The 62,877-nt window shown below is 42.1% G+C and overlaps 4 protein-coding genes, 2 long non-coding RNA genes and 1 other non-coding gene across 17 annotated transcripts; 4 read left to right on the top strand and 3 right to left on the bottom strand.

The window, feature by feature from the left end:
* Positions 1-5,478: 5,478 nt before the first annotated feature.
* LOC129358710 (uncharacterized) lies at positions 5,479-11,953 on the top strand. 4 transcript variants are annotated; one of them, XR_008605829.1, is made up of 9 exons: positions 5,479-5,694; positions 7,388-7,451; positions 7,556-7,653; positions 8,012-8,131; positions 8,879-8,931; positions 9,284-9,387; positions 9,762-10,439; positions 10,663-10,839; positions 11,291-11,953. It is a non-coding gene; the product is annotated as an uncharacterized LOC129358710 (long non-coding RNA). The 4 variants fall into 4 exon arrangements; XR_008605827.1 differs by having other exon boundaries at positions 5,489-7,451; positions 11,291-11,464; positions 11,881-11,951; XR_008605828.1 differs by having other exon boundaries at positions 5,492-5,694; positions 6,140-7,451.
* Positions 11,954-12,982: 1,029 nt separating this feature from the next.
* On the top strand, positions 12,983-15,840 carry LOC129358680 (uncharacterized). The gene is made up of 2 exons (XR_008605821.1): positions 12,983-14,756; positions 15,045-15,840. It is a non-coding gene; the product is annotated as an uncharacterized LOC129358680 (long non-coding RNA).
* A 2,863-nt stretch (positions 15,841-18,703) lies between these two features.
* LOC129359364 (transient receptor potential cation channel subfamily V member 1-like) lies at positions 18,704-29,434 on the top strand. 5 transcript variants are annotated; one of them, XM_055028940.1, is made up of 15 exons: positions 18,704-18,918; positions 20,247-20,395; positions 21,282-21,434; positions 21,517-21,654; positions 22,295-22,593; positions 23,283-23,459; positions 24,334-24,489; positions 24,558-24,653; positions 24,746-24,816; positions 25,955-26,120; positions 26,968-27,034; positions 27,118-27,446; positions 27,995-28,119; positions 28,848-28,951; positions 29,024-29,434. In XM_055028940.1, the coding sequence occupies exons 1-15, from the start codon at positions 18,770-18,772 to the stop codon at positions 29,101-29,103; spliced, it is 2,259 nt and encodes a 752-aa protein (XP_054884915.1). In that variant the 5' UTR covers positions 18,704-18,769; the 3' UTR covers positions 29,104-29,434. The 5 variants fall into 5 exon arrangements, with proteins under 5 accessions (XP_054884915.1, XP_054884913.1, XP_054884914.1 ...); XM_055028938.1 differs by having other exon boundaries at positions 24,531-24,653; XM_055028939.1 differs by having other exon boundaries at positions 22,280-22,593.
* An 894-nt stretch (positions 29,435-30,328) lies between these two features.
* LOC129359305 (protein FAM222B-like) lies at positions 30,329-38,768 on the bottom strand. Of its 3 annotated transcripts, none has more exons than XM_055028847.1 (3): positions 38,642-38,768; positions 37,253-37,402; positions 30,329-36,935 (listed from the first exon to the last, which is right to left on the bottom strand). In XM_055028847.1, exons 2-3 carry the CDS (start codon positions 37,332-37,334, stop codon positions 35,272-35,274), a joined length of 1,746 nt encoding a protein of 581 aa, XP_054884822.1. In that variant the 5' UTR covers positions 37,335-37,402; positions 38,642-38,768; the 3' UTR covers positions 30,329-35,271. The 3 variants fall into 3 exon arrangements, with proteins under 3 accessions (XP_054884822.1, XP_054884821.1, XP_054884823.1); XM_055028846.1 differs by having other exon boundaries at positions 37,253-37,380; XM_055028848.1 differs by lacking the exon at positions 38,642-38,768 and having other exon boundaries at positions 30,329-36,953; positions 37,253-37,334.
* A 666-nt stretch (positions 38,769-39,434) lies between these two features.
* LOC129359315 (flotillin-2) lies at positions 39,435-48,732 on the bottom strand. Its single transcript, XM_055028857.1, has 11 exons — positions 48,514-48,732; positions 47,360-47,441; positions 46,114-46,204; positions 44,825-44,948; positions 44,007-44,125; positions 43,192-43,305; positions 42,989-43,108; positions 42,204-42,418; positions 41,918-42,101; positions 41,531-41,680; positions 39,435-40,685 (listed from the first exon to the last, which is right to left on the bottom strand). Exons 1-11 carry the CDS (start codon positions 48,560-48,562, stop codon positions 40,647-40,649), a joined length of 1,287 nt encoding a protein of 428 aa, XP_054884832.1. The 5' UTR covers positions 48,563-48,732; the 3' UTR covers positions 39,435-40,646.
* Positions 48,733-49,556: 824 nt separating this feature from the next.
* On the top strand, positions 49,557-61,665 carry LOC129359395 (uncharacterized). 2 transcript variants are annotated; one of them, XM_055028991.1, is made up of 11 exons: positions 49,557-49,745; positions 53,129-53,320; positions 55,873-55,997; positions 56,194-56,297; positions 56,370-56,464; positions 57,338-57,551; positions 58,262-58,377; positions 59,196-59,307; positions 59,908-60,109; positions 60,593-60,913; positions 61,374-61,665. In XM_055028991.1, the coding sequence occupies exons 2-11, from the start codon at positions 53,243-53,245 to the stop codon at positions 61,492-61,494; spliced, it is 1,488 nt and encodes a 495-aa protein (XP_054884966.1). In that variant the 5' UTR covers positions 49,557-49,745; positions 53,129-53,242; the 3' UTR covers positions 61,495-61,665. The 2 variants fall into 2 exon arrangements, with proteins under 2 accessions (XP_054884966.1, XP_054884967.1); XM_055028992.1 differs by lacking the exon at positions 57,338-57,551 and having other exon boundaries at positions 49,560-49,745; positions 58,267-58,377.
* Positions 61,666-62,188: 523 nt separating this feature from the next.
* Positions 62,189-62,350, bottom strand: LOC129359464 (U1 spliceosomal RNA). Its single transcript, XR_008605900.1, has one exon. It is a non-coding gene; the product is annotated as a U1 spliceosomal RNA (small nuclear RNA).
* Positions 62,351-62,877: the final 527 nt, after the last annotated feature.

Below are 62,877 nucleotides of genomic sequence, written 5' to 3'. Positions count from 1 at the left end.
CTGAAGACTTCCTCTGCAGAAAACTTAAGAGTGCCACTAGCAGCTCTCATCCACAGAAGATCTTCTCACATCCTGCACTGGGAAAGAAGAGTCCTAAGTCATGGTGCCACAAGGAACCTTCATCCCAAGAAGATCTTAGCAACGTCTATGCGGAGAAGAAGAGTCCCGAGTGATGGTGCCGCAAGCAGCTCTCATCCCCCGAAGCTCCTCTCACCTCCTGCGCAGGAGAAGAAGAGTCCCGAGTGATGGTGCCGCAAGCAGCTCTCATCCCCCGAAGCTCCTCTGACCTCCTGCGCTGGGAAAGAAGAGTCCCGAGTGATGGTGCCGCAAGCAGCTCTCATCCTCCGAAGCTCCTCTCACCTCCTGCGCAGGAGAAGAAGAGTCCCGAGTGATGGTGCCGCAAGCAGCTCTCATCCCCCGAAGCTCCTCTCACCTCCTGCGCAGGAGAAGAAGAGTCCCGAGTGATGGTGCCGCAAGCAGCTCTCATCCCAGGAAGCTCCTCTCACCTCCAGCGCAGGAGAACAAGAGTCCCGAGTGATGGTGCCGCAAGCAGCTCTCATCCCAGGAAGCTCCTCTCACCTCCAGCGCAGGAGAAGAAGAGTCCCGAGTGATGGTGCCGCAAGCAGCTCTCATCCTCCGAAGCTCCTCTGACCTCCTGCGCAGGAGAAGAAGAGTCCCGAGTGATGGTGCCGCAAGCAGCTCTCATCCCCCGAAGCTCCTCTCACTTCCTGCGCAGGAGAAGAAGAGTCCAGAGTGATGATGCCGCAAGCAGCTCTCATCCCCCGAAGCTCCTCTCACCTTCTGCGCAGGAGAAGAAGAGTCCCGAGTGATGGTGCCGCAAGCAGCTCTCATCCTCCGAAGCTCCTCTCACCTCCTGCGCAGGAGAAGAAGAGTCCCGAGTGATGGTGCCGCAAGCAGCTCTTATCCTCCGAAGCTCCTCTCACTTCCTGCGTAGGAGAAGAAGAGTTCCGAGTGATGGTGCCGCAAGCAGCTCTCATCCTTCGAAGCTCCTCTCACTTCCTGCGCAGGAGAAGAAGAGTCCAGAGTGATGGTGCCGCAAGCAGCTCTCATCCTTCGAAGCTCCTCTCACTTCCTGCGCAGGAGAAGAAGAGTCCCGAGTGATGGTGCCGCAAGCAGCTCTCATCCTCCGAAGCTCCTCTCACTTCCTGCGCAGGAGAAGAAGAGTCCCGAGTGATGGTGCCGCAAGCAGCTCTCATCCTCCGAAGCTCGTCTCACTTCCTGCGCAGGAGAAGAAGAGTCCCGAGTGATGGTGCCGCAAGCAGCTCTCATCCCCCGAAGCTCCTCTCACTTCCTGCGCAGGAGAAGAAGAGTCCAGAGTGAAGGTGCCGCAAGCAGCTCTCATCCCCCGAAGCTCCTCTCACTTCCTGCGCAGGAGAAGAAGAGTGCCGAGTGATGGTGCTGCAAGCAGCTCTCATCCCCCGAAGCTCCTCTCACTTCCTGCGCAGGAGAAGAAGAGTCCAGAGTGATGGTGCCGCAAGCAGCTCTCATCCCCCGAAGCTCCTCTGACCTCCTGCGCTGGGAAAGAAGAGTCCCGAGTTATGGTGCCGCAAGCAGCTCTCATCCCCCGAAGCTCCTCTCACTTCCTGCGCAGGAGAAGAAGAGTGCCGAGTGATGGTGCCGCAAGCAGCTCTCATCCTCCGAAGCTCCTCTCACTTCCTGCGCAGGGGAAGAAGTCCCGAGTTATGGTGCCGCAAGCAGCTCTCATCCCCCGAAGCTCCTCTGACCTCCTGCGCAGGAGAAGAAGAGTCCCGAGTTATGGTGCCGCAAGCAGCTCTCATCCTCCGAAGCTCGTCTCACTTCCTGCGTAGGAGAAGAAGAGTCCCGAGTGATGGTGCCGCAAGCAGCTCTCATCCTTCGAAGCTCCTCTCACTTCCTGCGCAGGAGAAGAAGAGTCCAGAGTGATGGTGCCGCAAGCAGCTCTCATCCTTCGAAGCTCCTCTCACTTCCTGCGCAGGAAAAGAACAGTCCCGAGTGATGGTGCCGCAAGCAGCTCTCATGCTCCGAAGCTCGTCTCACTTCCTGCGTAGGAGAAGAAGAGTTCCGAGTGATGGTGCCGCAAGCAGCTCTCATCCCCCGAATCTCCTCTCACTTCCTGCGCAGGAGAAGAAGAGTCCAGAGTGAAGGTGCCGCAAGCAGCTCTCATCCCCGAAGCTCCTCTCACTTCCTGCGCAGGAGAAGAAGAGTGCCGAGTGATGGTGCTGCAAGCAGCTCTCATCCCCCGAAGCTCCTCTCACTTCCTGCGCAGGAGAAGAAGAGTCCAGAGTGATGGTGCCGCAAGCAGCTCTCATCCCCCGAAGCTCCTCTGACCTCCTGCGCTGGGAAAGAAGAGTCCCGAGTTATGGTGCCGCAAGCAGCTCTCATCCCCCGAAGCTCCTCTCACTTCCTGCGCAGGAGAAGAAGAGTGCCGAGTGATGGTGCCGCAAGCAGCTCTCATCCTCCGAAGCTCCTCTCACTTCCTGCGCAGGGAAGAAGAGTCCCGAGTTATGGTGCCGCAAGCAGCTCTCATCCCCCGAAGCTCCTCTGACCTCCTGCGCAGGAGAAGAAGAGTCCCGAGTTATGGTGCCGCAAGCAGCTCTCATCCCCCGAAGCTCCTCTCACTTCCTGCGCAGGAGAAGAAGAGTCCGAGTGATGGTGCCGCAAGCAGCTCTCATCCTTCGAAGCTCCTCTCACTTCCTGCGCAGGAGAAGAAGAGTGCCGAGTGATGGTGCTGCAAGCAGCTCTCATCCCCCGAAGCTCCTCTCACTTCCTGCGCAGGAGAAGAAGAGTCCAGAGTGATGGTGCCGCAAGCAGCTCTCATCCCCCGAAGCTCCTCTGACCTCCTGCGCTGGGAAAGAAGAGTCCCGAGTGATGGTGCCGCAAGCAGCTCTCATCCCCCGAAGCTCCTCTCACTTCCTGCGCAGGAGAAGAAGAGTCCCGAGTGATGGTGCCGCAAGCAGCTCTCATCCTCCGAAGCTCCTCTCACTTCCTGCGCAGGGGAAGAAGAGTCCCGAGTTATGGTGCCGCAAGCAGCTCTCATCCCCCGAAGCTCCTCTGACCTCCTGCGCAGGAGAAGAAGAGTCCCGAGTTATGGTGCCGCAAGCAGCTCTCATCCCCCGAAGCTCCTCTCACTTCCTGCGCAGGAGAAGAAGAGTCCCGAGTGATGGTGCCGCAAGCAGCTCTCATCCTCCGAAGCTCCTCTCACTTCCTGCGCAGGAGAAGAAGAGTCCCGAGTGATGGTGCCGCAAGCAGCTCTCATCCCCCGGAGCTCCTCTGACCTCCTGCGCAGGAGAAGAAGAGTCCCGAGTGATGTGCCGCAAGCAGCTCTCATCCCCCGAAGCTCCTCTCACTTCCTGCGCAGGAGAAGAACAGTCCCGAGTGATGGTGCCGCAAGCAGCTCTCATCCCCCGAGCTCCTCTCACCTCCTGCGTGGAGAAGATGGTGCCGCAAGCAGCTCTCATCAAGCTCTCTCCCCGAACTTCCCGCGCAGGAGAAGAAGAGTCCGAGTGAGGTGCCGCAAGCATCTTCCCCGAAGCTCCTCTCTCCTGCGCTGGGAAAGAAGAGTTCCGAGTGATGGTGCCGCAAGCAGCTCTCATCCCCCGGAGCTCCTCTCACCTCCTGCGCAGGAGAAGAAGAGTCCCGAGTGATGGTGCCGCAAGCAGCTCTCATCCCCCGAAGCTCCTCTCACTTCCTGCGCAGGAGAAGAAGAGTCCCGAGTGATGGTGCCGCAAGCAGCTCTCATCCTCGGAAGCTCCTCTGACCTCCTGCGCAGGAGAAGAAGAGTCCCGAGTGATGGTGCCGCAAGCAGCTCTCATCCCCCGAAGCTCCTCTCACCTCCTGCGCAGGAGAAGAAGAGTCCCGAGTTTTGAGCTCACCTGTCATAGTTCACAAAGATACTGGTCATATTTTACCATTTTGAAAAAGAACGATGAGAAGCCACCACAATAGTTTTTTTTTTTGAAAACAAATCTCAAAAACACCACATTGCTTTTGCAACTAAAGGACAGAGATGCTGTTGCCGTAGAATGCTGCCAAGATTCATTTTAATGGTCTAATTTCAAGGTCCGACTCAGCTTTGTTCCATCCTGTTATGTCATTACCAATGTTTCGTTAAGGATCATTTTTTGTGCCATGGGTTCTATCAGTGCCTGAGGGCGGTCGCCTGTGGAGGAGGGGCCATAGGATAATTTTTTCCCTCTATATGAGAAAACACTTGATCAGGTCAACAGAGGGTTTTTCGATCCTATACTAATAGAACTCTTGATCATAGGAAAGCAATGACCTTTGGGTGATTCACTGTCATTTAATCTCAATCGTCATTTCAACTCAAACTTAGCATTTGTAGAAAATTTGAGTTGTCGTAAACAGTCATGTAAGATGCAAGAGTCCAGAGTACTATGTCATATCTGTGTGAACTCCAAACAGACTTCAAATGACGCACTTTTATATTAAAAAAAGCCCCGTTTTGCATAAAATGTTGGGGTTTCCTATGCATTATGTGAATGTGACTTGTGTAATGTGGATATATAAATAAACCTCCCACACTGACCTGATAATTTGGTGTGATAATTTGGCCTGAGCAGGAAAATCACCACAAAGACTTATTTTTAAATGTTTAATATTTTTCCTGACATAAAACAAGTGCCATTTTAGAGGGTGAAACATACACCAAACTTTACACTGACTGAGATGTAGGTATTTAAATGGAAATCATGGGTGGGTGTGAGCAAACAGCTCGACAGCTCCCCCTATTGGGAAATAGTCAAAATGGTGAATATGAGAGATGAATATTACTGTGTAGATTGAACTCCCTGAAGCACCAAAATTGGAGGTTTGCCCTAAATCCAACAGGAAGTCAGCTCTTTTGGGTCCATTGGTAATTTTTGGACATTTTTGACTTTTTAAACATGTCAAACTTGAACAAATTTCTCCCAGATATTTTGAACCATCATCTTCACACTCAATGGAGGATTAAAAGTTATCAAAAACATGAGTTTCTGTTTTTCTTTGAAGGGAGGCAGTCCTCATTGTTTGGCTTCTCTCCAAAACTTTCTGAACTTTTCACGTTCGTTTCCTTTTATTCTGATGCAGTTGGTGCCAATGAGAGTTTGAATGACAATTATCCCTTACAGTGACCAAAGTTATAAATGTTATATTAAATTGCTGAACATTTAAGATTTAATTTGTGAGTTTGATTGTTGCTACAACAGTTGCAATCTGATTCTTTGAGTTTAATCTTAGTTTTCAACTGTTTTTTCACAAATACATCTCAGCAAATAATTAACTTTTATCAATGGTTGCTTTTAAGCATGGCCAGTTAATCCTGGCTTCCCTCTCCCCGATTACATTCAATCTGTATTGAAACGCTGTTTCTGGTGGAGATGTTCTTCACAGGAAGAGGGGCCCCTAAATCAAATCCTCCTAAAGGCCCCGTTCAGCATTGGGCCGGCCCTGCATGCCGACGTCTCTGCTGGAAGCAAGAGTCAAACAGGAAGATTTGATTCAAGTGGCTCTACCAGAGACAAGACATTGTGTAATACTTTACTTGGCTCTCCATGGAACTTGCTCTACTGGATTCCTGGGAATGAAAGGGGCGGAGCCTCACCGAGAAGGTAAGTCAGATAGAAAAACAAACGCTTAAGTTTGTTTAGACTCCATTTTGTCGGGTTGGAGGAGAAAAAAGAAAACCTGATTCAGGTGAGAGTTACTTCTTGTTTTTCTGTCAGAGTCTGCAACACATTTACTTAATATTTTGTCTCCAGCAGTGCAACTTAAATTAAATCTTCCTGTTCATGTTTATCTCAAGCTGACCAGACTGCTCAGATACAACTGCTAAACCAATCAGAATCCAGATCAGATTCAAGTGTTTTGAATTGCAGTTTAGTTCAGATCTTTATCAGCTGGAGATAAGAAACTACACTCAGTAAAACAGACTGACCACATCTGCTATCACAAACTGAATCTGCTGTAAATCATTTTCACATCTTTTTTGAGGATCAACTCAAACCAGCAGATTGATAAAGAGAAAGTAAAAAAAAATCTACACCTGGATAGACCTGCTTGTCTTGATTATGTGGTTGTGATCTGGCTGTGGACAGGAGAGCTGTAAGGTTGAACCATCTGGTCTTTTACATTATAACAGCAGCTGGACTAAAGTTCAGTTCAGGACATGATTACAGACCTGGGATGCAGCAGAGACAAGGAGCAGAGACGAGGAGCAGGGACGAGGAGGGACGAGGAGCAGGGACAAGGAGCAGGGACGAGGAGCAGGGACAAGGAGCAGGGACGAGGAGCAGGGACAAGGAGCAGGGACGAGGAGGAGGGACGAGGAGGAGGGACGAGGAGCAGGGACAAGGAGCAGGGACGAGGAGCAGGGACAAGGAGCAGCGAGGAGGAGGGACAAGGAGCAGGGACGAGGAGCGGGGACGAGGAGCGGGGACGAGGAGGAGGGACGAGGAGCAGGGACGAGGAGCGGGGACGAGGAGGAGGGACGAGGAGGAGGGACGAGGAGCGGGGACGAGGAGCGGGGACGAGGAGCAGGGACGTTGCTAGCCATTCAGGTGCCCTGAGCATAAAAGCTTTGTGGCCTCATGTCTGACAGAATTACCAATAATTCAATATTTTTCTTTGCATTTCAAACTATTTAAAGGTGGAGAATTAAGGCTAAGTCAACAAATTACAAGAGGAATTAAGTAGGAAAACAAGTAAAGCATAATGAATAAAATGCAACAATAGAAATTGTAATACAGAATTCATCTTTAGAAACTGAGACTTCCTGTTTTATCTGACTTGTAATCATAACTTATATTGTTTTCCTTTGGAAGATTCAAGAGGAGTTTATTAAAATCTTCAAAGTTTGACAAACTTTTTCACATTAAGTTAAACAAGTGACCTCACTGTTTCTGAGGTCTGACAAGTTTGACCTAAACATCTTCCCTTAGCCAGGTTTGCATTGCATTGTGGGATGCAGGTGAACTGAAAGACAATGGTGGTTTCATAAAGCCCAACAACTTTCAGGACATCTTCTCAAAGTAACTGGGAACATCATCCGTCCATTTTCTAACAGCCTTGACCCAAACGGGGTCGGGAGGTGCTGGTGCCCATCTCCAGCCAACGTTCCGGGCGAGAGGCGGGGTCACAGGTCATCAGTTTAACCCTAACCCACTTTTCCAAAGATACCTGAAGTTAAACCCAAAATGATTTAATCCTTTGTTTTCAGCAGTTCAGAACATCTACTTCCTGTTTACATTTGGTTCTCATGTCCATGAATGTCTAACCAACAGACAGAAGGAATGTTCTCGCCTGGTTTGTACCAAGAGGTCCAGATTGTGTCCTCTGAGTGACATTAAGTCGAGTTATAAGTTAATAAATTAACTGATTCTGATCACAGGAAACAAACTAATGGTGTGGAAACTGCCTTAAATTCTGGTTCCACAACTAAACTTCCCTGCAAGGTGCGAACAAGTTCAGTACAAACAATGCAGACAAATCTGAACATACAAGCATAAAGATTTCACACTGAGGTTTCATCTCCACTCGGTGTTTGTTTTCCTCTCAGAGACTGAAAGCCCAGAAGATGGAGGTTCATGTGGAGGAACAAGGCGATAACTCCAGCAGTTCAGCCAACAGGAACAAACCTGAATCCTCAGACGTAAAGTAAGATGCTTCATACGCAAGTTGTATTTTATGAACACTTTTAATCCTAGAAACCTGCATATGACAGCAGGTACATGAACTCTGAGCAATCTGACCGGTGAAAAGATATAACTTGCATATGATTTTTGTTCCTGGATCATATCAGGAGCGAAGCTTTTACCATCAATCACAAACCCCCTGACTCTGGGTCTCGACCTGTAAGAGCTCCATAAAATCACTAGTGCATAACGGGACCACACTAAAACTGTTTGTCACATAAAGCTTAATCATTCTTTTGCTGTAAAACACTTGAAAAATATTAGCTGGGTATTTTATTTCTCAATTCAAATGTGATCTGAATGACATGACTGTGTTTCAGACGTCAGAGCATCAAAAGGAGAGCAGAGTTTCCTCAATCTGACTGTGTGTCTATGAAGAGTAAAAAGTCCATCAGTGAACCTCCGGATTTCAGTGATCATCCTCAACCCTTGGACACAATGTGAGAACTTGCCGCTTTATTTTTCAAATCTTAAATTGATGTTCACATATTTGATTCCAAAATAGAATAAGAAGTTTGTTTTAGGAACATTAGATTTTCACTGAGTGAACCTACCAGGTTTTACAGACCATTTTTACCCTCCTCTTTCTTCCACTTAACCAGAAAGTACCAAACCACATGCAGTGACCTGAAATCCTCTCTTGACAATAGTCAGTTTCAGCTGTGATAAGTTACAAACCTAAACTAGACTAATTTGGCAAGGAGCTTTAGATTCCTTAAAGAACCACTTATGAAACATCCTGAGGTCGGGTTTCACTCAATTTATTGGGATGAGTAAAGTTAACGAAAACAACTGAATTTCTCAAATGGCTCCACAAGTCTCTAGCTTTATTTTATTGTTTTGTTCTTCCAAAGCGGGACTGTTGTTACTGTCTGTGGATTTATTTCTTAAACAGCATGGTTTGTAACCCGCAGTCCAAATACAAGTGACAAAACAAGTTTCAGGCCTGCACAGCCAAACAAAAATTATTTATTGTTAATTAGAAATTCAAATGATTTTAACAGTTTATTTGAAATTGTACTTACCTCACATGTTTCCTTTTCTTTCCAGGGACTGAGTAGTAGCCATGTTTTTAAAAAGAGAAATGTTTCAAGTTCATTGTTAAGAAAATATTGTATACTATTCAGTCTGTGTCCTGGTGCATTTTGTACATAACTTTTACAAAGATCTCCCCCTGCTGGTCACAGATCCAGAAGAACTGACCAACTGCAGAGAGACAGTCCAGGCAGCTCTGTGCCAGGTGAGACCCGTTCAACTCCAGGTAGAGAAAATGTGTCATACAGCAGTAAGAGTTATAACCCTTGGAAAGATTGATCAGTTAACTCCTAACAACACTGAATAATACAAAAACAATACAATCTCATACTAGTAACAAGGGGATTGTGTTGACATTAAGAATTAGGTTTTCTATGGGTTGCTGGGATTTTTAAGTTCTTCTCCTTGGAGAATGATGTGTCTGCTTCTGCACATGGGTAGTGCATAGGGAGGGGACAGGGTTGTCCTTCGGTATAAGTAGTCAAACCTCAAGCAGAATCGTCCATCTGGACAATTCTGCTTGAGCATTCTGCTCTGCTCTGGCCTACATGCTGCAGATGTCAGATGAGGTTCTGGATGAGGTGGACTTGTGGAAGTACAGAACATCAGAGGAGGGCCGGAGGAGACTGATTCCAGCTGTGAGGAACTGCCGAAAGGCTCGGTGAGTCCAATGAGTTCGTTCCTAATATACCTGCTTCCTCATGGACTGCTTGTGAGCTCATTCTGATGCTCCACTACTTTGGTTGTTGAAGCCCCAAGAGGAAACGATGACCAATTTCACCACTGAAGCTCCACAATTTATTTCCTCTTAGACCTTGATCTTTCTCACATGTTTCAATTTTCTCACATTACTTCTGCATGTTCAGGAAAAATCTCTAAAGATGTAGTGGGAAGTAAAAAGTGACATCTGCTATGTCAAAGCGAGTGGTTATAAAAGTTAAACATATTGAGAAAGACCTATCAAAATGGATCTGAACATGTTATTTAAGCTATTTTATGTAACTTCTATTGTCTTATTTGTTCTGTTTCTTTCAGTATCTTCTGCTCTACATGATGCTTTAGAGGAACATAAGAGCAGTCTAAGGATGAGATGTGAATGTGTGACTGAAGGAATTGATGAAACAGGAATTAAAACCTCTTTCAAGAGGATCTACACTGATCTCTACATCACAGAGGGACAAAGTGAAGAGGTTAATACCCAGCATGAGGTGAAGCAGCTGGAGAGAGCTGCCAAGATCCAGAACCTCCATGACTCTCCAATCAGGTGCCATGACATCTTTAAAACCTTCCCTGACCAACATGGAGCCATCAGAGTGGTTCTGACCAACGGCGTCGCTGGTGTTGGAAAAACCTTCTCAGTGCAGAAGTTCACTCTGGACTTATTCATATGGTTAAAATGATCATGTTGTGCAACAAATATCATGTTGCAACAAAAAATGATCACTTCAGACTTGATAATGCTGATGTCTTGATGCCACTTATTTTCTCCAAACTTCCTCCTGTTGACTTCGACTTGCATGTTTTATTTTTCTTCAGGTTGTTTTACTGCAGGTTGTCAGAGGTCAGCTGTTCTCGTCTGATCTCAGCTCTAGAGTCCAATCCCTCCCATCTGACAGAACTGGACCTCAGCAGGAACAAAGACCTGGGAGACGCTGGAGTTAAGGAGATCTGTGGCTTTTTAAAGAATCCAGTGTGCAAACTACAAACTCTGAGGTCAGATGCTTCCTTTTTTGGTTTCGTGTTGAGATTAGGCTGCATTAGTGTGAAATGAACACACTGTCCACAGGGGTCAGAAAATCTGGAAATAAAACAAAAGTAATTTTTGTTGCACAACATGATATTTAACCGCTACTTTAAGAGTCGATGAAAGATTTTTTTATTTTACGGTTTTAGTCTCATTCTGCTGGTTTAATTGTCGGTTTTATTCTTTATTTAGACTGATGGACTGCAGCTTGTCGGAGAGCAGTTGTTCGTTTTTGGTCTCAGCTCTGAGGTCCAACCCTTCTCATATGACAAAGTTGGACCTGAGCTGGAACAAAAACCTGAAAGATGCTGGCGTGAAGGAGCTCTGTGACTTTGCACAGATTCCTCTCTGCAGAATTCAGACTCTAAGGTGAGGCACCGTCACTGGCTACCATCTGTGGCTCAGCAGGTTGGGGTTTATCCTGGGACAGGTGGGTTGCCAGTTTGAACCCCTGGTCAGGTCAGTCTGCCTAGGGCAGCTGTGGTTTACCGTCACTGTGTTGTCGCCTGTGATGCTAATTAGAGATCTTTAACATCCCAATGGTCAGATCACTTTCAATGATCTAAAGGTTCCATCACTTTTGATCATCTCTGTTTTATCAGTTTTTGTTACTTAAGCAGTTTTATTGATCTATTCAAAAAAGCGATATCTGGTTTTTGTTGGATGATTTGTAGTAAGTTCTTATTTCTTGTTATTTCAGTGTCCGTTGTGGGCTTTTTGGTAATTAACAGAAGGATCCCAACAATTTTGTCCATGTATATTTAATGCTAATGGCATCATTGTTGCTGGTGTCAGCTCACATGTTTTATCCTCTCTTTAGATTGATAGAGTGCAGTTTGTCTGAGATCAGCTGTGATTCTCTGGTCTCGGCTCTGAAGTCCAATCCATCCCTTCTGACAAAACTTGACCTGAGCTTCAACAACTTGGAAGATTCCAACGTCCAGCCGCTCTTAGAGCTCATGGAGAGTCCAGATTATGAACTTCAAACTGTGCAGTAAGTGCATGGCTTAAGTCATTCCAGGTTGATGTTGACAGTATGAAATGTGTATCAGAGGAAAGATCCGGTGTTTTTCTGTAAACCTGCAGCTTCCCAGCAGGATGTAATCCTCATAAGGATGAAAAGACAAAAACAAATTGCATCCTTGTTTTCATTTATCAAAGTGTTGCAACATCAAGACTGAAGTCAGACAATTGTTTTCTCACATTTGAACAATAAGGGATGAGTTCTAGCTGAGAGGTTAGTGTGACTGCAGCCTTTTGTTTCAGAAACAATTACATTAACTAAATGGCCAAATTAGTAAATACAGTCTGTTCTTCTGCTTCGTCTAAATGTTTTTTTAGCCACAGCCTCCATGTTTCTCAGCTGACAGTTTGTAACTTTAAGTAATCAGAGTTCTTTTTTCATTGCAGGTGGGATTGATGGTTCTGCCAAGGAAAGACCCACTGTGACCCGCTGTGACCCGCAGTGACCCGCTGTGACCCGCAGTGGGTCACTGTGGGTCACTGTGGACCACTGCGGTCACTGTGACCCACAGTGACCGCAGTGGTCCACAGTGACCCACTGTGGGTCACTGTGGGTCACTGTGGGTCACTGTGGACCACTGTGACCCACAGTGACCCACAGTGGTCCACAGTGGTCCACAGTGACCCACAGTGACCCACAGTGGTCTGCAGTGGTCCACAGTGACCCACAGTGACCTGCAGTGGTCCACATTGACCCACAGTGACCTGCAGTGGTCCACAGTGACCCACAGTGACCCACAGTGACCCACAGTGACCCACAGTGGTCCACAGTGACCCACAGTGACCCACAGTGGTCCACAGTGACCCACAGTGGTCCACAGTGACCCACAGTGACCCACAGTGGTCCACAGTGGTCCACAGTGACCCACAGTGACCCACAGTGACCCACAGTGGTCCACAGTGACCCACAGTGGTCCACAGTGACCCACAGTGACCCACAGTGACCCACAGTGACCCACAGTGGTCCACAGTGACCCACAGTGACCCACAGTGACCCACAGTGGTCCACAGTGACCCACAGTGACCCACAGTGACCCACAGTGGTCCACAGTGGTCCACAGTGACCCACAGTGACCCACAGTGACCCACAGTGACCCACAGTGGTCCACAGTGACCCACAGTGACCCGCAGTGGTCCACAGTGACCCACAGTGACCCACAGTGGTCCACAGTGACCCACAGTGACCCACAGTGGTCCACAGTGACCCACAGTGACCCACAGTGGTCTGCAGTGGTCCACAGTGACCCACAGTGACCCACAGTGGTTCACATGGTCCACAGTGACCCACAGTGACCCACAGTGACCCACAGTGGTCCACAGTGACCCACAGTGACCCACAGTGACCCACAGTGACCCACAGTGACCCACAGTGGTCCACAGTGGTCCACAGTGACCCACAGTGACCCACAGTGACCCACAGTGGTCCACAGTGACCCACAGTGACCCACAGTGTCCACAGTGACCCACAGTGACCCACAGTGACCCACAGTGGTCCACAGTGACCCACAGTGACCCACAGTGACCCACAGTGGTCCACAGTGACCCACAGTGACCCACAGTGACCCACAGTGGTCCACAGTGACCTCTCGTTTTTGCTCTCTGGTAGATCCTATTCTGTTCTGTCAGGTGGTTGTAACAACTTAAATTTAAGGATTTCTTTGCACAAACTGTTGTGCTGTTGGACAGGCACCTTAGGGAGCGCTCCAGAAAGGCCTGCATCCAAAATGACCCTCTTGTCTTCGGGTCATTTTGACCCGAAGACAACAGGAGGTTATTCTTATTTTTTTCGTCAAGTTCACATTTGAATTGCTGCAGCAGAAAATTCTATCTGAGTTGTGAACACTGTAGGTCTGATTCAGGACTGTTAGATTTCAAGTTTCTGTATGCAGTTGCAATTAAAAATGTTTTATAAGGGCTTGTCCTCGGGTCATGTCAACCCGAGGGCAACAGGAGGGGGGGGAAATTTGAAAAGATATCAGTTTTACGGAGATCAGTGATGCCATTCCATACTGTTTGCCTGTCCAGCTGTAATTTCCTTAGTCTTCCGGTCAGTCTGACCTGAGGCCTGGGTTTGGTTATCTTTATTTCTTTTGTAAAGTTCACATTTGGATTGCTTGAGCCTAAACTTCCCCCTGAGTTGTGCACACCATAGTTCTGATGCAGGACTGTTAGATTAAAGTTTCTGTATGCAGCTGCAATTGAAAAACATATTTTTTAAGGGCTTGTCCTCGGTCGACATGAGCCGAGGACAACAGGAGGGTTAATTAAAATGTTTAAGGAAAGATTGTTATTTTTACACCAACTGTTAACCTCTTTTTTTTTATGTTGTTATCCAGGTTTTAATTATTATTGAAACCTTTGTGGGCAGACGCGTTCTCTTGACGAAACACGATGGCGAGGACGAGAACCTGTCACCACAACAAGTTGGATGAAATCATCCAATACGGCTTCCGTGAAACTCAATTGCGATTCTGCAGCCAGAACCCAGAAAAATATTCACATGTGAATCTGCTAAATGTACCAGCCCGGTCTTAGAGGACGCTTCACCTTCTGTCACAAGTTTCTGGCTTTTCACTAAATGTTTTGTTTTCTATATCTGCAAAATTAATCTTGAAAATTCCAGGCTTGTTTTTTGTGCCCAGATTTTTCCAGTGCGAACACAAACCAGTTTCCCTCCATGCCTCTGCAAACTCAGATGTCTGCTGACAAATAATCAGCACATTCCAGTCAACAGCTTCACTCGCCTAATTGGCAGCAACTTCCCCAAATCGAAGGAAGTGAAACTTTAACAGAGCGTGCAAAGATCCTGGTTCTGGTTCCTGCCCAGAACGTTTCTTACCTTCTTGGGTTTGGTTCGATGCTCCAGAAAAGCAGACACCAGCAGCGCTCTGCAGCCGTGGACTCGTATCAGATGGGCCGCCTGTCCTTTGAGAACTGGAAGAGGAAAAACATTAAAATCAGGAAGATTAAAATGTAGATTAGCAGGTCAGTGGATAATAAAACAGAATCAGTGGGATCAGTCAAGTGCAAGGCGTTCTCCTGCGGAGCAGCGATTGGTGTTGGTTCATTCACACCAGTCCCATTTAAAACGCTTTAATCCAACTCCAGTCCGATTTCCAGAAGGTCCAGTTCGGTCTGTGAGGTGGGAATGCTAAGCTAACACTGGTTCGCCTGCAAACCTCAATCCGGTTTGAATGTGAACGCCAAGCGGACCAGAGAGCGCTCCAAAAGCAGGAAGTGGGCCACAGTGCAGGGCATTCTGGGTAAATACAACCAAAACAAACATGCTAGCCTAGCGCTAGCAGCAGAAATGGCTCCTGGTTTTTAGCCGGAGAACAAAGAGAAATTATAATTTCTCTTTGATAAATATTATTTCTTTATTTAAAAAGATTTGGTTTAGAAGAAAAATAAAAGGTTTGTTGTTGTAGTTCCCTACAAAAATATGATGTCACTAAATGCTAATCTATTTTTTGTACATATATTTTATTCCCCTAAAACATAAAAAAATCTGTTTTTGGTTTTCTCTGTTCTGTAATTGATTATCGCTGCAGATAAAAGCCGGGTGGGACCTGTGGTTCCTGTGGCTCGGTTCTGGACCACAGCCGGCCCGACTGATGGCTGCCAGGCGTCCGTCAGAACCTGCGGAGGCGACGTCCTGTTGGACCTGCAGAGCGACAAAACAAACAGGTTTTATATCCACCAGTCTGTGATCAGACTAAACAACTGCAGTGAAGATAAATAATTCATGCGTAACGATCATTCAGACACAAAGCAGCAAAAATAAGTTATTTTCTCATTGTTGCATCAAATTCATGACACTGAGTGGATTAAACCTTAGCAGTTCTGGTGAGCAAAGAGATTATTTCATATTTTCTTCACATTTCCTGCGTCGTGTCACTTTAAAGTTTTGTTTTCATTGTTTTCTCATCCTTCCCCAATCACATTCCTCACACTCTGCCTGAGCGACGGGTTTCTATCAGATGGTTTGTTTTATTTTCACTCTTTCAATATATGATGTAAAAAAAGAGAAAGAAAAGTCTCCAAATTTACTCCAAACACAGGATTTGTTTTCTCATGTCACCATGGAAGAGGATTAGAGACACAGAAAATAAAATCCATAATTCTTCTGGGATTAAATTCAGAATAATAAAAATAAACTTTGTTTTGTGGTCCAAATCACAAAACAACAAAATGCAACATCATCTGTTCCTAAACAGCCTCCAATTCATTTCATGATTTTGGTTTATATTTGAGTTTTTCTGCTGCAGCCGTGCCGTATTAACAGATATGCTAAACATCTCTTCTCAGTTCCACCAGACAGGTTTTTGATTAAAACTGTCAAAATGATTTGAATGTTTGCATTTTTTTCCTTCTTCTGCTTTTCCATGTTATATTTGTTTAATGTGGCGGCGATTGAAGGTCCAACCCGATGCTTCGTACGCGTGCTAAAGAAGTCCGAGGTTCTTACTGTTTCCGATTGGACAAGCAAGCAAAAAAGATCAAACTTTCCATTGTTTCCTTTTGCTTCAGATAGAAAACCCAGAGTGGACCCAGTGCATGCTGGTCCCATACCAGTGGCTGACTGGACTCACCGTTCCTCTCGTCTCGCTTACAAAGCAAATAACAAAAACACAAATAAACAAAACAATTATTAACCTACAAATAAACTCAGAATAAACCTCATTTTAATCAAATAAAAGAATAGCTCCAAATATAAACGGTTAAATATAAAGGGAACTCTGTTCTTATGGAAGACTAATCCTGCCAAAATCAGCCAGAAATAAACAAACAGCTTGTTAAGGTAATCAATGTTCCACCCACGTGAAGATGAGGAGCAGCAGCATGAGGCAGAGGACGATGAAGGTCACGCTGGGCGGCGGCGGCCTCCCCAGCAGCAGCGGGTCCAGAACTTGAGTCATGGCGGGTCCAGAACTGATCCCAGCTCACACCGACTCCTGCTGCCTTCTGGTTCTGGTGCCGGTGGTTTGGGCTGGAGGTTCCCAGTGGGCGTGGCTGGATCGTCAACACATTGGGATCAGCTGCTTCCAGAGTTCCCAGTATCAGAAACTGGCTGGGACTCTGGGTCGGACGTCCCACATTTTTCTGATATTATTAAAACTTTTCTCACATTTTGTTCAGAAATGTTGGGTTTCAGTGACGGCTGCCTCGGTCTGATGTCCAGTTAAAGTTTGTGATCAATCCGGCGAGTAATAAAAAAATCACATCAGATATTAGCACAAATATAGTAAAACTTTCCTCTAAATATTTGTGCAAAATCCTGGAAGGAAAGATGTTCAGTTGTATTAAATTTTAAGAAACATTTATAGAATATCAAAACAAACCTCCATTTATCAAACTACAACGTTTCATTGCAACAAAAATGGCAGAAGTTGAAGAACTTTGGAAAGTAAAGTAAGTTATTAGATGTTCCAAAGCTTTTCACAAGAAAAATACAACAGTTAGAAAAGAAAACATTCTGTGAACATCATGTGCTTCACGCTTTGCTTTGAGCGAACAAAAGCAAATTAAATGTGAACATGTTCTTTTTCAGAACTACTAATTTACATTGATCCAATTTTTTAACTGATTTGCATCTAATCAAATAAATACATTAGCAGTGTAAAGCCCAGTGGAAAATTGTCCAGATGTTCAGTGAAACCTTAACAGTGCAGAGATGGTGGGAGGGCAGCGGCGCTACATGGTGTCCTCAGGCAGCAGGCCGTTGTGCCGCAGCAGGCCGTTGTGCCGCAGCACCACGTTGACGTCAGAAACCAGGCGGCGGCTGAAGGTCAGCAGCCGGCCGTCGTAAATCAGCTGCTCCGGCTTCAGCTCCAAGACCTGCAGCACAAAATACAAACGGTCACCGCCTCGCTGCTGCGACTGCAGCACAAAATACAAACAGTTACCGCCTCACTGCTCATTTTAATTAGTTTTTGTGGAGGAAAAAAGTTAATAGAAAACAACAATGCTTGTGTGAACTGATATTTTGAGCCACGCTCCATGTCAGTAGGTGGCGGTAAAACAACCTTAAAGTTTCTTCATAACTGTCTATAAAAGAAAATCCAGAAGAAAATTTGTTCTAAAAAGGAGGGGGGTTCATACAAGCCTTTTATTTTCTATTTTTCCCCAATTTTCCCTTTACGACAATGTTGAATATTCAACATTGTCGTGGCCTGATTTTCGCAGCCTGACTGGGAGACAGGAAAATGAGTAAACTTCTGCCAAAAAACTCAGAAAATCTGACATTAATTTCCAGATTTTTTTCTAAAAGACTTTTTACAGTTTTTAAAAATACTGACTTTTGGAAAAGTTTTGAATTTTCCAAAGTCAAACATTTTTGACTTATGAAACTGGTAAATTTTCAGTTTATCAAACTCATACATTAAAAAAAAAACTAAAACAGCAGAAATTTACTCCTTTTTTAATTTGTCTTTTTCAGAACTTAAAGTTATATTTTGTTGAAATCCTGCTGAGTGTTTTTTTAAGTGTACTTATGAAAAATTATTTACAGTAAATTAAGATTAAAAATAAGAACATTTTTCAGTATCTGGGAAGTTTTTGGATTAAATGTTGACTTCAATGTACAACTAACTAATAACTGTGAAGGTCTCTACCTACTTCACCTTTAATTAGTTTTAACTATAATTAACTTCCTGTTTGAGCAGATGTGCTTTTGTTTTGAAAGGACTATTTGTTGTTTAACTGTTGGTGTGAATTCATCTCAACAACAATTAAAAGACAGAAGCTAAATTATAACAGAGCGTAAAAAAGCCTCTTTTTGCAGCTCCTGGACACTGACAGTAAGTTTATGATGTAAATAAGTTCTTGTTTTAAATATTGTGTGATTTAAATTGGTCAAAACTATGAAGTTGTGAAGGTGAGTAATTTTATTATGAACTATTTTTATTCTTATCTCAGTAAAATTTCTGAATTTCACTGAAAGAAAAACACAAATTTACCAAAAACACCTGCAAATTTTCATCCTTAACATAACCAAATTTCCACTTAACTTTATATTTTGGTCTGTGTGATGACGTCATTTTTAAATACTAAATGACGGATAATTTTACCTTTTATTCAGTACTTTTTTAATTGCGTGACTTCGTGCTACTTTTAACTTGAGAAACATGTTGAGGTGTCGCTGCTGGGCGGAGCGACAGCTGTAAAAATCCATGACCTCATGTTCGCCTCCCATTTGTTTCTGCGACGCTCCACCTGGGGAGCTGCGGCTCCTTCACCTGCTGCCTCATCTGGAGCTGCTGCAGGTTTTTCCACAATGGAAAAGGGAGGAAAGGGAAACGGGGAGGACCAGGATGAGTCTCACAAAGATCCAGGCGAGGAGAAAGGAGGACTTCTGTCTCTGCTTCAAAGTGAAAGCTCAGAGACGGTCCCTGTGCCCATGGACAGCAACGTCTCACTGCAAAGGTAGGTGCCGAACCGGCCAATAGCGGCTCACCTGCAGCAGGAAGACGCCAGGTAAGGCGCATGGTGTCGTGTTTCATGTAAACAGGTGTCGGCCCATTAAACGTTTCCTCTGACCTGCAGCCGCTTCTCTAACGACGACAAACAGCTTCAACCAGTTTTACTGGTGAATCACAATAATCATCAATGATCATCAATGATCATCAATAATCATCAATAATCATTAAATATGTTGGTCAAACTTTCATTTATTACTGTTCTAAAGTATCTCTGGGTTTTCGGACCAGACCTAAAGGAACTCGGTGTTTCGGCTGTTTTGCAGTTTTCTGTAAGTTTGTTCCAGATTTGTGGTGCATAGAAGCTGAAAGCTGCTTGGTTCTGGTTCTGTTGATGCAGAGGAGACCAGAACCTGAAGATCTTTTCTGTAGTTCAGTGATTTTAATGTTTATTCACTCAGCGGACTTCAGAACCGGCCGATGCAGCAGCAGCGTTCCGGATCAGATTCCTTTCTGATCCGGGCAACTGAAGATAAACGCATCGACAGGGTAGCACCACTTCAGCATGTTTTCACTCAAGTAAAAGGAAGAAATGACCCAACTAACAGGAAACAAGTAATTGGTAAAAAGTATCAAATAACCAATCATTTAATATTTAAAAATGACATCATCAGACGGGCCAAAATGTGAAGTTGAGTGGAATTTCTGGAGTTTTAAGAACCAAAATGGCAATAATTTTTATACGTGACAAAAAATATCAAATATCAAAAATATCAGGCAAAATAAAATGTTTCCAAATCAGTTTCTTTCATTGAAAAACTTCAGAAACTTTAACAAAAACTGTAGGTGAGAGTCTGAGTCTCATGAGTTTTTGATTAAAACATGTTTGATTTTCATTCTGTGGGAAGAAAATCCAGAAATTTACTCAAGTAAGAGTAAAAATACTTCATAATAAAGTTACTGAAGTAAAAGTAACTAGTTACTCACCAACTCTGCACATGGACGAGTTTCTGCAGATCTTTCTGAGACGTTATAAATGTGATGGAAGACCAGGTTTGTAACCGTCTCTATGTGGCTCTGGAGGTTCAGCTCAGAGGTCAGAGGTCAGCCTGATCTCCAGTTTCGAGCCGGAGTAACTGAAGCTGTGCGTTGACTCTAGATCTATAAGCATAGATCGTTCCTCTGTAGGTCCAAAGGTAAAAACGTTCGTTTTGTTTCTGTTCGGCTGGAGAAAGTTAAATTTCTCTGTCCCGTTCTGTGATCGGTTCAAAGGTCACCTGGTGACATCGCCAGATGGAGCTGTGATGAATTATTGTTTGATCGTCTTCCTGTCAGGCCGCCGCGTTCCCCCGCCGGCAGCAGCCCGCCGTTCACCAGGGAGAAGCTCTTTGCGGCGGCGTCTCAGGGCGACGCCGCCCAGCTTCACGGCCTGCTGGACTTCCTGCAGCTTCACCAGAAACGGCTGACGAGCCCAGAGTTCAAAGGTCAGGACATGATCACCACTTCATCTCTCCTACAAAACACACAACATTTTACCAAACAGCCTAACAATAACTTTATAGAAGCTGCTTTAAGCAAATAATTATTTAACTTTGATTTTTTTACATTTCTATATTTCACTTTTAAAACAGAAATTTTTTTTTTGATTCATAGCAACCAGTTTTATCTTAAATCAGGATAGTTGACTAGAAACTAAACTGGTATGATTTTGTGTTTCTTCAGTGTAAAAGCTGCAACATTTTTCTGTTCATCTGATTTATTCATTCATAAAAGTACTGCTAAACTAAAGCAGTTTAATAATTACAATGTCTGTTTACAAGCAGAAAGAACCTTTGAGAAACTTTGGACACATAAAATGTGTTTGTAGGTATTTTGTCACATTTTATGAAAAGTTTTTTATATGATTAGAAGGAAATTAAAGGAACAAACAGACCATAAGCATCACAGCTCAGAGCAAACGGTTTCAGCCTCGATCTAAAGATGCTCAGCGTTTCTGCAGGTTTCCACTTTTCTGGAGCAACTTCCATAAGCATGTTTGTGTTACAAATAATGTTATTAATAACACCAGAGTTGTTAGATGACATATCAGCAGCAGGTGCTGAATGAGTTGTTATAGTACTGCATGATCCGAGAACGCAGCCTTGAGGAACTCCACCTGTATTTCTTCTTTTGGCCTTAATTTTTAATCAATAAATGTGATAAAGTGGCTCCGATCTGTCATTTCAATCTGAATGAGTTTAGCAAACGGCCTATTCCATACCTGTAAAACCAGAAGGTTTCGTTTGTTCTGTTAAAAGTCCTTCACTGACTCAGACTCAATGCCGGATCATAGAGTTATGAATGAAGCCGTTTGTTTCGTTATTGTTGCAGATGAGTCCAATGGGAAAACGGCGCTCTTGAAAGCTTTTCTCAACCTGAAAGACGGCAGGAACGACGTGATCCAAGTCCTGATAGACGTAGCAGAGAAAACGTTGGACTCTGAACGTTTCATCAACGCGGCTTACACAGATCCGTCCTACAAAGGTTAGAAAACAAACCTGACTAAACAGTTTTCTGTGCTTCTGCCACGTATGACGGATTCGATTTCCTTTAAAAACGCGCTCAGGTCAGACGGCGTTGCATGTGGCCATCGAAAGACGAGCGCTGGTTTACGTCAAGCTGCTGGTCCAGAAAGGAGCCGACGTCCAAGCCAAAACCAACGGGACGTTTTTCCAGCGGGACGCAAAGCTGGGCTTTTATTTTGGTGGGTAATTTCCTCCAAGAGAGGTAAAGATGCTTTCGGGACAATCGAGAGTGAAAACAGGAGAAGATTTTCACCAAACAACTCAGATGAGTTCTGACATTTAGACTCAAAGAAAAAAATACTTTTTCAAATTTCTGAGTTTCAAAACTTGAGCATTTCTGAGTTTTGAAACTCATAAACGTTTTTTCTACAGAATTTCTGATATTAATTTGAGTTTTTTTAATAGAAAATGTTCAACTTTTCAAACTCTAAAATTTTCTTCTTCTTTGGCTAGAAAAATTCTGAGGTTAAATCAAAATTTCTGTTTTTTCTAGAATATATTCAAATTCAAAAATTTCTGTTTTTTTTATAAAAAATGTTAAGATTAATTCCATATTTCAGATTTATTTTCTAGAAAACTCTCAAATGCTAAAATTTCCAAGTATTTTTCTAGAAAATGTCTGATTAATCTAAAAGTTTCTGTGTTTTAATAGCCAATTTTTGACTTTTAAAACTCAGAAACGTCCAAGTTTTTCCATGAACTTTTTGTCATTAATTCCAAATTTCTGAGTTGTTTTTGTTGTGGGTGGAAATGTCCTCCTGTTGGGAGGCTGATCCTGATCCTGGGTTGTACTGGTGAGACCAGACGGTTGTTCTGCAGGCGAGCTGCCGCTGTCGCTGGCCGCCTGCACCAACCAGCCAGAAGTGGTTTCGTTCCTCCTGGAGAACCCGTACCGGACAGCCGACCCGACCGACCGCGACTCGCAGGGAAACACCGTGCTGCATATGCTGGTGGAGATCGCCGACGACTCGGCGGAAAACACAGAAACGGTTTCAGAAATGTATGACAAAATCCTGGTGCAGCAGCACAAGCTGAACAGCAAAGTCCAGCTGGAGTCGATGGAGAACAACGAAGGTCTGACTCCGCTGAAGTTAGCAGCCAAACTCGGCAAGATCGGGGTGGGTTTGTTTTCTGCTAGAGGTTTAATAAAGCAGCTTCCCAGAGAATAAGGTTTACAGCGATAGGGACTACATTGCTGCCAAAAACTCAGATATCTGGAGATTAATCTCACAAATGTTCAGAGAAAAACGAGAAAATTTCTCAGCTTGAAAAGTCAAACAATTCTTAGAAATAAATTAGTTTTTCTCAAAAAAACAAGAAAATTTCTGAATTGAAAACATTTGCTAGAAAAACATCTGAAATTTTAGTCTCAGATTAATCTCAGAAATTGTCTAGAAAAAAAAATTGTGTTTGAAAAGTTTAAAATTTACTGAATTGTTAATTTTGAGGTTAATCGATTTTTTAAGAAAACAAAAACCTGAATTTGGAAAGTTGAAAATTCGCTTTAAAAAGCAAAAATTTTAAACTAATCTTAAAAATTCCGTACAGTTTTGTATAAAAATAGAAATTTTATACAAAAAACATGAACAATTTCTGAGTTTCAAAAGTGTAAATTTTTGACAATTGAAACTCAAATATCCAAGATTTTCTCAAAAATTTCTGAGACTCTCTAAATATAAATGTATTTATTTTTCTTAAATGTTCAACTTCTGGAACTCAGAACTGTCCAGATTTTCTCTGGAACATTTCTGATCTTCATCCCTGAGGTTTTTGCCAGATGTTTACTCGGTTCTGTTTCTCCGTCCAGCTTTTCCGCCACATGTTGAGTCGAGAGTTCGTGTCGGCGGAGACGCGGCGGCTGTCCAGGCGGCTGACGGAGTGGGTCTACGGACCCGTCCACTCCTCGCTCTACGACATGAGCTCCATGGACACAACTGAAAACAACTCGGTGCTGGAGATCATCGTCTTCGGGAGCGACAGCCCGGTCACTACTTTTACTTTAAAATCATTTTTTGAGTAAAGTTTTTGTGAATGAAAGCAGCCACTAAATAAATAATTATGTACAAAGAAACCAAAATACTAAATATTTATTTGCATGTATAGCAGCCGATGCTTTGAGTCGAAACAACCTTTAAAATAAAACAGGTTATTAGATCAATGAAAGGCATTAAAAAATGCATAATTACAAATTATAAATCTATATAGTGTGTAACATAAAAACAGTTCCTCCCATTGAAATTATTTCTAGTAAAATGAGCCTAAAAAATATTAATTTCAAACCTGCAGTGGTTGTTAGACATTTACATACATCATCATAGACATATTTATTTATTAATATTTATTTTTTTATTTTTAATAATTTTTTTTATGTATTTACTATTGTTTATTTAGTTATTTATTTGTTTCTTCATATCTTTCCTGCACTTAAATATTTATACATTTATAGTTTTTCAATACTTTTTTGTAGAAGTCGTTAATTTTTTAATTTGAATGATTTACAGTAAACACTGGTATTTGTGTGAATTACAGATTTTCTCTAAAAATACTTAAATTACATATTTTAGCTTTTCTACATTCTTACGCAGAGTGGAAACTGTTAGCGCAGAAGCTAGTTTTTGCTCTTTTGGGTTCAGCCAATCAGCAATAAGGAGAATAAACGCTCCTCCTTAATTGGCTGATTTGCATATTTTCATTTTCTGAAACTATATCTTAGGTATCCATCAAGGGATTTTTCTGAATTTCACAGAAAACCTGTGAAAGTTTTAATTTGCTGACTTTAGTTGATTATATTAATAGCAGAAAACAAACCAGATTTTTCCCGTTGCAGGTAAAAATCAACCTTTTCCTGTTTGTTTCAGAATCGCCCAGAGATGCTGCAGATCGAACCTCTTCGCAGTCTTCTCCAGGACAAATGGCAGAGATTCGCCTCCAAGCTGTTCCTCCTCAACTTCTTGTCTTATTTGACGTACCTGGCCGTCTTCACCTCGGTGGCGTACTACAGGAAAGACGGACAGGTGAGGCAGGAGCAGGACTCCAGCTGAGCGACCCGTAACAGACAAACTGTTTGTGTTTTCCATCTCAGCCACCGTTCCCAGTGGAAAACGTCCCAGCTGATCACCTCCGCTGCCTCGGTGAGATCATCAGTGTCCTGGGAGCCGCCAGGTTTCTCTACAAAACTGTACGGAAACAGAAAGAAGCCGAAAGTGTCTCAGAACTCTGCAGTGTGTATCTCAGTCGCTGCAGTAACGCGTCTTATTTTGAAATCTGCAGATAACCATTTTCAGGAGGAACCCCCCAAACATCAGGTCTCTGTTTACTGATGGATTCACTGAAATTCTGTTGTGAGTATCATCACTTTCTGTCTTCTACTCAAAGATACCAGACTGTGGCTCTTCCCCAGGGCGTCAGCCATCAGGGGGCAGACGCATCACTGGAAAACCCCGCCTCCCTGTTAAAAATACATGGCTGTCTCCATTGTACAATGCTAACAGTTAGCTGCTAACTCTGAGCTAATTACAAACAAGTTGGCGTTTGATTCAAAGTCCCTCATCAGCATGAAGTTAACAATTTTTCTTCTTTTATTTCATATTTATTAAACCAAATATCAGATTTCAGGGACATTTGTTCGTGATTGAAGGTTTGAAGAAACATGAAGAAGCACAAAAAGTGAAAAATGATATGTGGCTTTTTAAATATTCATTCATGGCTGTAAAAAACATCAAGCGTTTCCAACTCACATATTCAGCTAGGCATGTAACTAAATTATGTCAGTAATCAATTATTTTATGAATTTTTCTCACAATTAATCAATTATTAGGATAAAAAATTGACACCATCTTCAGATTTTTTTATTTATCCAATGCTAATTAACATAAACTCTAATTGCCTTTTCTAAGAAAAAAGGCAATTTATTACCTGAAATAGGACAACAAAGCATTTATTTAGTAAACACTTGATGATTATTAGCAACGGATGAATAAACAAGAGAAACACAGAACATGTATAAAGTTTAGGGCTGATCTGTTGATTATTTTGGGATCAACTGATTAGTAGCAAAAGGTGCTTAATAGGACATTTTTATTGATTTATTTTTTACAGAATTTGAATCAGATGAAGCTAAAACTGCAGAAAAGTTTATGTTAAATGCAAAATATTTATTTTTTGTTCAGTTTTTTAATGCAAGTCGTTTTTTTCAGCAAAAGGCTTTTTTGAGTCTGTATACGACATTTAATGATTAACTGATTACTAAATTGATTGGTTAGTTTAATAATTGATTAAAGGCAATCGATATGATTGTTTCAGTTATGCTTTCCAGAAATCAGAACAACAAACTGAACATCCTCCTAATAACTCAGTAATCCGATAAGTGACTCACAGAGCTGCTGATGATTCATGTTTTTCTTCCTGCCTGGTCATGTCCTCCATGTTTGTAGTTTTCTGCAGGCTCTTCCTGCCTGGTCATGTCCTCCATGTTTGTAGTTTTCTGCAGGCGGCCCTGCTGCTGCTGTGTGCGGTCTTGTACTGCTGCGGGCGGACAGAATACGTCGGGCCGCTCGTCTTGTCTCTGGCTCTCGCCTGGATGAATGTTTTATATTTCACACGAGGCTCCAGGCAGCTGGGGATCTACAACGTCATGATGCAGAGAGTAAGAGCTGAGCATCTACGGCAGGCCGTTTTGACATTAAATCAGTTTGTTCGATCGTCTGTAATTATTGTAGAAATATAAAACTACAGTATCAAGTGATAATTTAACAAGTCAAAGTTCCAGATATCTCCAGGTTATTTTTTTCTTTCAAGATATCTGCACTCGTCAAATCTTATACATCTCCTGACTAAAATGCCTGTCATATAACTTTAATAATGAGGTCATGTTGGAAATCGTTAATTAGAATTATGATAACTCAGAACAAAAGGTGAGATATCTTAAATTTACTTTACAACCAGTGATAATTTAACTGTAATCTGAAATATACGTATCAGACAGTTTCAGTCAGTAATTCAGGAAGCGTCTGCAGTCAAAGTCAATTAGTGATACCTTAATTTAATATTGGGTCCAGTTATGAACCAGTTTCAGGTATCTGGAATGTAACTGATTTCATGCTAAAGCAGTCTGCCATACAGTAGCTACGTTTCTATTCCAAATGTGAGCAAAACTTTGATGATATTCCATTGATGTCGAAAAAACACTAATTTTTAATTCCATTAAAGAGGAAACAGAATTAAAATCACATGAGAATAAATTTGTTCACTATGAGTCAATAAAAACACTTCCTGTTGTCTCCTTTGTCATTTCCACCAGTAGTAACATCCGGTTGTTGATCATCTGACTTGTATGATGCAAAAAAAAAAAAAATAAATCACCTAATCATAGAGCAAAAACTATTTTAAAATCAAGAACCAGTTTTTGTTTAAAGTAGCGTTTCGAGTTTGGAAATGTGAATGTATATGGTGAATGGAGACGAAGGCAGTGCCAGCAGTCTGCTCCTCTGCAGATGATCCTCGGCGACCTCCTGCACTTCTTATGCGTCTACATCGTCCTGCTGTTTGGGTTTTCTGCCGGTGATATTTCGCAACACAACAAATTCAAGACGACGACTCGTTCGGTCTGAACGCCTAACCTGCAGTCGACTTTTCCTCTGCAGCCGTCTGCACCCTCATCGACGACTCGCCCGTTGGACGTCCGGCCGACGGCTCGGTCCCACCGGGTCGCAGCTTCAACGCGGAAACGTTCAGATGCGAGAAGCCGAGCTACAACGACATCGGCTTCACCACGCTGGAGCTGTTCAAGTTCACCATCGGGATGGGAGACCTGGAGTTCACCCACCACGTCCAGAACAAGACGGTCTTCTACGTCCTGCTCATCTGCTACATCGTCCTCACCTACATCCTGATGCTCAACATGCTCATCGCCCTGATGGGGAACACGGTGGAGAGAATCACGGAGCAAAGCCAAACCATCTGGAACCTGCAGGTTTCAACGGATTCTCTTTGTGATGTTCGCAGCGACGGCTCTTCAGGGCCGTGGAGATAAAACAGAAGCAAATGTACAACAAAAAAAAACTTGGAAACTTTGAGATTGATCTCAGAAATGTTCTGAGAGAAATATGAAAACTTCTGAGTTTCAAAAGATAGAATAATTAAAAAAAAAAAACTTGAACTTTGCCATTTGAAAGGTGAAATTTTTAAGATGCTCAGAAATGTTCTAGAAAAAAACTAGACAATCTGAGAAATGTCCAGAAAAATATGGAAACTCACATAAAAAGTTTAATTTTGAGATTAATTTAATAAATTTTGTATGAATCTGAGTTTCAAAAGTCACAAATTTTAAGCTTTTGGAAAATTTAGTTTTTCTGGCAAATGTTCAACTTTTCAAACTCTGAAAATTTCATATTTTTCCAATACAAATCTGAACATTTCTGTGGATTTTTGGTAGAAATTTGGCGTTAGCAACATGCAACCTTTTAAAAGAGAACAGATGGGCAGAGAAAGCTGTGTGGCTGAAACGCTTGTGGTCTCCAGAGAGCGTTCACCATCCTGGACATGGAGAGGACTCTGCCGCCGTGGCTGAGGACGAGGCTGCAGGCCGGAGCGTCTGAGACCATCTGCGTCGGGAACGACCAGGACGACGCGCGGAGATTCATCAGGTGAATGCTGCTGGATTTGTCTGGACCAGTCGGTAAAATGAAAACAACAACACACCATGCCCACTCACAGCAGGACTCGCCGTTTTCATGTCTGAATGTTGCAGGCATGAAAATTAAGAGTTCTGTATTGACAGCCATGATGAAACTTTAAAGGTGAGCTTTTATGTTTCGTTGAACAGGTTAGGATCAGCCTGCTGGGTTCAGAAACATATTCATTACATTTTTTACACAACATCATTCTTAAATCACCAGGTTTTAGCTGGAGCTCCTCTTAGACTGAGCCGCTTTAGGGCCTCTGTGGCTTTAAAGCCACGCCCCCAACGTTTACATGCGCACATAAAGATGGCTGACAACAGATTTGGAATTATACAATCCTACATTTTGAAAAGCAGAAGTGGAGCCTCCTGCACAACCAACAGAAATGTAGCAAGTTTTGGTAAATAAAGCAACTTTTTCAAAGCCAACAAAATAGAAAACTTTCGATAAATATTCGAGAAACGTCAGCCACATCTAGGATTTAAAGTCATTTGTTCTTTGTTTTATTGAAATGTTTAATGCTTTAATTTATCACTAAGCACTTAAAAAACGATTCACAGTAAGATTATTTTGCATTTTAGGTTATTTGACCATCATTTCATCTGATCCAGTGTTGGAATCTTCCATGAAGTTCACAGCATCTCAGAGGGAACATGAGGTTTTCTCTGCCGTTGACGTTTCGTCTCTTTCAGAGTGACAGAAATAAACTGGAATAAATGGCGATCGGATCTCGGCGTTAAGCTGAAGGAAGAACCTGCAGATCCGCTGACGGCGCAAACTGAGGAGGAAACTTCCGGTAAAACGTCTGCTGTCCCTTCACTGCTGTTTCCTGTTGCTTGAAACTAAAATGAACAAACTGACTGTTCAGGGAATCCGTGGGACATAAATGTGCTTCTCCAGAGGATTCGCTCCAGACGCCGCCGACGGGAAAACAACCACGTCCTCTAACGCAAACTCTCATTTTAAACACAATTCTCTAACTTTATTACAGCCGCATTTCATCACATCTTTAAAAACATGAATGCATTTCCAGAAATGATCAGGCTAATATCTTATAAAATGTATGTTTCTTCTGTTACCTGTTTAATTTAACATTAACCGTGAAAAGTTAAAACACTTAAACTTTTCTACTGATGACTAAAATATGATTTGATTTTATTCAATCATGTTTAGATTTAACAGTAGAAGTCAGAATATTTACATCTAGTGAAAAACGCATTAAGTTGTTTTGAAGAATATAAAGCTTTTCACAATAAAAGTCATTAATTTGTGAATTTAATTTCTGGGCAAATTATTTCACTTTATTTTCTTAATGAAAGGCAAAGCTGGAAAATCAGATTTGCTTTGGTAAAAAGTGAGAGAGGTCATTTAGAGCCATGATGGATAGAAGAATTTGCAATTTTTCAGATTAATACAAAAAATTTGAGAAAAAAACAGAATTTCTGAGTTTGAAGTTGAAATTATGATAGAAAAGACTAAGAGATTTTCTAGAAAAAAAATAGTATCAAAAGTAAAAGGGGTTTTTGTAGAAAATGTTAAATTTTTGACAGAAATTAACTCTTTCTGGCACATTTTTGACTTTCCACTTTTTTATGTCAGAAATTAATCTCAGATTTTCCTATTGAGCTCAAACTTACATCTTAAAGTTCAAAAGAGTTAATTTCAGAATAAATCAGCAAATTAAAATGTGAAAAATGTAATTCTGCCTGTAAATCTCAGTGTCCAAAACATTTTGGTCAATAAGCTCAAGGGAACTTACTTCAGCACTGCTAATCCAGGTCATTTGCTTTTGCCGCTCCTGTTTAAATCTGTTGGAGGATGTTGGAGTAGGGGATAAGATGCTTGCCTGAAGATGGTTTGATCTGCTTTCTCTCTCTGCTCGGCGTCCATGATGCCTCATTTTCAGCTCCTCTGGGATTTGGGGTCAAAGTTCAGGTTTCACTGAGTTCTGAGATGCTAATCCGCTGCAAAAACAAGGCCTTGTTTCCATGGTTACACATCTTAAATGTCTGAAGGTAAAAAGAAAAAAAAGGAAGAATCTTCCAGCTGAACAACATCCAGAACCAGAACCTGCAACCAAACCCGGACCGAAAACATGACAAATCAAACGTGGCGCCACCTGCTGTTTGAAACGCACAGAAATCTGAAAGCGTTCATAATAAAGACGTTAAGCTTTGTGTTTGCAAACTTTATTTTGGTTAAGGGGGGAATGTTTGTGCAAGACATTTGAGTTCCTGAAGATTAGGCAAAACGGGAAATATCACATTTTCACACAGTAGAGACAGAACGGCCCGTCCACCAGCGGTCAGAACATTTTGGTTCTCACAACCCACCACAGCTGGATCAGAGCAATAAGAAACCTAGAGTGACTGCTGGGTTCCTCTTCACCAGAATGTGCTTCAGTAGACGAGTCTTAGAGTGCAAACAGACGTGTACCGACCTCCCTCTGGACCTCAAGTGGAACCAGGAAACACAAAGCTCTGGTTCAGTGGCGGTTCTGGCAAACCCAACCAATTAAAACCCAGGAAATGATTCCTGATTTGCACAAACCAGGTGACGTAACATCCGCAATATCCACAATCCAAAAGCAACAGAATACCTGCTTAGACAACAAATTACATCCATTAGTTCCAATAAATCTGACGCCCCCTTTCTCCTGCAGCCCTGGGTATCCGCCACAACGACCCGATCACTCTAGATTTTCTTATGCTCAGTTCACATCTTTGATTTTTACTTCACAAGATTCGCTGAAAGCAACAGAACAAAGGCAGCAGCAGCTCTTCTTTACGTCACTAGATTGTTACTGTTAGAAGAACAAGCTAGCTGCTAGAATGATGGCTAGGGTGGACTAGTAGCACCTAGCTGCTAGCTGCTGCTCTTGTCCGGCCAGTAGCTTGTCCATAACCACTAACTAGTGGTTAGCAGCTCACTGCTAACCACTAGTGACTAGCTGTTTCTCTTGTCCTTACTAGTAGCTACAAGTCACTAGCCACTTTGCTTGTCCATACTAGTAGCAGCTAATCTCTTACCACTAGTGGCTAGCTGCTTCTCTTGTGCCTACTAGCAGCTACTAGCCACTAGCTGCTGTTTCTCTTGTCCACAGTAGTGCTAGTAGTTTGTTCATTCTGGTAGCAGCTAATTGCTAGTAGCTATTAGCTGCTTCTTGTCCATTTCAGTACTAATAGCCGATCCATACTAGCAGCAGTTAGCTGCTAAGAGGTAGCCGCTAGCTGCTAGCCGCTCAGAGAGAGAAGGACACCTGGTCACTTTGGTCGGTGGGTCAGCAGCAATCGGTTGACGCCCCACAGCGTCGACAAGTCGTGGCACGCTTCAGGACTTCGGTCCGTCACACAGTATCAGTAGTTACAACAAGTAGCTTGGTCCCCCCACAAACACACCCATTAGATTCACTTTGTGCACACCTGTGCAGGTACCACACACACACACACACACACACACACACACACACACACACACACACACACACACACACACACACACACACATTAGTCCATACTAAGCCCAGTGGAGGCACTTCATATGAAACTGTAGAACCTGACTTCAACGGGCTGCACTGAGGCGGTTCGGAACCAGAGGCGGTTCGGAACCAGAGGCGGTTCGGAACCAGAGGCGGTTCGGAACCAGAGGCGGTTCGGAACCAGAGGCGGTTCGGAACCAGAGGCGGTTCGGAACCAGAGGCGGTTCGGAACCAGAGGCGGTTCGGAACCAGAGGCGGCTCGGTCCGACAGTTTAGTGTTTGAGCTCGTCTGATTGGCTGTTGGGGAAAAACCCAAACGTGAAACTTAATCCTGGTTCGTGCGGCGGGTTTAACGCCTCCTAGTGTCCGCTCACCAGACCGGAGCGGTTTTCTCCCCCGCACTGGTGCAGCCCATATCGTGTTACTATTTATAGACACACCGGATCAGTGTGCTGATTAAATTCAATAGCAGCTTAAAGGGACAGGCACATCAAAAACGAAAGCCAGGGAAGCAGAAAGTAACTCCCGTCAAGTATAAAGACCCTAAACCTGGTCGCTTCGCTCCTGCACCGCATCAAACACCAGGAATTAACTCAGTATGAAATCATACAGGACATTATCTGATTAAATCTCCACAAAGTTTTAAACAACCAGCAGAAATATCTTAACAACTGGAATCAACTGCACTGAAAAAAACCCATTTTGGTCTAATTTGTAGAGCAAATATCTCCGTATAACAAAAACTTTACAGGGAAACAGGAATATAAAGGAGCTTGCTTTACTTAAATGACTCAATTATTGACAAAAACAAAGTATTAGGATCAGACTATGAGAATGAAGTTAGGAGAAAAATAATGAGGAAAAAAGTTGTGTTCTGAGAATCACATTAATATTAAGAGATTCAAATTTTACAACAGCAAGTAGAAACAGTACAAGAATGAGAATTTGAGAAGTTATGAGAAAAATAAGTGGTAATATTAAGAAAATAAAGTCTTAAGACAAAAAGCTACAATTTGAAGACAAATATAAGTCATACAGTCATATTACTATAATAAAATCCTAATTATATGATAATAAAAGCTGAGGAAAAAGTAATATGAGATTAATGACATATTACCAGAATAAAATCATAAAACTCAACAATAGTTTAAATAATATGAAGTTAAACTCAGAATATTAACATATGAAGGTTTTAATATTAGTAGAATCAAATAATTTATAACTTGCACAAAAAATTAGGAATGTTGCATCTTGTGAAGTTATGCTTTGGTATCAATAAAAACTTATCAGTAGCAGGACTTCAGCGAACAGTATTTGCACATTTTCTAGTAATTTTATGACTTTATTCTGGTGATTTTGTAATAAAACAAAAAAATGTTTTAAAAAAAGCAATCACAGAAAAATGTCTTGTTATAAGTGAAATAAAAATCTGCCAGTGAATATTTTCAAATCAAGAATCATTGGCGTAAAACAAGCTCCTATATTTGTCGAAAAGTTATTTGTGACTAAAACACGGAGATATTTTTGAGTTTTTGCAGTGAAGTCGGTGAAAGAGCGAACCGACCCAGATCCAAAAACCACCGTTTGACTTTTTCAGGTAATAATTGAGCTTTCCTAATAATCCAGGTGAAAGCGCCTGAGTCACATTTGGCCCCTGAAGTGGAAACGACTTTGGCTTCAGGACAGAGGAATAAAAACATTTAGAACGACTGCTACAGCCCCGCTCCAGACCGCTCCCCACTTTACCAAACGCTTGAAAAACTCCACAGCTGTCAGAGGGGCGGGAGTTTCAGCCAACCTCGGCCAATCAGAGTAGAGTCCGGCTTTTAGTTACCTCGGCGACAGGACCGCGTATTTAAGGCTTTAGTCGCTGAGCAGCATCACTCTGAAGGCAAGGGCAGCGACATCAGGGCTTTAACTAGGCCGGCTTCTGAAACTGCTCAAGCTTTCTGCCAGTCAGTTTGTTTAAAGGAAGGTGACAACATTTATAATCAGTTACAACAGAAAGATAAATAAGAGGTTTCTGTCAAATTATTGAGTCTGAGAATAAAAACTCATTTCATCCGTTTTTTCCATCATAGATCCAAAGCACAAGGATTTTCCTGGATTAAATCTAATTTTTTTCATTTTTGGAATTTTATTGAACAATTTTTTTCTCAGAATTTGGGTAATTTTCCTTCAAAACATTTTAATTAATTAAATAAAAGCTAATTTATTTAATGGATAACGTGGTTCTACTTAATACAACACAATACTCTGTGTTGTACTTAATACTTTTTTATTATGTTGGCAATAATTGGATCAATTATTTCTGGTGGACAGGTCAAACCTGTATCAATGTTGAGTTGCATTTGGGGGCCACAAATGGCCCCATGCTAACTGTGCTAATGGCTAATATGGAGCTCTATGGCTACGATGCTAACAGACCTAGCATCGTAGCCATAGATAGGCAATCCAAATGCTCCTCCACACACAGTGTGACGTCTCCCCTTAAATTAAACAACGCTGACGGCAGAAAAGCTGATCTTTAATATTCAGCAGGAAATCGATGCATCCTTATTTATTCATTTTGTTGTAAATGAATGCATTAGATGAAGTTTCCAGATGTTTGTGATTTTTGGGCGGATGTTTCAGAGAACCTGGAACCGGCCCACGCCGGCTCCCCCAAACGAACCGCAGGATCCACAGGAAGTGGGTTTGCTGCTCATCGCTAACAGAAATCAAACCGATTCACAGATCAGATCAGGAAAGAGGAGATGAGCTGAAGAGGGTGGAGTCGCCATCACGCCGTTCCGACAGGACGCCTTCGCTTCACATTAACCAGACTTAAATATGGAGTTTCAGTTCCTCCTGCCAAACTTTTACATGTCTACAGTTGAAGTAGGGCGATCTACGGATCCACGACAGAAGAACGAGACGAAAACCTGGCGAGGAGACGGGAAAGTTCAGAACCGCAGAGCAAATCCGAGCCTTCGAGGCGGAGATGAGAACCCGTGGTTCCAGGACTTCCTGAAGCTCGCCTCTGGGCGCTCGTAAGGCCACGAATGCTGAGAAAAGTCGTGAAACTGAGAAGTGTTGCGGCGGTCCAGAGCGGAGTGGCTGGCGACGCTCGAGCTCAGGAAGCTTCCACTGAGCATCATCCCAGCCGCGGCGGTCTCCGGATCCCCGCAGGGCACTGCATGGCGCCGCAGGGCGGCGGTCCATCACACGAGGCCCAACCATGAAACTCTGAAGCAGAACTGGGCGATAAATCGATCAGATCGATTCATATTTTAGTTTTCTGAATATTAAAAGTTCTGGATTTTTTTCCATAAATGCTCTCCTTGGGTTGGAGTGATGTCATGGCGACCATCTTGTTTGACAAGCGTTTTTTTTTTAATAGCTTTTGTTAATTGGGACTTTGGATTCAGAGCCAGGCTACAAGTGCAGAAACTTCCTTCTGGTAAAATTAGGACTAAAGTCGCTTAATTAAATAACTTAAAAGTTTTGTATGGCGGCCCTGACACACAGAGGGAATCATAAAATCCACTTTAGAAAATATTTTTGTATTTTCTTTCTTAGAAATGACAGCGATCTTATCGCCCGGCTCTGCTCAGCAGGTCGAAGTGCTGTTGGGAACAAACGGGTCGATGTGGAGTCTAATGGTAGCCTTGGTGATGATGGCCGCCGCGGTGCATCTTATGCATCATTTCCACACTCTGCTCCTGCATGCCAGGGATCTGGAAATCCTCGCCGAGGAAATCCACGCTGTGCTGCAGCAGCTTGGGCTGGCCGGCGGAGCCGTCCTTCCCCGGCCGGTACTTTGCTCCCGGGATGCGCTCGGCGGCGGCGGCGGCGGCGGCGGCGTGTCCGCCCTGAAAGCCCACCGGCAGGTCCTGAGGAATGTTCCCGTTGTTTCCGGCGGCAGCCGGGACGGCGCCCCACGCCGGCTGCAGGTAGTGGCCGTTCAGGTAGGAGCAGTTGGCGGAGGAGGGGGGCAGCGTTTTGTCTGCGGCATGCTTCGGCGGGAAGCTGTGCGCGGCGGCTGGCGGCTTGTGGCCGTAGCTCAGGCCGTGGGAGGGGAAGGCGCATTCGGCCACCGGATCCAGCCGCGGGTTTTTACAGGGGTGAGCTCCCTCCGGCGGCTGCTGCATGTGGGCCAGCTGGTGCTGCGCCCAGGAGCGCTGCTGCTGCTGCAGCTGCTGTAGATGCTGCTGCTGCTTCTGCTGCAGCAGGTGCTGCTGCAGCAGCTTGTCACTATCCGGGTGGAAAGCAGCCAAGTTATTGTTGCCGCTGGCGGCGGGAGCCGGAGCGGCCGGCTTGTCCATCAGCAGGCAGCTGGAGACGCCGCCGGCCCCCGAGGCATGCTGGGAAACCCTGGAGCTGGCGCTGATGAGCTGGTTGCGGCTGATGGGGCTGGGGTTGGCGATCTGGCCCTCGCAGACGGACGTGGCGCCCATGCCGGCGCGCGCCTGGCACAGCTGGTTGATCTGCAGCACGATGCTGCTCAGGTCGCCGGGCCGCGCCTGCTGCAGGCTGGCCGCCATGGACAGCGGGATGGTGGAGGTAGATACCGTCACATTGGGCGGGGCATCAGCGTCCGGCAGCTTGCGGGCGCCGTACGGCGGCGGCGGCAGAGCGGGGGGGCAGGAGGGGGCCGCCTGCACAGCCGCGCCGTCCGGGACATGCCGCAGCTCCTGAGTCGTTCCCAAAGCTTGCGCTGGAGCCACCTGATGCTTCAGAGTTTGCATGTGAGGGAGGTGCTGCTGCGGCATGGCGGCAGTGCAGGGTGCCACGTCCTGAGGGGGCGGCGGCTGCCGCGCGACGGCGGGCGGATGCGTCAGCCTCTGCTGCTGCTGCAGAGCCTGAGAGTGAGCCATGCTCCTCTGGTGATGCTGCAGCGCCATGGGGTGCGCCAGGCTCTGCTGAGGATGCCCCGCCCCCTGCTTCTGAGCGGCCAGGTGTGGGAGGTTTAAAGTGCTGGGCGCGGCGTATGGGCCGCTCTGAGGGTTCATGGCGGCTTTCAGCTGCAGCCGAGTGCGGCAGCCGTCCGGCTGCCTGACGGGGCCTCGGGGAGGCGCGCGGAGGACGGCCAGGAGCCCGGCGCCGGCGGCCAGGTGCGGAGGGTACGGGCTGTGGCGCTGCGTGGACGACGTCGTGTCCAAGCCGTTGACGGTGCGGCGGACGTGCTTCTTCTGAGGAACCTTGATGCTGTTTGGGAAGATCTGGATGTTCAGAGGTTTGTCGGCGACTTTCTTAGCATAGGCGTCCAACTCTGCAGGCGTCGGATGGGGAACAGATCTCATCTCCTGTGTGGTTTCCCCTGAAATGTTCAGTCAGTCTGCATTAAAACAGCATTGAAACATGAGGCAGGAAATCTGCATTCGATAGACTGAGTACATCTCTTTTCAATCATTTTATTGTATTTACTGTTGATCTTAACTTTTCTTTTTAACCAAGTGTTGTAAATTAGATAATGATAAAGACGCGATGCATGTTATTGTTTACATCCAGAAATTTCACACATGTGCAAAATGCTGGAGGGCAAGAAGACGATTCCTTCACATGCCGTCCACAGCTGCAGTAGAAATATGTCTGCAAAAGCAATTTTCCTAAAATTTGATCGTGAAACATACTTACATTTCTGAAGTCCAGTGTTCATCTGCGTGCGGTGAAGAAGTCGGATGGCGGGGTCACCTGACGCCGGCAGGCAAGCCAGCATGTCACTGCTCCTCTACTGCAGTGCCGGACGAGTCCCTCTCATCGTCCTGGAGACAAGCACAGCCGCCGCTGGACGTTACGATATTAAGTTAATGAAACACAAGATGATGTCAATTTGGAATCAAGTTAATACAAGCATGTGAACTTATTGGCACATTATTTGTCACAGAATGTTTACGGGTCAAAGTTTTCTGAAAACTCTACTTGTTTGTAGTCAAGGTTTTGTTAGGATAAAAAGCTAGAATGCATAAAAACGTATTTGTTTTACCAGATATATGATACAATTCTCCTCCAACACAGCTGAATCAAGTGAATGATTTAAAATTCAACCACCTGATTCAGCTCAAACCAGGAATTCATCTTGGAGACGCTTCTATCAGACGCCTCTTTGTAAACCGTTTAAATCCCAAACAAACTTTAACCTGAGGGGGAATGAGAGAGTGACTCTGCTGAAACCTCCACTCCTGGAAAGGTCAGTGGATGTTTAAACATTTCCCACTTGTGAATAATCTTTGGTGAATTTGTTCCTTGGCGTTGCATTAACTCATGCTTCAGTCTTCAGGGAGCAGCTCGAGTATCTGATCAATAAACGACTAGAAATCAGATTTAAACCTTTCAAAACACAGTTTTATTATGACCCTTTAAGACATGACCATGTGACAGGTGCACATAAAACTCATGAGTCATGTTGCAGAGCTGCAGGTTTACAGAATTTCCTCAACGAAGCCAAATCTCACCAATAGTCACTTCAGGTCGATTCGCAGCACAGTAAACAGTTCCAGAAAGCGGATCAATACCAGAATCATAATTAGCTCCAGTTCACTGGAAGAGCATATTAATGCAGACATGCATCATCCATTTACAGGCTGATTCATCACTGATTCACTGAAAACTCCTGGATTTCTCTAGAAAAGAGGATCATTTCCTGTCGCACCATTAAACACAATAACTCTAAAGAGACATTTAGAGCAGAGAACTCATTCTGTTGTCTATTTAAAGCTGTTTTAGAGCAGGGCCTGGCCACTAATTCAGCACAGAAACGTTAGCTCTGTGATGTTTATCTCCTAGCTAACATTAGCACCGATAAACAGCCCGAATCCGGCCGCTAACACGGACAGCGGGACCCGCGGGGCCTCGCTGCTCCTCTGGCCGGATTTAAATGTCGTCCGAGGGGATTTTTATCTCGAGTCAAACCTGATAAATAAGGAGCTTCTTTGTGCTTGTTGTGACCAGGCCAGCTGCTCTGAAAGCTTTAGCATTTTTAGCACTAGGAGCCACAGAAGACGCGTTAAACGCAACGATACTCACTCCTCGCGACGTTATGAGTAAAGCCGCTTCATTTTGTTGAAATTCAACAATAATAAATTAAAAATGAAGACACCATCCTCCGGCTGGCCGCTTCTCCGAGCTGCTGTCTGGCTATGGCAGCAACATCTGTTCCTCTCCTGCTCATCCGGCTCAGCGGCGCTGCGCAACCCGCTCAGAGGCGCCCTACCGCCCCCTGCTGGACGGGAGAGGAGGGACAAAAACATTTTCTGTCTCGGAACTAAACAGAAAAGATCTTTATCGTTTACTAGTTTCTTAAACTATTATAGCAGCGTTTCCAAACCCTGGTCCTCAAGGCACACTGTCCTACATGTTTTAGATATTTTCCTGCTTTACTGTGATTCAATTGAAATCAGCTGGACCAGCAAGGAAATACCTAAAACATGCAGGGATGTGAGCCTTGAGGATCAGGGTTGGGAAACACTATTGGAGAATATCTTCAACCAGAGGTGGGTAGAGTAACCAAAAATTGTACTCAAATTAGAGTAGCAATACTTCATATTTTTACTCAAGTAAAAGTAAAATGTAGCAATAAATTACTCGTGAGAATAAAGTATTTGGTAAAAAGTCTATTCAAGGTCAGAGTAACTGAACAAATTATTCATTTCACATTTAAAAATTACATTTTGTATTAGATTTTAATTATTTGGCCAGTTTTTCTTTGTAAAAGTGCCAAGAACAATCTTCATTTTTTATTCAGACACACTCGGACCAGGCCTGACTTTATTTATAAGTTTCCATTGTGGCAAAACAATAACGAGCATGAAAATCGAAATAGTTACAGCAGTCAGATTTATTCCAATGGCGGTTAAGAGTGAGCACATACAGATGAATGACATGCAAATAACAAAAACATTTTGGAGCTCATGGCTTCTTCAGAGACACAGTGCACATCAGTTTTCTACACCAGCTGCCGTCGTCGTTTTTTCTGCCTGAGGTCGAGTCTGGATCGGCGTTTAGTTCCCAGACGGACAGATTCTGAACAGCAGACAGGAGCTAAAGCGAACCGTGATGACGTTAGCATGGCATGATCAACAGTACAAGGAGGTAAAAACTCATGTTTCATTAGTCAAATAAATCAGACGAGATATGAACCGTCAAACAAAGTGCTCTTCTCTAAAGCAAACTAACAAACATGGCTTTGCATCTGCAGGAAACTGTGGCATGAGATTTGTTTTTATATTCAAATCTATCAACATTTCTCCTTCAGAAGTAACCCAAAGCCATTAAGAGCTTTTCAATTCCTTAGTTTGCATCATTTCCCATTAAAACCGCAGCTAACCACTACAAGCTGTGTTTACGTATAAAGAGGATTTTTTTTTCTACCCGTTATATTTTCCTGCAAAAATGTGTGATTTCAATAAAGTTTTCCGAGGGAAGAAAGAAAAATCATTTCATTTATCGACCAAAACAACCGTTTTAGATAACAAGCACCTTTGATACAATAAGAAAATGACCTATTAAAGCATTTAGTTAATAAAACTGACAACTAAAATCACTTTTACACAAAACTAAAAATATATGTATATATATTTATATATCTGATTATCTACAGAACACAGGTGTCCCCATGAGAATATATAAATAAACAAAAATCTCTGGAATAGACCGAACACAGTAGCTTATTCTTATCAAAAAGTCGAGGGAATAAACAGCAAATTAAATATGTCACATTAAAAAGTTTGATGCATATAATGCGGATCAGAATCAGCAGGTCGTCTACCTTCACTTCTCCTTTTTTAACTTGCACAGATACAGCCCCAAACATCTGAATAAATAAGTACAGATAGCAAAATATTCCCACGTTTCAAGACAATGAGCAGTGCATGCAGATGTTCTGGTCCTGCGTGAAGTAAGGCACCAGAGGTTTCCAGAATCCTCCCGGTACGCAGAGGAGCCGCGGAGAACAACGCGTCTCCACGTGTTCAAGGCAGTCAGTGGTGCATCCGGACCGGACCGGACCAGACCGGACCGGACCAGACCGCGCTCAGGCTTCAGCAGACGCCATCTTCTGCAGCAGCGGGATCTGGGACAGGGAGGGAGAGAAAACATTTCAAACTCTGTGGAAACAGATGAGACACTCCCAGTCACTCTGTTTTCAGCAACAACAACAACTAAAGGTTCTAATACAGAAACATATAAATATAACAGTTAATTATTTATAATTAAGATTTATTTTGTTGTGACTTTAGTTAGTTTTTAGAGCGGGTGTACTAGTTTTTAATGATTATTATTAGTTAAATATTGTTTAGAAAGCTAGTTAAAGAGGTAATTACTTTGCTATTTGGTATCCTGGTTAGCTAGCTAGCTAAATAGCTAGGTGACCTAGCGAGCAGTTCAGTTAGCTAGTCAGTTAGTTAGCTATTTGGTGATCCAGCTATCTAGTTAGAGTACTAGTTAGTTAAATAGTTAGCAAGTTAGTTTGGATCCCCATTAACAATGGCTGCTCTTCCTAGAGTTAATTGTAGTTTTTTTCCCTTTAATTACTGTTTTTATTTATTTAAGTAAACAAAAAAATTTTTCCCAGTTTCGTTTTTTGTTATTTTGTTTGTTTTAGTTAACTATAATAACCTTGATCCAACCACAAACTTCTACACATTTTATGGGGATTTCTGTGAAAATTGGATTCACTGATCCGCTTTTTTTTTTTTGCTTCAGACACCGATATCCGATGTTTGATATCTGCCGATATCCGATGTTTGATATCTGCCGATATCCGATGTTTGATATCTGCCGATATCCGATGTTTGATATCTGCCGATATCCGATGTTTGATATCGGACGATATCCGATGTTTGATATCGGCCGACCCCGATGCCACTCAGAAAACTTCCACTAAAGGAAGTTTATCAAAGCGGTTGGACAGCAAACCTTTGTCAGATCCACTCCGGTGAGCGCGTTGATGGACACGGGGAGCTCGGCCAGCAGGCGGTTCACTTCGCCCGTCATGCGGCTGCCCTCGCCGCTGAGGATCACGATCTCATTGGTTTTGGCTAACGGCGCCGCCACCTTAGAAGTGATCTGTAATCAAACAGTTAAAACGGTAACAATTATTAAGCTATTGGGAAAAATAAATGTTCATTTGTATTCAAACTGTGGGTTTGACCCCGGGGTGGGTTTGACCCCGCGGTGGGTTTGACCCCGCGGTGGGTTTGACCCCGGGGTGGGTTTGACCCCACGGTGGGTTTGACCCCGCGGTGGGTTTGACCCCGCAGTGGGTTTGACCCCGCGGTGGGTTTGACCCCGCGGTGGGTTTACCTTGGGCAGAGCTTCCAGCACCAGCGCCGTCTTGGCCGCCTCTCCGTATTGCTGGTAGGCTTCGGCCTTCAGCCTCATCTTCTCCGCCTCGGCTTTCCCAACGGCGCCGATGGACGACGCCTCGGCCTCTCCGATCCGCTTGATCTTCTCCGCCTCGGCCTGGGCGATCAGCACCGTCTTCGTCCTGACACAAACACACACACACATCTTAAAACACACACATCTTAAAACACACACACACACACACAGGAACTGAAGCAGAGCATGAAGAGGCGGTCTGACTGACTTCTGCCCCTCGGCCAGCTGCTGCATGCTGTAGGCCTGCGCCTCCGCCGGCCGCTTCACCGTGGCGATGAGCTCCTTTTCCGTCCGGTCGATCTCCTTCTCCTCGATGGTGATCTCCTTCTTCCGCTGCACCACCTGGATCTCGATTTCCTCCAGCCGGATCTTCTGCTGCTCCTTGGCGGCCTGGAGCTCGTAGGCCAGCTGGGACTCGGCTTTCTGGACAAACATCGACACGCGACGAGAAGTCAAGGTTTGAACACTTTCCACAGTAAAATTCAGAAACTTTTCAGGCATTTTCAGGGCAGGTTTCCAAACTTTTTCTGCATCAAACACTGAAAAAAAAAAACAATACAAATTAACAAAAAACGTTTAAAGTTTAAAGTCACAACTATGTTGCCTAGAAACAACCAATCAGAGACAGGAGGCGGGTCTTAGCGCTGTCAATCATGTCTGTGTGCATGCTCTCTGCTATGATGCAACTTTTCCCCGTCTCTACCATTACCATGTTTAGTAGCACGTTCACAAGGATGACTGACAGCACTAAGACCCGCCTCCTGGTTCTGATTGGTTGTTTTTGGTCTGATGTTATCTGTGTCATAAAAAATTGTCAACATTGTGATTGAACAACTATGTGGAAAACATTTTTTATGACAGACAGGAAATGATCAATGTCAGACGTTTTTCTGTCGGTTGAAAGCAAAGTCGCGGTTCTGGGTCAGTAAGTCGTGTTTTGGTAAAAGACGAGCCGCGCTGACAGGAATCGCCACCCAAACCTCCAGGTCTCACCTTGGTGTTGACTTCCTGGTTGAACGAGGCTTTCTGCAGCTCCAGCTCCCGCTTCGAGTCGGCCATCTTGGTGTCAGCCAGAAACTTCACGTCCATCATCTCCTTCTTGCATTCGGCCTCCTGGAGTCAGATCACAGCGGAGAGCAGGTTCAGCCAGAGCGACGGCAGCCATGACACATCTGGAGCAGAATCTGCCCGGTTACCCGTATCCCAGCATCCCTCTCTGCTTCGGCCACGCCGATGTCGGCGTCCCGCTGCACGGCGGCGATCTGCGTCTTCCCCAACGAGCTCAGGTAGTCCAACTTATCGTAAACATCCTGGGGCACAAAGGAGGAGCAGTCAGAAAATCTATTTATTCTCCTTTACGGATAAACTGATTTTGTGTTTGAAGATCTTTGGAAAACTCTTTTTTTCCTCCGACAGATTCTCTGGGTTTAATTTAGAACAAACAATCCCTCAATATTGATTAAATATTAGTAGTTCTGCTGACAGATTACTTCACTAATAGCAAGACATTTTTTCCATATTGTAAGTGGAAAAATCTGGAGTGGAGATTTTTTTTTTTAAGTTCTCTGATATTCTTTAGGCTGTAACCACATTTACTAAAAACTAAATTCATTTGAGGGGAAAACAGGCCGGTAGCGGGAATCTGTCTGTTTTTCCCTTAAATGAATTCAGTTTTTAGTAAATGTGGTTACAGCCAAGAAAGAACAGAAAATATATGAATAAAACAGAAACCAGGATGGGAAAGCAGCACAGCACCAACACTGGATGGGGAGAGAATTAACTGATAAAACCTCCTTTAAAAAGGTTTAAAAACAACCACTGAACAATACAGTTTAGGTATTTTGAGTTTGTTAGATGAGAGTTTTAAATCGGGCCTTATTGCGGTTTAAACAAACTACAACTCCTCATTTCTTCACCTTTGCTCCAATCAAACAAACTGAGCTATAACCATCTGTTTTCGTTGTTCAGGGCTGATTTTAAACAGATTAAACATCAACTTTTCTCCTCCAACCTTGATGGTGAAGCTGAGGATCTCGATGCCCATCCGGCCCACATCGGGAGCCGCCACGTCTCGCACCAGTTTGGCAAACTGGTCCCGGTCCTGGTAGATCTGCTCCACCGTCAACGTCCCTACAGGACAAAAACGGCAAAATCACGTTTCATTTTTTATCCAAAAATCATGTTTAAAAATCACCAAACGACTCAGTGTTTCTAAAAGTTTTTATTCTCCAACATACATGAGTTTATTTTAGAAAACCCAGTGTAGCAAAAATAATCTTTTATTTCAGAGGTGCTGTAAAAAAGTCAATGCAGCTCTGGATGCTGACCGATCTGAGCAAATGTTTTAGAACAAAGACGACATTAAATGTCTGTAAACTGCAAATTGAGTTCCTGTTTATGAATTTAACATGTTACACTTAATTATGCGTTTAACCTGATATTATATGTATTGTGCCATGTTGTGTCCTTTTCTTTGTTTTGTTTGTCTTATTTAATTAATATTGAGGAATTATTCATTACAAACAAGTTCCTGTTTCTACAAGCTACTTGAGTTAGTTTTATTTTCTACGTGTACAAAGATATTCGCAATAGAAAGCAGACAAACATTCCTGGCAATATTTTGTTACTTGTGAAACCAAGTATTTTTGATCAACTTTCACCTGTAATTAACTGGACAAATCATTGCAGTGGAGGAGCCACACAAAATGACCTTAACGGCCACAAATGGCCCCCGGGTCACACTTTGGACACCCCTGGTCTACATGGGGCCAGGGGTTCACCCATCACACGACGTTATGGGTGAACAACATTTATCCGCAGTGATCGGACCTAAAATGGAGCGCAGGTGTCCCTCCAGCGTCTGCAGCAGCACAGCCTTGATGTCTCTGATGGATTTGCCCAGAAACTGCTCACAGGCCACCGCCAGCAGGTCGTGGTCCGTCATGACCTTCACCTGCAGGAGAACCAGGAAGTCATGCACTGACTGAACCTGCTGCATGATCAAACCAAACAAAGCAAAAACACACAAAGCTCTGACGTTTATCACCGGCTGAAGAATTCAGTGATCACCCAGAAAAACATATTAGAAACTTTTTTTAAAGTTGAGGTTAAGGCTGAAACAATTAATCAGATTAATAATGAATCGATCAAGTTTATCTGTCGTCTTATTTCAGCAACAAGGCAGTTCAAATCGATTATTGAAATAATGCTAATAAAAATAGAAACAAAATCAAATAATACATTTTTAATAAATCTAATCTACACTGCAAAATCTCACCAAGTATTTTTGTCAAGATTCAAGAGGAAATTTAAAATAAGAAAAAAATAACTTACAAATAAAGTTCTAGCAAGAAACTGAATTTAACTCAAATAATTCCTTAATATTGATAAAAAGTTTTATTTCCACTGGCAGATTATTTGATCTGCTAATTAAAACAGAACATTTTCCTCAGTTTTAAGGAACTACTGACTTTGCTCCAATACTTCCTGAAAAGTCACTTTACGGGACTTTTGCTATTTTTCAAGTTTCCTAAGACATTTACACTAGAAACCTGACAAACAAATACTTGGTAAGATTTTGATTTTTTGCAGTGTAATTTTAATCCCAAAATCTTGTCAAGTATTTTTTCTAGTTTTAAGTGCAAATACTTTAAATAAGACCAAAAATGTAACTTTTCAGGAAGATAGAGGAGCTTATGCTAAGTCAATAATCATTTAATAAAATGAAGAATTTGTATTTATAAGTAAATTATCTGTAAAATAAGACATTTTCCCATTTTATGAGTTGAAATTATTTCTCTCACAACAATTATTTATCTCTTTCACATTAAACAAACTCCTCTATATGGCTGAACACTTACATGTAAGTGAGTTTTGTCTGATTTCAAATGTCTGAACGATTTGCATTGGAAACGAGACAAAAATACTTGGTAAGATTTTGTGTTTTTACAGTGAAACAAATTGAGTTTAACCAAAGAATCTAAATAAATAAAATCCACATAGAAAAAGTCTTTACTCTTCATAAATTCAGAGATTACATCTTTAAGAACAATGAAATAAATGAATGAAACATGTCCACGTCCAGCGGTGGGTGATGCTAACAGGTGAGTCCAGGTTACCTGGGCGACGCCCGTCACAGTGATGGCCACGCCCTCTGCCGTCTCCACGTCTTCGCACCGCGGCTGCAGAGTCATGATCTCCAGACTCAACCTGAACAGACGACAGAAACTCTCACCTCGTCAGCGACCTTCAGAAAAAGTTTCTACCTGCTGCACCGATTCACCCAAATGGAAGAAAATGATTCCGGTCAGGAACAGAAACCTGCAAACTTTTCTTTTCCTGCTTCGTGCAATTAAATGTGCAAACATTTGAAGAACCTGCCTGAGTTTCTGCTGGTTTGGGTAGAAACCAGTAGAATCAAACATAATGTGCAGAAAAACCTCCAGAGTTAGAAAAATATAAAAATGAAGGAGAATCAAAGCATGTTGTGTTTGAAATGTGATGTTTATTCCTGGTTTTCTCCATTGTTGTGTTTTTATTATGTAAAGCTTTTTGAACTGAAATATAAAAACACCTGACTGACTGATTCAGTCATTGATTTGAAAATTTGATGGAATTTTGGTGCAATTATTCCGTATGAGAAATTGATAAAACCTGCATTGCTTATTATGTTAATCCATTAAAAAAAACATTTGTTGATTCTTTACCATTTGACTAAAGTTAAGACTTGCTGTTCAAGGTCCAATTAATGATTTGCATGATAAATTAAAACTACTACAATAATTTCCATTTCCATAATTCATAATTTTTCTCTACTAAACTCTGGATGATTAAAGTTTTCAGTTTGGTGCTTTGGTCTCAACTGGCCTTTTTAAGGATAATTTTGTTTACGGAAACTTTATAATTAATTTTATTTGCTGTTTCTGTTGTTTCGTTTACTTATTTTAAATATTTAAAATCTCTTCCAGTTCCAGTGTTAAATGCTAATTAAGATTTAAGGTTTGCTAATCTTTAAGAATGTCTTCTTGAATTTTATTACTTGAAAATTGTTTCAAACATCAATATTATCGTTTATTGCAGAAACTTCTGGGACGATTTATCATCCAGCAACATTTTCTGGAGCTGAAGAGAGTCGGGTTTTCATTCTTATAGTCCTGACTAAAATATCACCACATGCAGAGAGACTTTAACTTTAGCAGGGTGCCAACTGGTTTACATTTGACACACATATGGAGAAATTTTAGATGGTTTATGTGTTTCTACTTCCTGTTTCGAGGCTCTGGATAATGGAATAAAGGACTCAGTCATTCTGATGAAGATCACTGCAACAGAACCGGACCTTTGCTGCTTCACAAACACTTTTACCTTTGAGAGTTAGTGACGAGCCACCAAGCCCACGCCCAGCCGCCGACGATGTAGCTCTTCGTATCGGACCCGCAGCAGCCGCCTGCATGGAAAACATTTAGACACGATGAGACGGCGGAGAAACAAAAACCAGCACATTATCGTCTCAATTTTTCACTGGTAAAGATCCGGGAATGAAACGTGACTTTTATGAAAGCAAACACAAGCTTCTATTAAGGACGCACTAGTTGCAGTTATCGGTTTATGCCGATATTTTTGTCTTAAAACTCGACAAGTTGGCAAAAGGGAGATGATTCCTCTCTCACGATGGAGTGTCTGATTTTCAGACCTTTGCACATTTGTCATGCAACCATCACCCAAATACAAGCTTAAAATTCAGGGTGAATTTTATTATTATCATTTATTGCTTCTATGATTTCATTTTATACTAAAAACCTATACTTGGTTCAGTTTGATTGTTTATCTCCTTCTAAAAAAATCTGTTTCTTCTTCATCTATAAAGAAGAAATTATTACATATTTTGTAAAAATATGTAATAACATTTTAAAATGATAAAACTGTAAATGTTTGCAGTCAGACTGAATAAATCAGAATACGTTCTGTTCAGGTTAAAAGTAGATTTTGAAACTAACCTTGAAGAAATTATTAAACCCACTTTTCTTATGTAATAGTAAAAGTCGCGTTGAAATTATTTTTCCATTTTATTTATTATTTTTGTTCGTAAGCAGAAAATCATCATAATTTACTGAAATGTAAATGTTAGCCTCAGCGAAATAAATCAATAAATATTCCAACAGTGATCAGATTTATTGGCTGTTATTGTGAATCCGAATGTTCTCAGATGATTTTATGTACCGGGTCCAAATGGGTCGCAGGGCTTGTTTAGTCACGTGACTCATTAACGGTGAGCTACCATGGAGAGCTCGCGTTAGCATTCTGGTAGCAAAGGCTAACATAGCGGCAATTAAAGCTTAACGGAGGATTAACAAGCAGACAAAATGCTCCATAAGCAGCGAAAGAAACGTTTCTCTCTTTCCCAGTTCGACGCAGAAACCCAGGAGCTCCATAAAAACCGTTATTTGTTGTTTTTGCCGCGGCAGCTAGCATGCTGCGTTAGCATGCTGCGTTAGCATAACAAGAGGCAGGAAACCTACCGGAGACCACGAGCGCCTCATTGGGCCCCACAGTCAGACAGTTCCCCATGTCGAGACGAGCTGCGGCTCACAGACCGAAAAATTAAAGACCTTCCTTCACTAAGGCGGGCAGTTTAAGATGTGTTTATTTTCCGACCGGAAATGGGAGAGATAGCGGAGCATCCACAACCAGCAACATCAACTCAACTAGACACACCCAGATGTGACGCCTGCTCCATTAATGAGAGCTGCGGGAAGACCGACAAAATAAAGACTGACTACATAAATACAGACTTAATAAAGACCGACAAAATAAAGACTGACTACATAAAGACCGACTAAATAAATACAGACAAAATACAGTCTAAATAAAGACTGACAAAATAAAGTCAGCCTTAAGCAACAAAGTGATGCTGAAGGCTGTTTTTGTTGTGAAAATTAGTTAACATTGTTTAGTAAATCTAGGAAAAATATATCATGAGACCATTAGGATCTCGTGGTTTAATATTTATATTTTATTTAGATATTTACAGGAAATGCCAGAATCAAAATCCTCCGCCAGGCTTAGACGTATGCATCGTGCTTTTCCGAATATTCACCCAAAGTTCATCTGAAATGTTTGCCACTGAGAAAACACAACATTTTAGTCTCATCTGACTAAAGCACTCAGTTCTGGTTAAAATAGTTTTTTCAGCAGCCATTTTGAGTCTTAAAACACCAACATTCCTGTTTTAAATATGAGTGTCGTTTGAAACACAATAACCAATAAGGTAAAACATTTCAACCAAGAAATAACCAATCATCTGTTGGCTATTTCTCGGTTGAGATGATGACAGTGAGATTTTGGATAAAAATTATAAATATTTTTAATTAATCTCTTCAAAAGGTGAAGAGCAGCACAGTGTGAACCACTGCTGATGAAGCAATTTGTTCTGTCACTTTCCATTTTAACTGACACAAAAACGACTCTTAGATGCTAGTCAGTGAGGGCAGGTCAGAGGTCAAACATCTTCAGTTAATGTTGTATTTTCTGACTTCCAAAGTATTTCAGCAGTGTCTCCTTTGTCATTGTTCATTTTCCTGATTGAGGGTGAGGTTTCTCCTCTTATCTGCTTCCTGTTGTTTTACACAACGACTTCCATGAAGCCGGAGGAGCTGCTCTCTCGGAGCTTTGTGCCTTAAAATCCTGCGGTTTGGATCGTTTTGCAGCCTGCAAGATGGATCTGGAGCAGCTTGTTGACTAATTTTAACAGGTCAGTTTGGGTTTGTGCTGCTGCATCTTGTATTTGGCTGGATAACTGACTGTTTTTATTCCTCAACGGTAAAACATGTCTACTGGTTTCACAGCATGAGAACATAAAGTGCCGTCTTTCCCGTGCAGCGCAGCCGATCCATTTACTGGATCCTTTTTGCAGCTAAGATCGTTAAAGTAGCAAACGTTAAGTTTCCTGGGCAGCTCTGGCTAAATACATAATTTATGTATTCATGCCAGTCGCTGCTCCAGTGTCAGTTTGGAAGTGAAATATGTAATTTAACTTCATCATGCACTGACAGGAAAGGCTGTTTTTCTGTCCTGTCCATTTTTTACTCCACATTTCTTCTTCCAGATACTAACTCTATGATTCTTTCGTAACATCCTTTAAAATGTAATAAAATATGAGCGTCAGAAACTTAGGTTGGTAGTTCATTTCCTGTTTGAAACCGTTTCCATGTCCAGCTTCATTTAAAAAGGTTTTTAATCCGTTTGCTGAAAATACAAAAATACTGAAGCTGATCTACAGCTTGACTTTCAATATTTAATTCTACATTCATGTTGTGCAAAAACACAAAATTATTCATCATTTTTGGTCCAGTTCTCAGTGTAAATCTTGCTCCACTTTAAATGAGACAAAAGTAACTTTTCAGCAACAGATTATGACGCTTTGGGTTTCCTCAGAGCTCTTGTTGTCATAGAATTTTAAGTTAGCACAATACTGCACAGGATAGCTTTGACACATATAAAATATAACATAGAAAGTTAAAGTACACTCTAGGTTCATATAAATTTAGATGAAACTAAAAACACGGCTCAATCTCTGAAACGCAGATAAATTCTTAAAAGGAGGATCAGACAGAAGAAACAGAAAACATAGGCCTAGACTCCTTGAATCTCTTGAGATAAGGAGCCTGTCTGCCAGGCAATTAACAAATTCCTGAGCATGGTTCAAAAGTTCACTAGGATCTTAAAACTTTTTATAGATAATTTTATCTATATTAGAATTAACTATATTTCTTTAAGCATGTTTTTAAATAGTTACTTATTAGATCCAAACTTATAGTCATTATTTAGCATTACATTGTGTGCAAGCTTGGTTAAAATACAAACGACTTTTTTGTGAAAAACAGCTTGGGGAAGAGATAGCGCTGCAGCTGCACTCTATATCAAACTGGACAGCGGCAGGTACGAAAAGAGCCGGGCCATATATCTGCCTTTGGGGCTCTTGAGCAGGAGGTAATAAAATTAACATCAAGACAGCCCACACAAAGGAAAAGAACACACCTCCTAATGCATATATTTAAATGATGAGATTACGCATTCTATAAAATGATTTGGTTTACAGCAGAAGTTCGAATCTCTTTGTGCTGAGTGAGAGTTTCCCGGAGGATGCATCTTCTGTTATACTTTTGTTTTTTTTACTCAGTTCTTTGTCTCTGTTTTGTAATATCTTGGACTTTTGCTCTAGGTGAGATGCTTATTGTAAAGTTCTTCTTGGATTGAATTTCTCTGGATAAAACTCTAAATATCTGAAGTCTGACGTCGTATGATTGCTCTTTTCTCTCTGCACACTTACACAGACACAGGAATTCGGGACTAAGAATTAATTGAAGAGCTAAATCAAGTTCTTCATCTTTTTAATTCTTAACACTCTCTTCCCAGAAAGTTTGTCTCAGTTTTTGACTTTGTGCTCCAGTTATTTCAGAACGTTAATGATTCCAGAGCAATTATTGATCCTTTACCTGCGTCCTCTGCAGGGTTTGTCCTTCTTGTCTTATTCCTGCTTCCGTTTCACTTTCAGCTTCCTGTTTTTTGTTCTGGTTGGTTCATTTGAGCAGGATATCAAGCACATCAAGATCAATTCTCACTGCCAGACGGAGCAGAAATATAACTTCCTGCAAATCCAACATTAAGTTTGCAGAGAAAGAGTAAACAAGCTTATTTATTTCCATAAAGTATCCTAAGTAATGTTGTAATAAATGATGCTTGACATCACAAGAGCTTCAGATGACGTGGAAATGGATGACATCTTTAGCTCTGCAGTGATGGGAACTGAGGAAGCTTTGCAGAAAAGACAAACCTATTTTTATGGACATAACCTTCGGATATTCTGATCTTATTTATCTGAGACCCACAAGTTATAGCCTACCTCACACCTACAGTCGTATTAGATTTCCTGTGGTCATTTTGATTGAAAGTAGGAAGATTTGAGCTCTTATTGAAAGCTTACTGGCTTATACTAGTTTCTCTAAGAGTTATTTTTGCTCCGTTTACAGGAAATCTTGTTATGTGTCAAAACTTCCAACAGACAGCGCAGCGAGTGGTTTTTAGCTTTCAGTGGTGTAAGATCTTGGTGCAAATAGAAACATGTGCATGCTCTATGTCATAAAAAACCACAAAAGATAGACTAGAACAGAATAGATTAGAGCCGTGTTATCAGGCAGATTGAAGCATGCAAATTTACACAAACCTAAAATAAAGTGCATCATAAGAAAAGTTAAATTGTAGTTATTAAATATAACTCTGTGTTAATGATGTGCATAATTTAATGATCTGGAATCATCCAATCAGGATGATTTGGACAAATAAACAACACAATAAAACCCGAAGCTCTTGTTCATCACATCCTGCATCTATGTGTCCCTAGAGAAAAAGCAGCTTGCAGGCAGGAATTTGTGTTTCTGCATCATTTCCTCTTTTCTTAAGAGGAAATCCGGGCTCATCCTGAGCTCCGGGCCTCGGTTACTCTGCTGGTTCAGCTCATTGGGTTCATTTTGTGTTTAATTTCCTGATCGTTTTTGAATTATTACTGACAATCCAGTCGTGAGTTTTTGGTCTCAAGAGCTTCTTTTAAGATTTCCAGAAAAATCAAATCAAAGGAAATAAACAGTTTCTGTGTGTGAACAGAAACTGCGTTTCTGTTATCTGTTATTCTTCGGCACAGCGTTCAACGAGAAACTCGCACCGTTTTGGCTTTCGTGTTGTTCTCTCTTTGTTTGGAGGACACACCCTTTATAGTGTGTTCAATTAGACAGGTTACTATTGTGAGCAGGTCACAATAATCCAATAACGAAAGAAAAAATAAAACAACAACAAATGAGAGCACAAAAACATTCATAATGTCAACATACTGATTCTCATCTGGTCACAATATTTGCAGCTGGTTGCTCAACTGAAGCTGAGCAACCTTTAGTTGTTGAGGTTGGAGACAGAAAAGACAATCAATAAAAAACACATGAACGTGTCAGAGTTTAGTTTAGGTGTCAAACTTTGATGCATCAGTCTAAACCTCTGTTTTCTTTCTGCAGATGTTTTTTTCTCACCATGATCTCAGTGCCTCCTTGTTTCAAGATCTCAAGCTGTTTCCTTGTATTTGTAAAGGTTTTGCTGCTGGAGAAACACGGGACTCCATGAGGGGCTGCGCGGCAGAGCGAGCAGCTGATCGCTGGGGTCAGACATGGGATCATCCAAACACCTCAGAACAATGAAGACGAAATGCTGAGCTCCAACGTGAGGACGCCAGCTTGTTGTCTTCATTCACTTCCTGCATGGTTTCCTGGAACTCCAGTCAATGTGAGCAAAGTTTTGTAGACCATACAAATGTTCACAGTTGTGTTGGAAATGCAAAATTTCCAACACAACTGTGTTGGAAATTTACGTACAGAACATTATCCAATTTCATTAAAATAAAAAGTTTCTATTGAAACAAGAGTCAGATCAATGTAACAAACACACCGCTAAGCATTCTGGGAAATAGTTCCCACTCCTGTCTTTTTCTTCTTTCAGTTTTTTTAAGTGCTCACCTAAAAACTCTTGGAGGTTTGACAAAATGAATGAGAAATTAACAACGTACTGTGGAAAGTTCATTTTTAACAAACTCACATTTAAATTCAAAATCTGACATTTACTTGAATTAAAGAGAGGGAGATAGTAGACACAACTAAATGCAGCTCAAATGTTTTAAGATAAAATAATTTATTAGTCTCCCATAGGAGAAATTCATCTTGGAAGCTGCAATACAACAATAAAAAGCCCATTCAAAAGGGCAGCGACCATAAATAAATAAACACAGAAAAAACAACTAAAAAATGAAACAACACTTAAAGGTTCACAGCTTTAAATGACTAAACCTCATTTCCCACCACTTCCTGTCATCGTCTTCCTCTTTCCCACCAGCAGTAACGTCTTGTTGACCAATGGCTCATTTCATATAAAAATAAACATATTTCCATTTTAGTTTTGAGTCATTTTGATGCAGCTGTAAACATGAAGATTTATTTTTATAATCCTAGTTAAATGGTCAATAGAAAAGCAGCTCATGGTTCATGTTTCATGTTTTCATGTTTCATGTTTTCATGGTTCATGTTTCATGTTTTCATGGTTCATGTTTCATGTTTCATGTTTCATGTTTTCATGGTTCATGTTTCATGTTTTCATGGTTCAGGTTTCATGTTTTCATGGTTCATGTTTCATGTTTTCATGGTTCATGTTTCATGTTTTCATGGTTCATGTTTTTATGGTTCATGTTTCATGTTTTCATGTTTCATGTTTTCATGGTTCATGTTTCATGTTTTCATGTTTTCATGTTTTCATGGTTCATGTTTCATGTTTTCATGGTTCATGTTTTTATGGTTCATGTTTCATGTTTTCATGTTTCATGTTTTCATGGTTCATGTTTCATGTTTTCATGGTTCATGTTTCATGTTTTCATGTTTTCATGGTTCATGTTTCATGTTTTCATGGTTCATGTTTTTATGGTTCATGTTTTCATGGTTCATGTTTCATGTTTTCATGGTTCATGTTTTCATGGTTCATGTTTTCATGGTTCATGTTTTTATGGTTCATGTTTTCATGGTTCATGTTTTCATGGTTCATGTTTCATGTTTTCATGGTTCATGTTTTCATGGTTCATGTTTTCGTGTTTGGGTTTTGCTGGTTCCATCGTCTGCATTGAGGTTTTTCTTGGTTTAAGTCTGTGAATGTTGACCTGTACTCTGAGTTCAGCGTTGGGCTTTTTTCCGTTTGGTTTTTATTTAATTCATCCTCTTTGTTTCCAAACTCCCTGCGCTGTTTTGCATCTGTCTGATTAGACTCACTCTCCTCCACTTTTCAGTATTTAAGTCCTTGTTTTCCATTGTTCTCTGCTGATTTCGTCCTAGTTTCTCCTAACTGAAACATCATTTAATGGACTTGTTTTGGTTTCAACAGGTTTCAGTGCCTGTGCAGCGATGGGTGCAGCGATCGCTGCAGCGATGGGTTCAGCGATGGGTGCAGCAATGGGTGCAGCGATGGGTGCAGCGATGGGTGCAGCGATGGGTGCAGCAATAGGTGCAGCGATGGCTGCAGCGATGGCTGCAGCGATGGGTGCAGCGATGGGTGCAGCGATGGGTGCAGCTATAGGTGCAGCGATGGGTGCAGCGATGGGTGCAGCTGCGTTTATCTGTGTGTTTGCAGTCAACATTAATCTGCTCCCTGATGAAACACATGGCTGGTTCCTCCTCGTTTCTGACGCCGCAGCACGGTCTTATCAAAATGCAAAACCCTTAAGCTTATATTCTGAACCTGTTCCTCTGAAATAAACTGGAAGCATAAAAATTGCTCCATTAAAACCAGTCCCATTGGGGCCAGATAAGGTTTTAAACTAAAAATGGGTTTCAGTAATATTAAGGTTACCCAAACCACAAAAAAATACAATTGATAAGAAGTATATCTTGGTTTCTCATTATTCTGTACAGTCCAAGCATGTGGGAGCCTGTGTTGCTCCTCAAGGTGGTTTTACACCAATGAATGCTGATTAATTAATGATTAATGAAAACTGTAGTGTATGATGGCGCTGAGAGTCACTGAAACCGTTTTCATCTCGTTTCCTGTCGATTCTTTGAGTCACTCCTCCTTTCAGCATCGCCATGCACATCTTCTCTGCTGAGACCGAAACTCATGCATATTTTTGCAGTAGTTAAGCAGAAGCAGAAATTCTTGATTTAAAATGATGAGTTCGGAGTCACTTCCTCAGACTTTATGGAGGGTTTTATCAGCACAGCTCTGCCCAGGGGAAGGGCTACACTGTTGCACCTTGAGCTGGCAGATAATTCGGTACTTTCTTTCCCTCTGTTGGTTCTCTGAAGGCGCTGAAGAAGAACAGACTGAATATCTCAGCTATGGGTTTCCAGCAGCCTTGCCTGCGGAAACGAAAACAGCTGGCGATTGTCGTCCTCCTGTTTGCCGCCATAATGTTCAGGTTTGCAGAAAGGTGAGTGGCGTCACGTCTCTGACCAAACATCTCTACTTTGGTGTCACTTATCCAGAGATTTAATTAATAACATGGCAAGTCAACCCCCGGTCCAGTCTCTGCTTCCTTCTGACGGAGTGAAGGAAGTTGAAATTATTACTGCTCAACATGACTTCACTCAGACTCATTTTCCTTTTGATTTGCCGTTTGGGGACAGATATTTAACGAAGGCGAGTCAGATAGCCAACTCAACAACAAAACTGTTACCGGGCAGCACAGTAACACAACTCTGGCCCTGGACACACAATGTTACACTTAAAGGTAAGTTACTCACTCCTCTGTCATCCTTTTGCCAATAGTTTACAGAATAATTGTGTTTTTTTTCTTGTGCAGCTCCAACAAAACGTGCAACTTCATTTATTGCAGTCAACATGACAAAGACGCTGCTGGTCTCAGCTTATCTAGAACACCGCACAAACCCAAAGCAGGCGAGTAACGGCTTTTATTATACCTTCATTAAGGAACATTCTGTCCAGTCCGCCTTAAATCACTGTCCAGTCCGGATTGTGACTTGGCACAGAAAGGACTGTGCCAAGTCACAATCCTTTGTGCAAAGGAAAGGAAAGGCTTTTTTTAGATTTTCAAATTATAATATTTTGACTCAATTAATCCAGTTTATTTACATGGCACATTTTATCAACAAGGCAGTTTAAGTGTTTTGCATGACAAAAACAGAAATAAAGTCGTAAAAACACCTTACAAATGGCGTCATGTTCATTACAATGAAACATTTCAATGTTCCTTCTGTGATGTTTCAGAAGCGGCTGTAGCCAGAGGGTTCAGCCTTGATTTACAGGAACTTCTGTTTTGGCTGTTTTTCAGTTTTCTGAAACTCTGATCCAGATCTGTGGTGCATAGAAGCTGAATGCTGCTTCTCCAAGTTTGGTTCTGGTTCTGGATGCAGAGCAGAACCAGAACCAGAAGGCCTGAGAGGCCTGTCTGGACTCAGAAAGTTGGAGGGAAAATTAGAAAAAAAAATAATGCAAAAAATAAAAAAAAATTTAATCCCATAAAAATTTTTAATCTTAAATTTGTATTTTTTTTTTCCACCAAGTTGCACAGAAAAACAAAGAATCACATCAATTTAATGTGATTAAAGTAAAATATTACATATTTTCTTACTATCAAAAGTGTAGATTGTGATTAAAAATGTAATAAAGTCATAATATATTATCTGATAGTCAAATTTTAAGCCTAAAGTCAGAAGCTACCAGTTAGCATGTCTGCTAGCATTTATGCTAACCAAAGTGATAAAGGCTGAATAGTAAATAAAAAGCACCGAACCTTCCTGACTCTCCCAGGTTCGGGTCATCGCGGTGGTGCTGCGTGAGGAAACGCCGTCGTACCTCTGCGTCTTCCTCTGCCGCAACAACCAGACCCTCGTCTCCGACGGAGAGCTGCAGATCCACGGCGACCACTTCGGCTTCCGCTACGGCGCCGCCGACATCTTGTGTCTCGTCCCTGCGTCATGTGACGCGCCGTTGCACGTCGCCGTGGTCTCCGCGGCATTTAAAGGTACAGGACAGATTTCAGCCGCGCGGGCGGGAAAAGCAGCCAAAACATTCTCGAGTAAGATTAGCGACGTTTCAACACATTTTCACTCCATCAAACATGGAGACAGAGAAACTCCTGCGGGTTTATGAACGATAGAGAACTTATTCTTATTCATACCAATCAATAACAAACTTTAGATTTAGAGAAACTCATATTAGTTTACATTGTGTTGCCCTTTTGGTTTTGTATTTCCTTCTAATTGATGTAAAGCACTTTGAACTGTCTTGTTTCTGAAAATGATCTTATTTTAAAAAGTCCAAGAAATCACTAAATAAAAAACACATTTGGTGAAAAGCCAACTGAATTATTAGTAAGTCGAATAAGAATTGATTGAAAAAAATATACAGCAGAGTAAAAAGTACTCATAAAAGTAGTTGTTTTAAGTTACTTAAGTAAATGTAACTGAGTAAATGTAACTAGTTACTGCCAGACTCTACAAATTATTCAAATATCTAATTGTTCAAAATGTATATTTGTGCGAACCGTGATGTAGACACTTATTTTTTATCCTGGTTGTAACCGCTGCTGGGAGGAAGGATCTGTGGTTACGCCCATTTGTGTATCAAGGATGCAGCAGTTTGTCACTGTAGGAGCTCCACAGGTCTACAACATGCACCGTGGGAGTTTAAAAATAAGAGATCTAAAAATGTACCCCTGTTGTTTTTTCTCAGAGGAGCATCAGTCTGAATTTTTGGAAGTGAAGAACAAAAACAAAAAGACGGAATCCTTTAATCACACCTTCACCGTCTGTCTGTCCACCATGTTTGATTTCAACAATGTGCTGCAGGTAAGTCCAGTTCTCCTGCATGATTCACCGTTTACAGATCACTAAACAATACAGACCGTCTAAATAAGACGCACTGAAAATGGCTCCTGTCTCTTTAAGACGTTCTATCTCAGCAATGTTTCTCCATGGTGCCGTTTACAGCCGTTCTTTGGAGTGCTTTAATTTGCACGATGAATTCAGCAGACTTTCAGGTCCACCAGGTGTTTGTTAACTGCTGCTGCCACTAGTCTGGAGGAGGTGTGAGGGAAAACACAGGGGAGAGGGTTTTTATTTTATCCTAAAAAGCTGCAGTTTGTAAAAAATATATATATATATTTACATATTTGTTGACTCTGTCCCCATGTTGTTCCAGTTCAATATGAGAACAATAATTTCCCTTCCCTTTTGTTGCTGTCTGAAGAAATGCATCAAAAACAGCCAATCAGAGCCAGGAGGTGGGTCTTAACGCTGTCAATCATCCTCATGAACATGTTGCTAAATGTGCTAATGGTGGAGAAACTACTTCCGGTTACAGGAATACTTTTTATCCGCTGTTACTGGCGGTCATGCTAACTAGCATAGCATTTCACAGCATGCCCACATGGAGAGGTGATTGACAGTGCTAAGACCCGCCTCCTGGCTCTGATTGGTTGTTTCCAGTTGGCACTGGGAGGAGGCAGAGGAGCTTGAATTCATTCAAATGATCTGTTTCAAACTTTAACATCAATGTTTCAACAAATATATAGAGAAATATTTTTTATAGAAGTTAAATCCTGCGGCTTTCAGTTGGTAATTTAAATATGGCTCATGTGTGAATGTTAATTTGCTCTGTTTTGCAGTTTGTGCAGAGTTTAGAAATGTTGCGGTTTCTGGGTGTGAGCAAAGTGTTTGTCTATAAAACCAGCTGCAGCGCTAAAACCCAGCGCGTTCTCAACTACTACACCAGAAAAGGTAAAGTAGAGCAGAACTACGGAGCTTTTCCTGTTTGTTCAAACCAAATTTCACACTAAAAGGTCAAAGCTCACTTTCCTTTTGTCTGACTTCCTTGCTACCTGTTTTGTGTCTTCCTGGTCGGACAGGAAGCTGCCCAGGATGACGATGTTTCACCTTTTAAACCGTTTTCTTAAACAGGAAACAGCTGGAGGCAAAAATAAACCTTCATTTGAATGAAGATTTTCACTTTTTCTGCCTCTGCAGCTTCTGCATTTATTGAGTTGTGACAGCAGCTTGTGTAGCACACAAAAAACTTTTATCTCTTAAGTGGGTCAGAACCAATAAAACTGAGCCGACTCGGCACATATCAGCCACTGCGATAAAGATTTTCAAAGTTTTTCATCAATTGGTTTTATTTGGACTTTGACTAGGCTTTTCTACTCCTTTAATCCCCTTTGATCTAAACCGGCTTCATCTGAAGCTGCAAAATTAGCTTCAAACTAAATGTTTAGTTAACAGGCTAAATAATGAGGTAGCAAACAAAATGTTTAGCTTCAACCTCAGTGAGTAAAGATGTCTGCCAGCGAGTCGCCTTCAGCTCCTCCTGCTCCTCCTCAGGTATCTTGGAGGTGATTCCTTGGTCCATGTCCGGCTTCCTGAATGTGTCTCGCGGATGGCTGCCCTCCCACGGCCCCGGTGACCTCCACTACTTCGGGCAGATCACTGCGCTCAACGACTGCCTCTACCGGAACATGTACCGGTCCAAATACGTGGCTTTGCACGACGTGGACGAACTAATCCTGCCCCAGACGGTCAAAACGTACGAAAAACGTTCACATTGCTTCATGACGACGGAAACGACAGAATCCAGCAGTGAACGTTTATTCAGAGTCCAAGCTTTTATTTTGATAGTCCATTTCCACTTATCGCCAAATGACTTTGTATTTTAGTCAAATATTTAGCTAGCAACAATTTTAGTCATTAGAAAATAACTAAAAATGTTAGTCATTAGCTTTAAGACTTAAAGTTTAGCTTCTAAGCTAAAAGGTTAGCTTTCAAGCTAAGAGTTTAGCTTGCTCATTAAATATTTCATTTTTAAACTGGCCTGTTTATAAATGGTGAAAATATGACTATAAAAAAATAACCCAATTTTTTTTCTTTACGTTAAACTAAAAGTGTTGCAAATTATTTTTGACTCTGTAACTTTACGATACTCACGCAACAAAAATAAACGCCAGTTATATCAATTTTTAATCCAGAAACATAAAAGTTATCAAAAACTGTTTCACTTTCCTTCCTCCAGCTGGACGGAGCTGCTGCCTCTGCTGGAAAGTAAGTACACCCGCAACAAATGCTACATGTTTGAAAACAACGTGTTCCCCAACAACGTGATGCTGCCGCGGAGCGGGACCGACCCGGCCCGGTGGAGGGGCGTCCCGGGCGTGGACGTCCTGGCCCACCTCCACCAGGAGCCCGTCTCCAAAGAACACGTTTACGAAAAGTTCAAGATCATCGTCAATCCCCGACTCGTCGCCTCCGTCTCTGTTCACGGCGTCCTCCAGTCCCACGGCTTGGACGGCTGCGCCTGGGTGGACCGGAACATCGCCAGGATGTACCACACCAGGTGAGCGACACTTCCGGGTTCTACAACCAATCAGCTGATCGCTTTATCGCAAAAACATCATAAAAAAACAAGTTTGGAAGTGAAAAACATTGAGTGAAATAACTATTTGACTTTGTAACCAAAGTTATCAAGATTAGCGAAAGAACAAAACCTGAAACCGAGAAAACAATTTAAATTAAATTAAATGAAAACAGTAATTAATGGGAAACCAACCAAAACATCATGAAGGTACATAATAATATCCTGATTTGATTTTCTGCGCTGAGCCGCAAAACAGCGACAGCAAAACTTGGTTGTTCAACAAAAATTAAACACGTTTTTTTTATGTGTAAAATTTTCAAGTTTGGAAATTTTCTGAGTTTCAAAAGTAAAAAATGAAAAACTTTTGGAGCTCAGGAGTTAAAATGGACTCTTCCAGACCTGCTTCACATGACTGGAGTTTCTCTCTGTTTGTCTTCAGAGCTCAGATGCGAACAGATCTGACCTTTGACCAGCTGGTTTATGACGGCAGACTGCTGAGCTACAGCCAGGCGCTCATCCAGGCCGTCAACGCCACGCTGAGAGAGAGCGGGATTCTCTGAGCGCTCAGTGGGAAACTCAGGCTTCCAAGAAACATCGGCCAAGACAGTTAATAAATCATATTCTGGAAAAAATATTCCAGAATATTTAGCTTCAACCTCAGTGAGATTGAAGCTAAAACATCTTTGATAATACACTGCTCAAAAAAATTAAATAAATAAAAATAAAATCAACTGTGTTATTTGAGTGTTGCCTTTATTTTTTTGAGCAGTATGTAAAATGAAGGTTTTAAAAACATGATGTGGTGAAGATTTGAAAGTAAAACCAGGAAGATTCAGTGAGGCAGGAAAATCAGATGGAGGAAAAAACTCTTTACATTTAATCCAGAGCTGAGCAGCAACTCTCCTGGGTTGCTGCAACAAGTTGCCAAGCTGTTTGCAAACTCGGGTAGTAATTAGTTACATTTACTCCGTTACAATTACTAATGTAACTTTTTAATTGTTATATAGATTACTGTAATTTTGTTCTTCAAAATATGTAATTCATAACATTTCTGCTTAACTTCAAACATTTTAATTGTTAAATGATTAATAATTTCTTAATCTATTAACTTAATTACATAAGTTAAAATTTCAGTACTGCAGTAAAAATCAAAGTCCTTAAAAGCTGAAACACAAAGAATATCTCAGTCGTACCGGAAAATGTTCATTTACATTTAAGTTTTAAGACTCTTAGTTTATCATGTAACATTGATCCCAGGGGAGAGCGCGGACGCAGTCCCCCACTACCATAAATTGTGCAGTTGAGATTCTCCATGTGGAGAATTCACAGAGGTCAGATCGCCGCAGTGCAATGGCTGATCCTCACCCTGGGCGATCCACCTACAGGATCATGGAGTCACCCCTGCCAGGTAAGTATGTCCTTCATTCCTCTGACTGACCATTAACTACGTCACACTTCCGGTTCTGACTCACGGTGGGAGATTCAAATATTCCCTCAGTCACTTTAGGGTTTAATGTTTAAACACAATCTGACACGAAGAGGAATAATAAGAAATATAGAAGAGAAATCAAAATAAACCAACATATAGATGGTTTATAGCTCCCACAATGCATTGCGAGAATGCTGAAGCATTTTCATGCAATTTTAGTGTTTAAAATTTGTTTTATTCCTCAAATTAACCTAAATATATTTAGAACTGATTACATCTGCAACAACTAACTAATTTCTACTGAAATATCTAAAATATAAAGGAAATCAAAGGAAATCTTTATCTTGCATCAATAACGGGGTTCCTGGCCGCTCTGCTGCTGCCACCTGCTGGTCAGAGCAAGGAATGACATTAATGACAATAAATAAACCAACTGAATGAATGACAAACAGATACACTTTGTTTTATCGCAGCTATTCACCAGAGTGATTGACAGCGCTAAGCCCCGCCCCTG

The sequence above is a fragment of the Poeciliopsis prolifica genome, unplaced genomic scaffold (genome assembly GCF_027474105.1).
Source record: "Poeciliopsis prolifica strain line A6 unplaced genomic scaffold, Auburn_PproV2 SCAFFOLD004, whole genome shotgun sequence".
Taxonomy (NCBI): domain Eukaryota; kingdom Metazoa; phylum Chordata; class Actinopteri; order Cyprinodontiformes; family Poeciliidae; genus Poeciliopsis; species Poeciliopsis prolifica.
The sequence above is the reverse complement of the archived record's forward strand: the minus strand, read 5'-3'. Positions and strand labels throughout refer to the sequence as shown.

Bases quoted from the DNA above. Each gene is read 5' to 3' on its own strand.
- LOC129359305 (XM_055028847.1), bottom strand. From the start codon at position 37,334: ATGCTGGCTTGCCTGCCGGCGTCAGGTGACCCCGCCATCCGACTTCTT. The intron at 36,936-37,252 runs GTAAGTATGTTT...TGAACATTTCAG, and splicing joins GAACACTGGACTTCAGAAAT to GGGAAACCACACAGGAGATG.
- LOC129359315 (XM_055028857.1), bottom strand. From the start codon at position 48,562: ATGGGGAACTGTCTGACTGTGGGGCCCAATGAGGCGCTCGTGGTCTCC. The intron at 46,205-47,359 runs GTAAAAGTGTTT...TCGTCTGTTCAG, and splicing joins CTCGTCACTAACTCTCAAAG to GTTGAGTCTGGAGATCATGA. The intron at 44,126-44,824 runs GTCCGATCACTG...TTTGTCCTGTAG, and splicing joins ACACCTGCGCTCCATTTTAG to GGACGTTGACGGTGGAGCAG.
- LOC129359395 (XM_055028991.1), top strand. From the start codon at position 53,243: ATGCTGAGCTCCAACGTGAGGACGCCAGCTTGTTGTCTTCATTCACTT. The intron at 55,998-56,193 runs GTGAGTGGCGTC...GTTTGGGGACAG, and splicing joins ATGTTCAGGTTTGCAGAAAG to ATATTTAACGAAGGCGAGTC. The intron at 60,110-60,592 runs GTACGAAAAACG...TCCTTCCTCCAG, and splicing joins CTGCCCCAGACGGTCAAAAC to CTGGACGGAGCTGCTGCCTC.
- LOC129359364 (XM_055028937.1), top strand. From the start codon at position 18,770: ATGGAAAAGGGAGGAAAGGGAAACGGGGAGGACCAGGATGAGTCTCAC. The intron at 24,654-24,745 runs GTACGGAAACAG...TGAAATCTGCAG, and splicing joins CCAGGTTTCTCTACAAAACT to ATAACCATTTTCAGGAGGAA. The intron at 27,447-27,994 runs GTTTCAACGGAT...TGTGGTCTCCAG, and splicing joins AAACCATCTGGAACCTGCAG to AGAGCGTTCACCATCCTGGA.